At 45.9% G+C, this 72,089-nt stretch overlaps 2 protein-coding genes across 2 annotated transcripts; both read right to left on the reverse strand.

Moving 5' to 3' along the window:
* Positions 1 to 2,441: 2,441 nt before the first annotated feature.
* Positions 2,442 to 7,752, reverse strand: LOC122924939 (gastrula zinc finger protein XlCGF17.1-like). The gene is made up of 2 exons (XM_044276474.1): positions 7,692 to 7,752; positions 2,442 to 3,836 (listed from the first exon to the last, which is right to left on the reverse strand). The coding sequence occupies exons 1-2, from the start codon at positions 7,750 to 7,752 to the stop codon at positions 2,863 to 2,865; spliced, it is 1,035 nt and encodes a 344-aa protein (XP_044132409.1). The 3' UTR covers positions 2,442 to 2,862.
* A 17,989-nt stretch (positions 7,753 to 25,741) lies between these two features.
* LOC122924942 (zinc finger protein 501-like) lies at positions 25,742 to 47,897 on the reverse strand. Its single transcript, XM_044276477.1, has 4 exons — positions 47,848 to 47,897; positions 43,767 to 43,887; positions 28,574 to 29,347; positions 25,742 to 28,405 (listed from the first exon to the last, which is right to left on the reverse strand). Exons 2-4 carry the CDS (start codon positions 43,885 to 43,887, stop codon positions 28,119 to 28,121), a joined length of 1,182 nt encoding a protein of 393 aa, XP_044132412.1. The 5' UTR covers positions 47,848 to 47,897; the 3' UTR covers positions 25,742 to 28,118.
* Positions 47,898 to 72,089: the final 24,192 nt, after the last annotated feature.

Below are 72,089 nucleotides of genomic sequence, written 5' to 3' on the forward strand. Positions count from 1 at the left end.
AGGAGTTCCAATTCACCATGACACGCCGCTCTAAACAAATGTTGATTTCACCCTGGACTGTTGGAGCTGGTAAGGGGGGAGTACCCCTATTCATTTTGTCTTTACGTGTGGAGATGTATTGGAAAAGCAGGCGAGAGATGTAAGGAGGGGACAGATTGTGGACGGCCTTATGTGTAGTGGTAAGTATTATGAACTGAATTCACTGGACAATGTGGTAAACCTCATTTTCCACTTCTCTGCCCAAGCCTCCAATCTATCCAGATCCCTCTGAGGCAGTATAAGTGAGCTGGATACAGTACCTACAGAATTCAGCATCTGACTCCATTCATGTTCTGCAAGTAACAAAGATGCAATGAGGATAAATATGAAACACATACTGTATATGAGCATCACTTGGTCACTGAAGTCATGTTGGCATTATTCAGGGGTTAATTAACAGATGGGACATCACCAGCGATTCCCACCACCAATATATCACTCAGCTCCAGTATCTAGATAGGTTTACCATTAAACCTCAGGAATGTACATATGGGGTTAATTATCACAACTCACCAACCATAAATCAGTGATGTAGTCATCATGCCCCCAATATCACTGTCTCCGCACCGGAGGGTTAGTCTGTAGAAGCAATGAAGGTCACAGCGCTAGGAGAAAGTATAATATGAGCCAAGAAGACAATGTCTGTCAGTGACAATGGTGACGCTGTCGTGGAGCAAATAGAAGAGTTTATTTTATCTGTAACTACGGTCTGAATGAAGATGAAACATTAATATGTCCACATACGTTATAAAACTATTAGGCCTCTTTCACACGAGTGTGATGGATTAGGTCCTGATACGGTCAGCGAAACTCGCACCATTTTGCAAGCAAGTTCAGTCAGTTTTATCTGCAATTGCGTTCAGTTTTTTCAGTGCGAGTGCATAGCGTTTTGATGCGTTTTTCACGCGTGTGATAAAAAACTGAAGTTTTACAAACAACATCTCCTAGCACTTACTTCCGGATGCAATGTGTTTTTCACTGAAGCCTTATTCACTTCTATGGGGCCAGGGCTGCCTGAAAAACGCAGAATATAGAACATGCTGCGTTTTTCACGCAACACAGAACTGATATGTGAAAAAAACTCTCATGTACACAGACCCATTGAAATGAATGGGTCAGGTTTCAGTGCGGGTGCTATGCGTTCACGTCACGCATTGCACCTGCGTGGAAAACTCGCTCGTGTGAAAGGGGCCTTACATGGAGCGTCGTTACTTCTCCCCCATGTCACTCTGGACTCTCCCGCAGTGTGGGTGGAGGTGTGAATACAGCGATAAGAAGCAAGGTTCATGGGGACATTTCATCGTCACTGCTCTGGAGGTAAACAAGGTTCTTCTTCTCTTCTAAGAAATATAATGCAGTTGTTCGGCTGATCCAGGATAATGCCACCCAAAAAATAAATATTCTTATTGGCTTAAGCTGGAGATGCACGGTGACATCAGATGATATGCTGCATTGTGACGCTACATATAATGACTGTCAATGGGTTCACAACGTGACACACTACATGTCATGACAGTCACATAAATTTCAGCACTTGGATTCTTCTTGGTTGCAGGTCATATGTGACTTTTCCATGATAGAACACAATGCAAGTCATGGTCAACTACAACTTGTGCAGTTTGGCAGGTATTTCTACTGCCAAATCTCAGCTCTAAAATAGCTGCATGACAGCAAGTTGCAGACACGTTTTGAGACTGTTCTGAGACTCGCAGCATATGCAACATGTTGCCATAAAGCCCGAAACGTAAGGCCTCTTTCACACAGGCGTCATGTTTTTGGGCCGGATAAGATGTGGGTGCGTCACAGGAAAATGCGGGATTTTTCCGCCCGAGTGCAAAACATTGTAATGCGTTTTGAACACACGTGAGAAAAATCAGACTTCTTCACAGAAGTTCGGGATTGGGATCGGTGTTATGTAGATTGTATTATTTTCCCTTATAACATGGTTATAAGGGAAAATAATAGCATTCTTAAAACAGATGCTTAGTACAATAGGGCTGGAGGGGTTAAAAAAACATAAATAAATAATTTAACTCACCTTAATCTACTTGTTCGCGCAGCCCGGCTTCTCTTCTGTCTTCATCTTTGAGGAATAGGACCTTTGATGATGTCACGGCGCTCATCACATGGTCCATCACATGATCTTTTACCATGGTGATGGATCATGTGATGGACCATGTGATAAGCGCAGTGACTTCACCGCAGGTCCTTTTCCTACTGCACAGCAAAGATGAAGACAAAAGAGAAGCCGGGCTGCGCGAACAAGTGGATTAAGGTGAGTTAAATTATAATTTATTTATTTATTTAACCCCTCTATCCCTCATTTACTTTGCATTCTGTATTAAGAATGCTATTATTTTCTCTTATAACCATGTTATAAGCGACAATAATAATGATCGGGTCCCCATCCCAATCATCTCCTAGCAACCGTGCGTGAAAATCGCACCGCATCCGCGCTTGCTTGCGATTTTCACGCAGCCCCATTCACTTCTATGGGACCTGCGATGAGTGGAAAAACGCACAATGAGGAGCATGCAGCGATTTTCATGCAACGCACAAGTGATGCGTGAAGATCACCATTAATGTGCACAGCCCCATAGAAATTTATGGGTCCGGATTCAGTGTGGGTGCAATGCGTTCACCTCACGCATTGCACCCGCGCGAAAAACTCGCCCGTGTGAAAGGGGCCTAACTTAAGATGGATTTAAAATTCTTTTTTGCTCTTATTGCATTTCCCATATCTAAAAAACAATATAGTTTCTCTTGATCTGCTAAGTTTTTGAATTTTAGTTCCTTCTTACAAAACATAAAAAAAATAAAACATCAAAATGGCTTCTCTCCTGTGTGACTTCTCTGATGTCTAACAACACATGATTTCTGTGTAAAACATTTCCCACATTCTAAACATGAATATGGCTTCTCTCCTGTGTGATTTCTCTCATGTCTAACAAGATGTGATCTCATCATAAAACACTTCCCACATTCTATACATGAAAATTCTCCTGTATGAATTCTCTTATGATTAACAAGTTTTGATTTATCTGTAAAACATTTCCCACATTCCGAACATGAATATGGCTTCTCTCCTGTGTGATGTCTTTCATGTGTAACAAGATATGTTCTCTTTGTAAAACATTTACCACATTCTGTACATGAAAATGGCTTCTCTCCTGTATGACTTCTCCCATGTTCAACAAGATGTGATTTATATGTAAAACAGTTCCCACATTCTGAACATAAATATGGTTTTTCTCCTGTGTGACTAATTCTATGTCTAACAAGATTTGATCTATCTGTAAAACATTTCTCACATTCTGAACATGAATATGGCTTCTCTCCTGTGTGACTTCTCCTATGTACAACAAGATATGATTTTTTTGTAAAACATTTTCCACATTCTGAACACGAATATGGCTTTTCTCCTGTATGAATTACATTATGTTTAACAAGATACGATTTTTTTGTAAAACATTTCCCACATTCTAAACAGGAGTATGGCTGCTCTTCTGTGTGAATTCTTCTGTGTGAAAAAAGTCTTGATTGTTCTGTAAACTCTTTATCACCCTGAAAGCTTTTATCCCCTTTCTGACCTGTATTTTTGGTAACAATCTGTAATTGGTCAGGGGAAGGTCCCTCATGATGAGGGGGATTATATAATAGATCTGTACTTTGAAGTCCTGGGTGTACACCAAGGGTAATGAGGTTTTCTCCTGAGGAGCGCTGCATGATATCTTCAGCTTCTTCTTTATAATTTAGTGATAATACAGCTTTGCCCTTAATATTTTTACTGGAATTCTCTGTGAAAATAAAAATTGGAATTTGTGATTATTTTCAGTGGACATTACTATCTGGCTGTAATTGGATATAGGGTATAAATGTATAAACCAGCTCTGCCTCTAATGCCACCAGATGTAAGGTAGCTATCCTATAAGTTAATGTCCAACCTTTTAAAACAGGTCTTGAGACACGACTTGGATAATGATTACATCAGTATCATTAGTGGTCCTTTTAGTGTACCTGTGTGTAATTACAGCTCCTAATTCCTTCTGCTGTTATTTTAAAGCAACCTAGACTAAGCTTGTGTGAGACAGCAGCAGCGGGAGAGGAGGTACACTGAAAGGAGCATGACATTTAATTAACAGATGGACGCTGGGAAGGTGCAGAGTGAGAAACAAAAATGGAAAATCGCTATGACCTCAAAGGGTTAAGACTCTGATCATCTGAGAATCTGATCATGAACACCATCTGCATTTAGAAAAATAGCTTTACCATGAGGTAAATCACGGACATGACAATTCGATCTGTATAGCCTAATGGCTGAACAGTCCCCAGATCTCAGGTTTATAGACATCTTCAGGATGCATTGGAATAGACAGAGTGAGGTCATCAATCAGAACCTGTAATAAAGGTTTCCAGCACCTTGTTGGGTCCATTACACTAAGAATTCAGGATGTTCTAAGGGGAACAAGGGTCCTATCAAGAATTAAGAAGGTGGAGCTAATAAAATCTCCTGTGAGTGCAGGTGACCATCACTGAGACGTCTGTGTCTGTACAATAATCACATGTGACATCGGAGCTCCCTGATAATCATGGAGACTGGAGTGCACCGAAAGGAAGCCAAAAACACAACCAAACATCGTTAACCACTTAATGACTACGCTGGTTGTCATTAAATGACCAATCTTTTTTTTTTTTGCCATTGTTACATTCCAAGACCTAAAACTTTTATATTTTTGTCTCTGGCTGTATGAGGACTTATGTTTCACTACTCCTACCAAAACTACAGAAAAAGTTAAATTTTTCAGTGACTTGTATATTGTGACATGAGTTGTATTTGTCAATGGAATCATTTACTTGTAATTTATTGCTTAGCTTTTATTATTTTTATTTCTTGAAAGAACATAAAAAGCCCCAGCAGGACTTCCAGTTCCGATGCCACCATGGAAGGCAGCATGTGCTAGGAGCTCCGTCCCCTATAGCACCACAAAGCGCATTATCCCCTACAAACTGATTGCTCCAACACTACAAGCAGTCAGGAAAATCTACTTGAATAGTCGATCACCGGTTTATGGACAGATTCGTAATACCCATGGGGAGCAAATCTAATAGAAATCCTGCAAATCTCTGCAAGGAGGCCAAAATGGCGGCGCAAACAGAAGAAGATGGAGGCTCGCAACCCCCTCGTCATAATGGACTCAGAAAACCCAAGTCCAGATACGGAGGGGGATAGGCTGGACATAGACTATAAATATGTAGCTGTGCAAGTTGCTGCCCGAATTCTACCTGAGCTCCAGGAAGTTCTCTCCTCAACAGTGTCACAGTCCTTTTTACCGGTCTCGATATTGCTCAGGCGGTGTATACCTAAGGGAGAAGACTTCCATTGGCGATTTCCCTATAACTTGATCAATGAATAGGACTTCTAGGACCTTCTTTAAGGCTGGCGGCTAGAGTATAAATATGAAAACAAGGAGATATCTAATCCTCAACTACTATGGGATGCGGGAAAGGCGGTACTCCGAGGAAAAATAATGGCCTACATGTACAATAGGAAAAGCTCGGTCAAGATGAAGCTTGCCCAGTTGAGTGACACTCTGATACTTACACCGCTTTTCAGAATGGCACATCCCCTTCCTTGCAGAAAAGGTGGCAACGAGCTAAAGTAGAATATGAGATATGGCTTGAACAATGGGAAATCACAATCACGGTGGAAAGCATATTTATTTCGCTATGGAAATAAAGCAGGTAGTCTACTAGTCAGATTAGCCAAGGGACAGAGACCGTCGACCAATATACCAACCCTTAGAGATAGACACGGAGGGGTGAGCTCTCACCCGAAATAAATAAGATCCTGAGAGACTTTTAAGACAGACACTCTGTACGGATCTCCTCTGAAACCAGTACAGGGAGTAGAAGACTGAAAGACATCCCACTACCAACACTATTAGAACTAGACAGGGAATCACTTAACGCCTCAATTACCACAGAAGATGTCACTAAAGCCATTCAAACCTAACATTGGGTAAGGCTCCTGGTCCTGATGATGATACAGGGGAATTCTTTCGCATATTATCCCAGGACATAGCCCCTACACTCTCCCAAATATACACAGGATTCATGCATGGTACAGGTATACCAACTGAAACAAATACGGCACATATAAAGGTTTTGCCAAAACCTGGTAAACCTACATTAGCAGCATCATATCGCCCGATCTCATTGATCAATGTCGACCTTAAGATAGCATCTAAAATACTAGCTGACAGACTGGCACTCATATTGCCGAGGTTGATAGCCCCAGCACAAGTAGGCTTTGTACAAGGAAGGGCTGCAGTTACAAACATTCATAAGGTTCTGACAGTCCTAGACGAGGTGAAGATGCGCCCTGCGGCTCATCCATCCCCAGCTATAGTCACTATTGATGCCGAGAAATCTTTTGACAATGTAGACTGGGGATGGATGGGAATTGTATTAGACAGTATGGGATTCCGTGGCCCATTTCGGCAATATCTTACAGCACCATATACTAACCCTCAAGCTAGAATACAGACCTCTGGATTTCTCTCCAGCCCTTTCAGCTTGTGCAAGGGCACAAGGCGGGGCTGCCCACTTTCCCCACTTATATTCACCTGGCAATAGAACCATTGTCCCTCAAACTAGGAATAAGAAACAATATAGAGGGCATCAGGATAGGCAGTACAGAGATCAAACATGCACTCTTCGCTGATGACCTGTTGGTCTTCTTGGAACACCCACACAGAGACTTGAAACACCTATTCCAGCTCTTGGCAGAGTTTGGCAACCAGTCAGGTTTCAAGGTAAATGCAACCAAGTTGGAGCTTCTGTTCCTGGGCTGCAATCCATCAAGACATGCCAATACAAATAGCTTCCAGACCCATAAAGTATCTGGGCATCCACATTGGGAAACTACAAGAATCCCTGTATATATTAAACTATTCACCATGGATTAAAAAGATTCTAGTTGATATAGAGCGCTGGATGAAATATTTATTGTAACTGGGGGGGGTCAGCTTTTAATTTAAAAATGATGTGTATACCAAAGCTCCTCTACCCCATGCAAACCATTCCTCTCCTCCTTAAATACTCCGATATTAACACTCTGGAATCTGCATTTAGATCTTTCATATGGGCGAGAAGGAGGCCTAGGATATTGCTGGCTAAGTTGCAACTACCCAAAACTTTGGGAGGCCTAGGATTGCCGGACCTGAGGTGTTATAACTTGGCCAGCAGGTGCCATTGCCCGTGACATATAAAGCATTAAACTGCCCGGATCGGCACTCCTGTCAGTCCGGGCTGTTAGAGCAGGACCGCGGCTCTCATATGAGAGCCGGGTCCCCACTACCCTGTGAAAAAGCGGCAGCCCAGCCGAAGGCACCTTAGTGACCGCCGTAATAAGGCGTATGGGTGGTCACTAAGGGGTTAAAGAAGTAACTGTCACATTCTGTCTAAGGAGGTGGGGCAACAAAGAGGGGAAGTCATGTGGTCGGCAGATGTCAGCTGGATAGGGGAACCCTTCATGATGTGATGGGGACATCTCCAATTAAAGAGCAGCAGCCAGTGATCAGATTCTCCTCCTGCCCTGAAGGCACCAAGGACAGAATCTGAAGTCACTTTCTCCATTCATGATTCCATACCTGTGGTGACATCTCCTGGAATGTCCTCCTCCACCTCACTCTTACACGGGGGATCGCCCATCATCCACTCTTCTTCATCCTCCACTTTAATATCAGTCAGAGCTTCCCCCTGATTTGTAATCTGTAACAATTCAGTACAATACAGCAGACAGGTGGGAAATCTAACAGATCCACAGAAGAGACCCCCACAATCTATGACCCCTCTAAGACTGCAGGACCCCCCTATATAGATGTGTATAGGGCTCAGCTCCATCTACCTGAGGATTCTCTGGGACCTTCTCCTCTGGACGGTCCTGGGAATACAGAGGACGGGGACATCTCTCTGGTGGTTTTCTTCTCCTGGATCCATCTGTGGAGACACAAGCGCACAGTGACTGAATACAAGGCCTCCTGTAGATCTATCAGGGATTATCAGGGTGGAATAACAATATTATGCTCCTCACCACCTGTGCTGAGATGCCCACAACGGGTCCCTGAGCATCTAAAACGGAGCAATGGTAGAATAAACAGAATCTGAAGAATCACATTACATCATGTGGCGAAGTGCATGTGTGTGCCACTTACCTGGGGGACAGACAGCACTATGGGAAGAAGACAGGAACAGGTCATTTCATGCGTCAAGGGAGACATTCAAGGCTTTTTCACCCAATTGAATCCCCAGGCACAAGCCACCACTGCCCTAGACACCCGCCTCTCTAATGTTGAGGAGACCCTTTCTCTACAATGCACCCTAAACAAACATCTACTTCTAATTGATGATTAGGAAAAGAGGGGTCGTCGTAATAATATCAAATTGTGTGTAATCCATGAAACTGTTCCTACTAATGAGCTGTGCTCTGCAGTGACAATTTTTAATACTGTTCTAACCAGACCAGCGAAAGTGGGAATTTGGTTACAGTTCATTGTGTTATGGACCCGAAACGCCCTGATAATTCTACATCCCGAGATGTTCTTTGTAGAGTGCACATCCTCAGAGAAAAAGAAGTAGATTATGGAACAGGCCTGGAGACAGGGGCCAACCTCATTTGCAGGTGCTCAGATTCATTTATTGCCAGATGTTTCCAGATGCACCCTGGCAATGGGACATCTTCTTAAACCTCTACTACAAACAGTCACCGAAGATGAAGGAACATACCGATGGGGCCTCCCATTCCATCTCATCTGAGGATTTGGTGCACTTCTTGTAACCCTCTAGCCTCTCCCTGCCAAACTGGCTGGACTTTCCTTCTTCTCTATCCCAGGCTCCTCCACTTCCTCAATGGGATCGCTGCAAGCCTCAACAGAGACCTTCTTCTTCTGTACCTTCATCTACGGGAGAAACCCCCTTAGAATGGGATGTGGCTGAAGCTCCCATGGACTCCCAGGGCCTAGTTATATGTAGGGCTAGTTTCAGCAGGTGCCACAGTGTACCTTTGCCTTGCCGGCCTACAGTTGATGATAGGGTTTGTTTAACATTGGTCACCTATTCTGACTGAACACTTCGTAGTGGTGTGTCAGTGATCACTAAGTTACCGTGTTCTGCCTAGTTTTCTTAGATCCTGACCGGATACTTAAAATCTTTTGTTTCTGTATTAATTTTTTTTCTTACTCATTATTTCTTCTCCTTTGTACCTGTGACTCATAACAGCTTGTCCTCTCCCCCAGTAGACTGTGTGTCCTGGCTTGTTCACTCTTGGACATCTCAGGATTCGCTTAGTGGAATTTTCCATTGTGTGTTTATTTTGTTCTTTTCGTTCTTCTTTTTACCTGCTCTGGATTAGCCAGGTTGGGTACATAGCTTGATTAGCTTCCTTCCTCTTCGTCTAACACTCCCCCCCTCCTTTTTTTTTCTTCTCTTTTTTCCTTCTGTCTCCAGGCTGTGACCATGTCTACCATATCCTTTGCATCCCATCACACCAATTGGCTGAATACACCGGAAAAGAGGTCCTCCATCCTCCAGCTTCTTTTGAGCCATTGGAGCAAAAAGGTATGCAGGAAACACATTCCTGTCAGGGATCTACATTGCCTTGCAAAAGTATTCACCCTTGACATTTTTCGTGTTTTGGTGCCTCACAACATGGAATTAACATGGATTGTTTGAGGATTTGCATCATTTAATTTACATAACATGCCCACAACTTTGAAGATGTTTTTTTTTTTTTATTGTGAAGCAAACAACAAATAGGACAAAATAACAGAAAAAGTCAATGTGCATAACTATTCACCCCCCTAAAGTCAATACTTTGTGGAGCCACCTTTTGCGGCAATCACAGCTCCAAATCGCTCTTGGTAAGTCTCTATGAGCTTGCCACATCTTACCACTGGGATTTTTGCCCATATTCTCCTTGCAAAACTTCTCCAGCTCCATCAGGTTGGATGGTTTGCTCTTGTGAACAGCAATCTTTAAGTCTGACCACAGATTTTCTATTGGATTGAGATCTGGGCTTTGACTAAGCCATTCAAACATATTTACCACCCAAGTGTTGCTTGTGCAGTGTGTTTGGGGTTATTGTCCTGCTGGAAGGTGAGCCTCCGTCCGAGCCTCAGATCACACACAGAGTGGTACAGCTTCTGCTGAAGAATATCTCTGTATTTAGCACCATCCATCTTTCCCTCAACTCTGACCAGTTTCCCAGTCCCATCCCCCAGCATGATGCTGCCACCACCATGTCTCACTGTGGGGATGGTGTTCTTTGGGTGATGTGATGTGTTGGGTTTGCGCCAGACATAGCGTTTTCTTTGATGGCCGAAAAGTTCAGTTTCAGTCTCATCAGACTAGAGCACCTTCCTCTATACATTTTGGGAGTCTCCCACATGCCTTTTCACAAACTCACAACGTGCCTTTTTGTCTTTAGCTGAAAGTAATGGATGTCTTCTGGCCACTCTGCCATAGAGGCCAACTCTATGGAGCGTACGGCTTATTGTCGTCCTATGTACCAATACTCCAGTCTCTGCTGTGAAACTCTGGAGCTCCTCCAGGGTCACCTTAGGTCTCTGTGCTGCTTCTCTGATTAATGCCCTCCTTGCCTGGTCCGTGAGTTTTGGTGGGCGGCCCGTCTCTTGGCAGGTTTGCTGTTGTGCCATGTTCTTTCCATTTGGTTATGATAGATTTGATGGTGCTCCTAGGGATCATCAAAGATTTGGATATTTTTTTTATAACCTAACCCTGACTTTTCAACAACATTGTCCTTTACTTGTTTGGAGAGTTCCTTGGTCTTCATGGCAGTGTTTGGTCAGTGATGCCTCTTGCTTAGGTGTTGCAGCCTCTGGGGCCTTTCAAAAAAGGTGTGCATATGTAATGACAGATCACGTGACACTTAGGTTGCACACAGGCGGACATCATTTCACTAATTATGTGACTTCTGAAGGTAATTGGTTGCACCAGAGCTTTTTATGGTTTTCCTAACAAAAGGGGTGAATACATAGGCACATGCCAATTTTCTGTTTTCTATTTCTAAACAATAGTTTTATTTATATATTTTTCTCATTTCACTTCACCAACTTAGACTATTGTGTTCTGATCCATCACATAAAATTCAGATTAACAAAACATTGAACTTAAGGCTGTAATGTAACAAAATACGAAAAAAGTCAAGGGGGGGGGGGATACTTTTGCAAGGCACTGTATGCCTGTTTTTCATTCCCCTTGATACCCTGTTTTTTATTATAGCTGTTTTTCCAAATCTAAATCTTGTGGAGTTAATATTCTTATTTCTAGAAGTGTCTCCTGGGAACGGACCGTCACTCACACCGATAGTAATGGTCGGAAGGAATTTAAATTTTGCCATCAAACCTTTAATAGATGTCTCTAGAGGAGCCTCACACCTGGCCTTTTCTTACCTTCATCGTCTTAAACGTCTTTTTCACCCTGACCAGTTGGTGGATGTATGGAGCTCCGTTCATCCTGATGGTCATGATTATACCTTTTATTTCCCGGTTAGAGATGTTTATTTTCGCATAGACTATTCCCCTTCTCTCCTCCTCACATATAGACTCAATAACTTTTTCAGACCATGCAATGCCCCATGTCTCAATTAAGTCCTCCCTCTCCTCACCAATGTCTACAGGACCTAGTGGTTTCCCAAAATGTCTACATGACTCTTAGTCACTATTTTGATGAAAACCCTGTGTAGAATACTTCGCCCCTCACTGTGTGGGCCGCTGATAAATGTGTAGTTAGGGGGATGTTCGTAAAACATGAAGCAAGACTACAGAAAGAGTGTGCTGCAGACAATTGAGATTGCCTCGCTTGAACACTCACGTAAGTGTTCCCGCTATTCATAACGCTCTTTTGTTAGCTCGTAAAAACGTAAGGATAAGCTTGATATACAAACGAGGGCCTGTTGGCAAGGGGCAGATGACACTTTTTCGAATAATAAGAGCAGTCGGACATTAGCTAGGCCTTTAAGAGAACAAAGAGTGCGTTATTTTCTACCTAAAATTTCTTCAATAATGAGATAAAAAACGAATGACCCACATAAGATTGCAGATGAATTTGCTCATTACTACCAGCCATTATACAATCTATCCTCTTCATGCCCCCCTAACCTTCCTCTTAGTACAGCTATTCAAAACTATCTAACTGACTCAAGTCGTCCGACCAGACCAAAAAATACAATTACAGATTTAGATGGGGCCATATCGGGGAAAGATGCATCAGCTGTCTTGCAATCCATGCAAACTAGCACAGCATTCCAGATCTTCTCCTGGGCCGAGATACACATAAGATCAATATCCGCAGTCTATCTAAAATGGGAAGAAAATACTCCAGCGAATTTTTTAAGCAGGAAAACACTGAATCCAGGGGAGTGGAGTCTCCACAAGTCGATCATTCTAGAAATTTGCAGGAGATGGGGTCCTCCAAGCCTAGATCTCTTTGCTTCCAAGAAAAACAAGCAGACAAATCAATTTTTTTCCCTCTCGTTCAAAGACAATCCGACAAGAGTGGATGCATTTTCGGGTCCCTGGCATGTGGGACTTCTATATGCTTTCCCTCCGATCCAACTGATCTCAAGGGTCCTGATGAAGGTAGCAGAAGAAGGCTCTCATGTGATTCTAATAGCCCCATATTGGCCAAGGAGATCGTGGTTTCCCCTGCTTCTTAGTCTCTCCAAAGGGGATTTCTGGATCCTTCCTCAGATCCCGGACCTTCTTTTACAGGGTCCGGCCTGGCACCCAACGATCAACCATTTGAATCTTACTGCCTGGAATTTGAACGGTCTATCCTGAAATAAAAAGGGTTATCTGATGCGGTCATGGACACCCTTTTATCCAGCAGAAAACCAGTCACGTCTAAGATCTATCTTAGAACATGAAAGACGTTCCTCCAGTTTGTCAGGGACATCTCCACTCCGGCTGACAGCGTTCCCCTCTTCTGTCCTCCTCGCCCGGTTGTAGAAACGGCCCTGGGAGAAAGCATAGAATCCGGAAGCTGCAATCCTTAATCGCCGCCTGAACTCAACGCCGGCTCCGTCACTTCCCATTGCAGTCGCATTAGCAGCTCTGCGGGACGGATAAAAAGGACCACGGGCCGTAGTTTGCCCATCACTGAACTAGAACAATATCTACTTCCAGTCCTGGACCTGGTCCACTCCATCAACTTTCTTTAATCATTATAGACTTGATGTTTTGGCTAACAGGGACTTGTCCTTTGGACGAAAAGTCTTGTCTGCAGCAGTCCCTCCCTAGTCTTGTTCCTTTGTTAATCCTCCTGCTTAGTGCCGTTGGGGAGGCGTACGGAAAAGATGATAATTACTCTTACCGGTAATTGGACTTTCCGTCTAGCCTCCACAACGGCACTGGGATTTCCCACCCTAATCATCTTGCCTGTATCTTCTGATTTAATATTTCGTTCAAGTGTATTGTTCTCTCCCAAATCAAAATTATTTTCAGCATCATCCGGAGTTCTTGGATATTTACTGGAGAAGGTGAAGGGGAGGAGGCTTTTAAATCTTTGTTCTCCACGTTGTTTCCTGTCCCTGGGAGGCAGAGTAACCTCCTGCATAGTGCCGTTGTGGAGGCTATACGGAAAATCCAATTACCGGTGAGAGTAATTATCATCTTTTAATTTTTCTTTCTAAGCAGTTGTGAGAGGGCTGGAATTAGCAATTCTGGCATTTTTTTACGACGTTGACCAAAGGGGATAATTTACATGATATCGGTACAGTGTGGATTGACGCGGTGATACCAAACATGTACGGGAGATTTTATTTTTGCATTTTTTTTATTGAAAAGCGTATTTTTATTTATTGGAATGTTTCTTATTTAATAAACGTTTGTTTGTTTTTTACTTTTTTAACCACTTAATAGTCCGACAAGGGGCTATAACAGAAAATCTATTGATTGCTTCTAAAATACAACAGTCACATGTCCTCAGACGTTCTGCGAGCTGTTGTGTTGTGGTCACTATAGGAAACATAAACCGTCCTCTCAGCTAATGTGCTCCATAGTATGGAGACGCTGAATCCTGACATCTCACCACCTGACAATGGCCCCCAGGTCTCCGATCTTAGGGCCAGGTCACTGGACTGACCCCAGCATGGAGTTACAGCGCAGTGATAATACGTTCTGAGACCGAGCAGAACCCGAGCTTCTCCACACTCATGTAGACAGGACCTGGCCGCTCCTTATAGAAGCCCCTGTACTGCCCCCTGCAGGTCACTGCCGAATAGCTGGGGGCTGTTACCATAGTAACACATGGCACCGGGGTTCTGTGCACCACGTGTTACTATAGGACTGTAGCACTGACACCTCTGTCTTCTCCAAGTACTGCAGATGCCGTGTATTATAGAGCAGCCATCTATTGTGGGGGTGGGGGAGGGCAGAGATTGTCAGTGTAAGGCCTTGTTCACACCACGTCTGTACATGTCACTGCACACACACGTGTATACACTGCACATGACGGGTCTTACCTTGTGATATAAGAGGCTGGTGCTCCTCCATTACATGTCACTGCACACACGTGTATACACTGCACATGACGGCTCTTACCCTGTGATATAAGAGGCTGATGCTCCTCCATTACATGTCACTGCACACACGTGTATACACTGCACATGACGGGTCTTACCTTGTGATATAAGAGGCTGGTGTCCTCCATTACATGTCACTGCACACACTTGTATACACTGCACATGACGGCTCTTACCTTGTGATATAAGAGGCTGGTGCTCCTCCATTACATGTCACTGCACACACTTGTATACACTGCACATGACGGCTCTTACCTTGTGATATAAGAGGCTGGTGTCCTCCATTACATGTCACTGCACACACTTGTATACACTGCACATGACGGCTCTTACCTTGTGATATAAGAGGCTGGTGCTCCTCCATTACATGTCACTGCACACACGTGTACACACTGCACATGACGGCTCTTACCTTGTGATATAAGAGGCTGGTGCTCCTCCAGTACATGTCACTGCACACACGTGTACACACTGCACATGGCGGCTCTTACCTTGTGATATAAGAGGCTGGTGCTCCTCCATCATGGCCTCCTTGTACAGATCCTCGTGTCCTTCTATATACTCCCACTCCTCCATGGAGAAATAGACAGTGACGTCCTGACACCTTATAGGAACCTGACAACACAATGACACCGTCATCACCCAGACCCCTCCAGTGCTGTTACTGGAGAATTTCCCAGCATTCCCAGCAGTGTCACCTCTCCAGTCAGCAGCTCCATCATCTTGTGGGTGAGTTCTAGGATCTTCTGCTCATGTATCAGGGGGTGAGGTGGAGGCTCTGTGATGGGGTGAGGGGTCCTTCTCCGCCCTCCTGACTCCTGGAGATGGATGATGGGAGTCACACAGTCCCCCGATGTCTTCTTCACTATTGTGTACTCCTGTGGATGGAGAGAGATACTTAGAGAATAAACCCTTCAGGGGCCATGTGCTCTCCTCCGGCCCTCTCCTCCTGGTACAACGTGCCTACTTACCTTCTCATGGCTCCTACAACATGACTATTGGTCACATGACACATCACTCACCATACTGTGGGCTGATCTTCAGGTTCTCCATCACTTGGAAGGTCTGGAGGCCGTTCTCCAGGTCCCTGGACGCTTCCTATCACTTCCTATGATGGATTCTCCTTCCCGATGTCTGACTTGTTACAGAATACAATAAAGAGGAGAGAAATCTAGAAAAGTTTACCTCTCCGCTCAGCAGGGAGATGATCTCCAAAGTGAGGTCTAATATTCTTCTGCTGATCTCCTTCCTGTCCATCCTTGGTGGTCATTCAGGAGAAGAGGAGAGAACTGGAGGAGCTGGAGGCTTCTAGTACTGCAGGCGCCTTTATGAGAAGAGAGGAAATCATCCAGGGGACAAGACCAGATGTCATCTCCAGAACCGCACTTCCTGAGCCTGGAGGGGCCCCGCTTCTCAGAGCCCCCACCACTTGGATCCCAGGGGCCCCAAAATGGAGTTTTCCGGTGGCTCCACAGGAGATAAATGTCTGATAGATGCAGGTCCCACCTCTGGGCTGTGCTCAGCTGTGTCCAGAACTCCTGGAGAAGAGACTGGAGAGAGCTGAGCTCAGGCCGGGCCCCCGCTACGATTATTCTCCTCCTGGATGCAGGGGCCCCTTACCAGGACAGTCAGGGGCCAGTGCATGATGACAACCCCCACTCTCCCCACTACTACTCCCATCATACTAAGCTGAGGAGCAGAGAAGGATTCCTTGTCTGTAATGGAGGAGAATCTCCAGAGGTGACATGTCTGAGCTCTCCACCACACTGTCTCCTCACAGCTCATCTTACCTGCAGGCTGGAGGAATGGCTGATACCAGAGAGAACAAGAGCCCTGACTACCGACCAGGACCTGCCCAGTATCTGCTGCACTGCCAGAGCTGAAGGACCTGCCCAGTGTCTGCCGCACTGCCAGAGCTGAAGGACCTGGGGTGACGTCACCGACATGTGATCAGTGCAGGGGGCGGAGCTAGGCAGTAGAGCCAATGATCATATGACAGTGATCTCAGTTCAGGTCCTTCAGTTCTGCTAGGTGATGATGTCAATATCATGTGGTCTATATTGCAGCAGAGCCCCGCCCCATCACATGACGGTGACGTCACCGCAGGTCCTTCAGCTCTGGCAGTGCAGCAGATACTGGGCAGGTCCTGGTCGGTAGTCAGGGCTGTGACTGGAGTTGCTGGAGGCAGGATCTCCCAGGAGCAGCTCCACTCTGGCCGATCACTGCTGACAGGAGCTGCTCATAGAGACCCCATTCTAGAGGTGTCTCTACAGAGCAGAGCGCACTGGTTCCTGTATGGGGGCTGCTGGGGAGATGAGGAGATGAAGCCCGTCTCCCAGTATTAGTTATACTTCTATCTGTGCTTTTTACATATAATCAGAATTTTATCTTCTTTATCCTTTATTAACATGAATTTCATTTAAAGTAAATTTTTCGTTCTTGGGTTTTCATTTTTTTCCTTCCTGCCTCATTCTATATCTGTCTTTTTTACCTTTTTATTTGTTTTGACTCTGTTTTATGTAATTTTTAAAATTTTTAGTTTTTGCGCTTTAGTTTTTTCCTCCCTGCCTTCCAAGATCCAAAACTTTTTACTTTTCTTTCCATGCAGCCTTAGGGCTTATGCACACAAACGTATTTTTTTCCATTCAATTTTTTTACAGGTCGGTTTGCGGAATCATTCACTTCAGTGGGTCCGCAAGAAAACCCAGGAATGACTCAGTGTGAGTTCTGTTTCTGTATGTCCGTTCCCCCAAAAAATAGAGCATGTCCTATTCTTGTCCGTTTTGCGGACAATGAGAGGTATTGTTATAATGCATCTGCAAAGAAAACGGATGCAATACGGATGTCATCCTTTTTTTGCAGATCTGTGTTATGCACTACTGCAAAATACATCCGGTCGCGTGCGTGAGCCCTTATTATGTCGGATTCTTGAGCGACAAGTTGTATTTTTTACTAGCACATCGAAATCTTTTTTTCTTTTTCATTTTGATAGTTCGGACGTTTTTTTTTTTTTATATGTAAAATTAGGAATGTCCCTAAATAATCGATCCGATCACAAGTGCATGGGAATCCACGCAGAAAAACGTGAAAATTCCGCAACATGTGCCGGTACCCTACACATTTCAGACAACGTGGCGTCTTAGTGACAGAATGGAAGTACATAGCCAACTAAACACATTTAAAGGGGTTGTCCGGTTCTAAGAGGAAACCACTCTAATAAAGAGTAGTGGGGTCGTCTATCAAACTGGTGTAAAGTAGAACTGGCTTAGTCGCCCCTAGCAACCAACCAGATTCCACCTTTCATGTTCCAAAAGAGCTGTAAAAAATGAAAGGATAAATCTGATTGGTTGCTATGGGCGACTTAGCCAGTTCTACTTTACACCAGTTTGATAAATGACCCCATAAATGATTACTTACCTGCCAGATCCCTCTCCAGTTTTTATAGTTAATGGGGCTGGCGGGCATTCCGGTAGCATCCGGCAGAGCTGGGTCCGGAGAACTCGGGCACTGCTGGATCCGTAGTACTCGGGCACTGCTGGATCCGGAGAACTCCGTCACTGCTGGGTCCGGAGAACTCCGTCACTGCTGGGTCCGGAGAACTCCGTCACTGCTGGGTCCGGAGAACTCCGTCACTGCTGGGTCCGGAGAACTCCGTCACTGCTGGGTCCGGAGAACTCCGTCACTGCTGGGTCCGGAGAACTCGGGCACTGCTGGGTCCGGAGAACTCGGGCACTGCTGGGTCCGGAGAACTCGGGCACTGCTGGGTCCGGAGAACTCGGGCACTGCTGGGTCCGGAGAACTCAGGCACTGCTGGGTCCGGAGAACTCGGGCACTGCTGGGTCCGGAGAACTCGGGCACTGCTGGGTCCGGAGAACTCGGGCACTGCTGGGTCCGGAGAACCTGGCACTGCTGGGTCCGGAGAACTCGGGCACTGCTGGGTCCGGAGTTCCTCTGCTGGAACTGCCTGTCAGAATTTTTGCCACAGATGTGAAAGTAGTCTAATTCCAACTTTATTGTTGTAATAATATAAAAAATACAAACTTTCTCATCCAACTGTTTTATTAAACATATAACCACAAACCACACAAGACAGATAAAAATGTGTAAATATAAAACTTAACAAGCATCGGTCACCGTGATCTCCGCACTACTGCCGGGTAGAATAGATCATGGTGAATTAAAGGGGTCTTCTGGATTGGTCATTAATATCGGATCGGTGGGGGTCCGGCCAATCAGCTGTTAGAAGAGGCTGGCGGTCCGTGAGTTCTGCAGCCTTTTCCTAGGCCAATGACATTCAAGTCAATGGGGCTGAGCTGCAATACCAAGGACAGCCACTATACGATGTACGGTGCTGTGGTTGGAGAGCTCCCATCTGAGCGGTGAGCGCAGCAGCTCCCTGAAACAGCTGATCTGTGGGAGTGCTGAATCCCCCCCCCCCCCCCCCCCCCCCTTCCCCGAGCAATGTAAATCATTATCAATTCCTGGATAAGTCCCTTTATATCAGCCTGTATTACTGCAAACGGAGGTATGGTCGCAGTAAAATCTTAACTTTTATGCATATTGTTGGGATTCGCTCTGGTAGTTAGGATAAGCGGGCGCAGTACAGAGTCCAAATACAAGTTCGTAATTCAAATTTCAGTGTTTATTTACACATAATGCCGAAAACAAATGCTTGTATGGAGCACGCCTGCTTGTCAAACAGCTGATCGGCGTTGGTGCTGGGTGTCGGACCCCCACTGATCAGATATTGATGACCTATGGGAGTTACAAAAATAGCAAAGCAAAGCAAACTATGCTTTTCCAGAACTTGTGAGGTCAGAAACAGCGTTGTGCACTGTGCTAGGTGGTTTCTGTAAAAATATATTTGTCCTGTGTTAACCAGTAAATAGAAATTGAGATTCCTCAGTAGTTGATACCTTTTAATGACTGAAAAAAAGATGACACAATTGCAACCTGTCAAGACTACTTAGGCCTCTTCTTTGGGAGTATTTTAAGAGTCTCTGAAGATTCACATATTTTACAAACATTGTCAGATATTGTCTTGAAAGAACATTCGTTATTGAACAGGGAGAGCCCAAATTACAGAGAAACATAGTTTATAAGGCTGAAAATGACATCTGTCCACCAAGTTATCCTGCCAAGTTGATCCAGAGGAAGGCAAAAAACCTTCTTGAGGGAGAAACAAATTTTCATTTTAAGGAAAACCAATTCCTTCCCTACTCCAATCAGGCAATCAGAATAACTCCCTGGCTCAACGACCCTTCTCCAGAAATCTAATAATTGTAAACTGTAATATTATTACACTCCAGAAATACATCCAGGCCTCTCTTGAGCTCTTTTAGTGAACTCACCATCACCACCTCCTCAGGCTAAGTCTCACTGCTCTTATTGTAAAGAATCCGCTTCTATGTTGGTGGAGAAACCTTCTTTCCTTTAGATGGAGAGGATGTCCCCTTATCACAGTCCTGGGTATAAAAATAGATGACTGGTCCCTCGTCCAGAGTAGATGTTCCCTGGCTTATGCAAGACGATGATGCCTTTGCCTGGTGGTGTGGTCAGGTATAGAGTTGAGCGGACACCTGGATGTTCGGGTTCGGCCGAACTTCACAAAAAAGTTTGAGTTCAGGACCCGAACTTGACCCCGAACCCCCATTGAAATCAATGGGGACCCGAACTTTTGAGCAGTAAAATGGCTGTAAAAATTGGCTGCAGAGGGATGAAGCGGAAATGTGGGACAAGTTGTTAAAGCAGAAGGATCGAATGAAAGGGCCAATTAAAGATGAATTTTAGAAATTTAAGTCCCTCTAACCTATGCAGAGCAGTTTTTTTTGCCAGAAATGGGTTAATGTCAACCACCAATGGAACAGATTATTTTAAAAAATTCGGTCCCTGTCACCTATGCAGAGCAGGGGTTTATTCACGGCAAAAAAATGTAAATGTCAACCCAAGAATGTAACAGGAAAATTTATGAAATGTATTAACCTGTCTACTAGGTAGAGCAGGGATCTATCACAGCCAAAAAATTTTGAATGTCACCCGAAAATGTAACAGAAAAGTAAGTGATTTTTTTTTACCTGTCTACTACATAGAGCAGTGGTATATCAGACCCCAAAATTGGTGAATTTCACCTAAAAATGGAACAAATTAGTGATTTTTTTTAACCTGTTTACTAGGTATAGCAGTGGTATATCACACCCAAAAATTGGTGAATTTCACCCGAAAATGTAACAGACAAATTAGAGACATTTTTTTACCTGTCTACTAGGTAGATCATGGGTATATCACCAAAAATTGGTGAATTTCACCCGAAAATTTAACAGACAAATTAGTATTTTTTTTTTACCTGTCTACTAGGTATAGCATGGGTATATCACACCCAAAAATTGGTGAATTTCACGCAAAAATGTAACTGACAAATTAGAGAATGTTCTTTACATGTCTACCAGGCATAGCAGTGGTATATCACACCCAAAAATGTGTGAATTTCACCTGAAAATGTAACAGACAAATTAGTGATTTTTTTTTTACCTGTCTACTAGGTAGAGCATGGGTATACCACACCCAAAAATTGGTGAATTTCACCCAAAATGTAACAGACAAATTAGTGAAATTACATAAAATAAAATACGTACAAATAAAAAAAGAACTTGATTTATGAGGTGGAGGTCCATATGGAGTAGGAGTTTGAGGAGGCGGTGGAAACAGTGGTGGAGGAGGACGATGTAGCCAACACAGGTTTTTTTTAAATTAGGGTACACTCCAAAAGAGTGAAATATACAAAATACAAGAATGAGCAATTGTGCTGTAGTATAACAAAGGCTGGTATACATGTCCTGTGGGATCCATGCCTGGTTCATTTTAATGAACGTGAGCTTGTCCACATTGGCTGTGGATATTTCGGCCATGCTTTTCCACATTTCGGCCGCGCTAACCCTGCCTTCTGAGGGGCTGGCGGTGCCCCAGCGGCGTTGGAGACCTCTTCCTCCGCCTTGTGCTTCCACTTTGCCCCCGCTGTCAGGTGGGAATGCCACCAGCAGCGCATCTACCAGTGTGCGCTTGTACTCGCGCATCTTACGATCACACTCCAGTGAGGGAATTAAGGACGGTACATTGTCCTTGTAACGGAGATCCAGCAGCGTGGCCACCCAGTAATCAGCACAAGTTAGAATGTGGGCAACTCGCCGGTCATTGCGGAGACACTGCAGCATGTAATCGCTCATGTGTGTCAGGCTACCCAGAGGCAACGAAAAGCTGTTCTTTGTGGGAGGTGTATCATCTGTGTCCTCTGTATCCCCCCAGCCACGCACCAGTGATGGCCATGAGCTGGTCTTGGTGCCACCCTGCTGTGAACATGGTTCCTCCTCCTCCACCTCGTCATCCTCCAGAACTGTGCCCTGGCTGGACAATTGTGTACCTGGCGTTTGTGGGTGCAGGAACCCATCCTCTGAGCCACTTGTGAATGACTGTCCGGAAACCCTATGAAATGATCCATCTTCCTCCTCCCCCTCCTGTGCCACATCCTCTTCCATCATCGTCAAAATCATTTTTTCAAGGAGGCCATAGAAGTAGGATAGTAATGCTGAGATTGGCGTCATCGGCACTGGCCACGTTGGTGGAGTACTCGAAACAGCACAACAAGGAACACAGGTCTCACATGGAGGCCCAGTCATTGGTGGTGAAGTGGTGCTGTTCCTCAGAACAATTCACCCGTGCGTGCTGCAGCTGAAACTCCACTATGGCCTGCTGCTGCTCGCACAGTCTGGCTAGCATGTGCAAGGTGGAGTTCCACCTTGTGGGCACGTCGCATATGAGGCGGTGAGCGGCAAGGCCGATGTTACACTGCAGCGCTGACAGGTGAGCAGCAGCAGGGCAAGAACACCGAAAGCGTGCACAGACGGTTCGCACTTTATGCAGCAACTCTGACATACCGGGGTAATTTTTAAGTAATCTCTGCACCACCAAATTCAGCACATGCGCCAGGCAAGGGATGTGCATCAAACCGGCTAGTCCCAGAGCTGCTACGAGATTTTGGCCATTATCGCACACCACCAGGTCGGGCTTGAGGCTCAGTGGCACCAACCACTCATCGGTCTGTTGTTCAAGGCCCGTCCACAGCTCCTGCACAGTGTGGGGTTTTTCCCCTAAACAGAAAAGTTTTAAAACTGCCTGCTGTCGTTTACCCGTGGCTGTGCTGAAGGTGTTACACTGACTGGATGAGGAGCTGGTAGAGGATGAGGAAGCAACAGGAGGCAAACTAAAGCACCCTGCAATCCTTGGTGGTGGAAGGACATGCGCCAAACTACTATCCGCCTCAGGCCCAGCTGTTTATGGAGATATAACTGTTATGGAGATATAACGTCCCTGACCGTGCTTACTGGTCCACGTATCTGTAGTGAGGTGCACCTTGCCACAGATGGCGTTGCGCAGTGAACACCTGATTTTGTCCCCCACTTGGTTGTGCAGGGAAGGGATGGCACGCCTGGAAAAGTAGTGGCGGCTGGGCACGACATACTGTGGATACAACAGATAAACTCCACAAGCATTGAAGACACGTCTGCTGGGATTTTCTTTCTATTACACGTGGTAATTATCCTATCCCGTGCGGCGTGCAATCCAGCGTGTGCCGGCCAAACTTCTTTCCACGACATACTGTGGGACAGCCACCGCCATAAAAGGCTTTTAAAACTCTGCGTCTCCACCAGACGGAATGACAGCATTTCAAATGCCAGTAATTTAGAAATGCTGGCATTCAGGGCCAGGGATCGTGGGTGGGTAGGGGGGTACTTCCTCTTCCACTCCAGTGTTTGGGAGATGGAGAGCTGAACGCTTCTGTGGGACATTGTGGAGATGCTTGGTGACCCAGATGGTGGTGTTGCTGGCAGATCCTCTGTTTGCAGGGTGGCAGGTGGCACTGTCACTCCAGAGGTGGATGAAGAGGCCGAGACTGCAGCAGAAGAGGAAGCCGGAGGAGCCAGAGAACTTTCTTGGTTTTTGAGGTGTCTACTCCACTGCAGCTTGTGCTTTGCACTTAGATGCCTGGTCATGCAGGTTGTGCTCAGGTTGAGAACGCTTATGCCTTGCTTCAGGCTCTGATTGCACAGCGTGCAAACCACTCGTGTCTTGTCGTCAGCACATTGTCTGAAGAACTGCCACGCCAGGGAACTCCTTGGAGCTGGCTTTGGGGTGCTCGGTCCCTTTCTGCGGGGATGGCCGCTCCGCTTTTGCACCCTGCTCCCGATTCTGCTGTGCTGGTGGATCTGTACGACCACCGCCTCTTCCTCCGAACTACACAGGTCACTCGCATGACCTTGATTCCATGTAGGGTCGAGGACCTCATTGTCCTCCACATCATCTTCCACCCAGTCTTCACCCCTGCCCTCCTTGTTGGTCTGCACACTATCGAAAGCCCCAGCAGTTGGCACCTGTGTTTTGTCATCATCCGAGACGTGCTGCGATAGTCCTCCCATGCACTCATCTTGAAACATAAGTGGTTGGGCATCAGTGCACTCAATCTCTTCCACTTCTGGGGCAGGGCTAGGTGGATGGCCCTGGGAAACCCTGCTAACAGAGAGTCATCAAAAAGCAGAAGAGACTGCTGCATGACTTGGGGCTCAGACTGCTTGGCTGATTTGCAAGGGGGTGAGGTGAAAGACTGATGGACATCGGCTGCAGGTGCCAACTCTGATCTTTCAGCAGGAGACTGGGTGGGAGACAATGTGAAGAAACTGGAGGCACTGTCAGCAACCCAATCTACTATCGTCTGTACTTGTTCAGGCCTCACCATTCGTAGAGCCACATTAGGCCCGACCAACTACTGCTGAAGGTTCTGTCGCCTACTAGCTGGCACAGACCAACCACGTCCTCTCCCTTCAACAGGAGCTCCACGACCGGGGCAACGTCCCTTATTTGACGCTCTTATATTTCTAAAATTTAGGATCTTGCCCAAAATGGGTGTTTTTTTTAAATAACAGAATAGAGCAACAGTATCTAACGCGTGTATCTCACAATGACAGACGCAGCAAAGGCTGGAAAATTTATTTTTTTTGCCCTAAATAGGTGTTTTTTTTTAATAGCAGAATAGAACAAAAGTATCTAAAGGGTGTATCTCACAATTACATATGCAGCAAAGGCTTCAAAATCAATATTTTTGCCCTAAATGGGTGTTTTCTAATACCAGAATAGCACAGCAGTATCAAAATAGTTTATCTCACATGTACAGATGCAGACAAGGCCACAAGATAATATTTTTGCCCAAAATAGGTGTTTATTTAATACCAGAATAGCACAGAAGTATGTAAAGGGTGTATCTCACAATGACATATGCAGCAAAGGCTGCAAAATTTAGTTTTTTGCCCTAAATGGGTGTTTTTTAATACCAGAATATGACAGCAGTATATAACGCTTGAATTTCACATGTACAGATGCAGACAAAGCCGCAAATTAAGTATTTCAAGCTTATTTTTAACAATCACAGATGCAGCAAAGGCTGCAATATTACTTTGCACAAAAATGGGTGTTTTTTTACTAACAAAATATGACAGCAGTATATATGCTTGGATTTCAATGTAACAAAAGCACATATGCTGTGCTGGTGCACTGAGCTTGCATAAAATGGCTGCAGCCGCCGCCGCCCACCTAACTAACAGACGGATAAAAGTTATTTTTCTCTGTCACTGGGCTCAGGGCAGGGTAAAAAGATTGTGCACTGCACCCACACAACAAAATCTATGTAGATCGCTGAGTTCAATTGCAGTTCTGATTAAAGTTTATTTCCTATTCTCTCCCTCAAAGCAGCAGCATCCTATCCCTACACTACGCACAGCAGAGTGACGTGCAGCGCTACGTGACTCCAGCTTATATGGAGGCTGGGTCACATGCTGCACTGGCCAATCACAGCCATGCCATTAGTAGGCATGGCTGTGATGGCTTCTGAAGGCACAGAGTTAAACACTTGTTGATTGGTTGCTCTGCAGCCTTTCAAAAAGCAGCAATAAATCACCGAACCCGAACTTTTACTAAAATGATCGGGATCGGGGTCCAAAAATCCTAAAGTTCGGTACGAACCTAAACTTTCCAGTTCGGGTTCGCTCAACCCTAGTCAGCTACCCTTGCAGGTCATTAAACATGCAGACCACGCTGATGTCAACTGTTTTGAATGGTCTGACATGACACTTGGGTGCCTCTCACCTCTGAGAACATCCTGCTTGAAGTCTCACAATGGCAAGGTACTGTTCATCAATTGTTGGATGTCGTTGTGTTCTTAAGATATCAAAATGTGATATTCTTATTGAAGCAGGAAATGTATTGGCGATTCATGGACCTGTTTGTCATTAAGCTCCTTGTTAGATAACAGCAAGTTGTGCAAAAAGTACTGAAATATTGAAACCAAATTCCACACACAAGCCAAATATCCCTAACTTTTCGGGAGTAGTGTATTTATACATAGTTATTAGATCTCCCCTCAGTTATCTTTTTTCCAAACTGAATAACCCTAATTTTGATTATATTTCTGGAACCTGTAGTCCTCCCATTCCAGTTATTACTTTATTTGCCCTCCTCTGAACCCTCTCCAGCTCTGCTATGTCTGCCTTGTTCACAGGAGCCCAGAACTGTACACAGTCCTCCATGCGTGGTCTGACTAGTGATTTGTAAAGTGGTAGGACTATGTTCTCATCACCTGCATCTATGTCCCTTTTGATGCACCCCTTCCATGGTGCTGCACATCGAGAGGGTTACACATACATAATATAAAAAATACAAATATGATAAACATGGAGCTACTAACAAGCCAGTACAGAGGGGAGAGGTCCCCGACCACAAGGGGTTATAAACTACAAGGAAATGAGAAGGACACCACACATCTGGCTGTGTGGTGGCAGCATGCTTCTTGTAGGTGGTTGGCTCTCCAGGTTGCTTTTAAAGGATTGTGTGAAGGACAAGAAGAAGAAAGAAGGAGTTCTTGTGAGGATCGGGGATTATGTGGGAAGGTTGCATAAAAAATCCAGCACTGCTGATCTTCAAACCGGACACTTTATTTCGCAATACACAGGCAGATAACAACGCAGGTGGTAAGGGGGGGGGGGGGGTACCCATATTCTCTTTGTCTTAATGTGTGGAGATGTAATCAGAAAAGCAGGTGAGAGATGGAACAGATTGTGGATGGCCTTATATGTAGTGGTTAGTACTATAAACTGCATTCTCTGGACAATGTGGTAAACCTACTTTGCCACATCTCTGCCAAGCCTCCAATCTATCCAGATCCATCTGAGGCAGTATAAGTGAGCTGGATATAGTACCTACAGAATTCAGCACCTGACTCCATTCATGTTCTGCAGGTAATAAAGATAAAAGGGAGGATACATATGAAACACACATATATGTGCATCACTTGGTCACTGAAGTCATGTTGGCAATATTCAGGGGTTAATTAACAGATGTGACATCACCAGCGATTCCCAATACCGATATATCACTCAGCTCCAGTATCTAGATAGGTTTACCATTAAACCGCAGGAATGTACATATGGGCTTAATTATCACAGATCACCCGGTCAGATAAATCAATGATATAGTCATCATGCCACCAATATCACTGTCTCCGAACAGGAGGGTTAGTCTGTAGGAGCAATGAAGGTCACAGCGCTAGGAGAAAGTATAATGTGAGCCAAGAAGACAATGTCTGTCAGTGACAATGGTGACGGTGTTATGGAGCAAATAGAAGAGTTTATTTTATCTTTAAATACTGTTTGGATGAAGATAAAATCTGAATATGTCAACATACGTTACAAAACCATTACATGGAGCGTCGTTACTTCTCCCCCATGTCACTCTGGACTCTCCCGCAGTGTGGGTGGAGGTGTGAATACAGCGATAAGAAGCAAAGTTCATGGGGACAATCCATCTTCACTGCTCTGGAAGTAAACAAGGCTCTTCTCTTCCAAGAAATATAATGCAGTTGTTTGACTGATCCAGGATAATGCCACCCAAAAAATAAATAATCTTATTGGTTTTTAAGCTGGAGATGCACGGTGACATCAGATGATATGTTGCATTATGACACTACATATAATGACTGTCAATAGGTTCACAACGTGACACGCTATATGTCATGACAGTCACATAAATTTCAACACTTGGATTCTTCTTGGTTGCAGGTCATATGTGACTTTCCCATGATAGAACACAATGCAAGTTATGGTCAACTACAACTTGTGCAGTTTGGCAGGTATTTCTACTGCCAAATCTCAGCTCTAAAATAGCTGCATGACAGCAAGTTGCAGACACGTTTTGAAACAGTTCTGAGACTCACAGCGTGTGAAACATGTTGCCATATAGCCTGAAACGTAACTTCTGTGAATGAGATGGATTAAAAATTCTATTTTGCTCTAATCGCATTTGCCATATCTAAAAAACAATATAGTTTGCCTTGATCTGCTAAATTTTAGAATTTCAGTTTCTTCTTTTAAAATATAAAAAGTCAAAATGGCTTTTCTCCTGTGTGAATTTTCTGATGTCTAACAAGACCTGATTCATCTGTAAAACATTTCCCACATTCTGAACATGAATATGGCTTCTCTCCTGTGTGATTTCTCATATGTTCAACAAGATGTGATTTATATGTAAAACAGTTCTCACATTCTGAACATGAATATGGCTTCTCTCCTGTGTGAATTCTCTTATGTTTAACAAGATTTGATTTAACTGTAAAACATTTTCCACATTCTGAACATGAATATGGCTTCTCTCCTGTGTGATTTCTCTCATGTACAACAAGATGTGATCTCTTTGTAAAACATTTCCCACATTCTGAACATGAATATGCTTTCGTTTGTGTGTGACTTCTATCATGTACAACAAGACTTGACTTATCTAGAAAACATTTTCCACATTCTGAACATGAATATGGCTTTTCTCCTGTATGAATTATATTATGTTTAACAAGTTTTGATTTATCTGTAAAACATTTCCCACATTCTGAACATGAATATGGCTTCTCTCCTGTGTGATTTCTCTCATGTGTAACAAGATATGATCTCTTTGAAAAACATTTCCCACATTCTGTACATGAAAATGGCTTCTCTCCTGTGTGTTTTCTCATATGTTCAACAAGATGTGATTTATATGTAAAACAGTTCCCACATTCTGAACACGAATATGGTTTCTCTCCTGTGTGAATTCTCTTATGTTGAACAAGATTTGATTTAACTGTAAAACATTTCCCACATTCTGAACATGAATATGGCTTCTCTCCTGTGTGACTAATCCTATGTCTAACAAGATTTGATTTATCTGTAAAACATTTCCCACATTCTGAACACGAATATGGTTTCTCTCCTGTGTGAATTCTCTTATGTTGAACAAGACTCGATTTTTTTGTAAAACATTTCCCACATTCTAAACAGGAGTATGGCTGCTCTGCTGTGTGAATTCTTCTGTGTGTAGAAAGTTTTGATTCTTCTATAAACTCTTTACCACCCTGAAAGCTTTTATCCCCTTTCTGACCTGTGTTTTTGGTAACAATCTGTAATTGGTCAGGGAAAGGTCCCTCGTGAGGAGGATTATATAAAAGATCTGTACTGTGAAGTCCTGGGTGTACACTAGGGTTAATGAGGTTTTCTCCTGAGGAGTGCTGCATGATATCTTCAGCTTCTTCTTTATAATTTAGTGATAATACAGCTTTGCCCTTAATATTTTTACTGGATTTATCTGTGAAAATAAAAATTGGAATTTGTGATTATTTTTCAAGCTATGCAGTAGACATTACTATTTTGCTGTAATTGGATATATGGTATAAATGTATAAACCAGCTTTGCCTCTAATGCCACCAGATGTAAGGTAGCTATCCTATAAGTTAATGTCCAACCTTTTAAACAGGTCTTGAGGCATGACTTGGATAATGATTATGTCAGCATCATTAGTGGTCCTTTTAGTGTACCTGCTGCTGAAAAACACACACTGCTCATTACAAGATGTAGTTTCCCTGGTTCTGCAGTGACAGATCCTTCCTCCAGCAGCAGTGTTAGCGTGTAATTACACCTCCTAATTCCTTCTGCTGTTATTTTACTGCAGCCTGGACTAAGCTTGTGTGAGACAGCAGCAGCGGGGGCGGAGGTACACTGAGAGGAGCATGACACTTAAGGAACAGATGGACGCTGGGAAGGTACAGAATGAGAAATGAAAATGGAAAATCGCTATGACCTCAAAGGGATAAGACTGATCATCTGAGAATCTGATCATGAACACCATCTACATTTAGAAAAATAGCTTTACCAGGAGGTAAAGCACACATCTCAGTCTTAAATCACGGACATGACAATGCGGTCTGTATAGCCTAATGGCCGCACAGTCACCAGAACTCAGGTTTATAGACATCTTCAGAATGCAGTAGAATAGACAGAGTGAGGTCATCAATCAGAACCTGTATCAGAACCTGTAATAAAGGTTCCCAGCACCTTGTTGGCTCCAGTACACTAAGAATTCAAGATGTTCTAAGGGGAACGAGGATCCTATCAAGAATTAAGAAGGGGGATGTAATGAAGTGTCCTGTGAGTGCAGGTGATCATCACTGAGACGTCTGTCTGTACAATAATCACATGTGACATCGGAGCTTCCTGGTAATCATAGAAACTGGAGTGCACCGAAAGGAAGTCTACGAAAAAGTGCACAGGTCAAGCTTGGAGTCTTGACCAAATATCCCAAATTTAATGAGTTATATAACCTGATCCATTGAGGGGATCAAAGGGATTAAAACTTAGCATTTAATAGTAATCAATTAGAAAAAATGGCACAAAAGAAGGAAACATATACGTATTAAGTAGACAGGCCCAAATGGGCCAAACACAATTGCACGAATGAACACCAATATCAAGAAATGGAACGTTCTCACCCGGATGGTTGATGAGTGGGCCGATCTCTGTAGGTGGAACCTAGGTGACACGGTCACAGGTACGGAGTCCGGTTCACGGCGGGTGCTGGTGCTGGTTACAGAACTTCGTGCAGTGAGGATGATACCGAAGGTAATGGACGGTAGGCAGGGTCGGGAAACTTAATCCCTAGTATGTCCCTAGTGATGGGGGAGGGGCTAATCGACCCTACCTACCTATACGGAGTACTTGCTCCGCAAGGAGCGACCCCGTCCGGATACCTAACCCTGGTGGGGCCGGTGTCCCTAATAAGCCCTAGCGATGTCCCGACGTGTCACGTTTCAGTTTAGACTAACTCATCAGGGGACGTGAAAAAATGGGCTAACAGGCACTTTGTGCCTGAGAGGCGAAAAAATGCTGTTGGCTAGGCCTGTGGCAGGGACCAGCCGCAGCAGTGGGAGCTTATAGCAGTAAAACAGAACAGAAAGAGTACCTGTTTAGAACTGCCAAAAAGGTCCAGTGGGGCCTGTTTAGACTCCGGGTGCAGTGGCCAGGCCAGTGGGACTGGACCACCAAAAAATCCTACAAGTGGGACCGCAAATGCTGGATGGCCATTGGGCTGTCCAGACACATAAATGAGGATGCCAGAACGGCGAATTGCGGTCACTGCAGACGTGTGCTCGCGGCGTCCTCGGTTGGCGTCTGCTTTCCACATGCGTTCCACCTGACTCCGCCTCCGTCCCTGGGGTGCGTCTGTTGTGGCGGCATGTGGAGCGCACGCGCCCCCCGACGCTGCGCTCCAGCGCACGCAGATCTGCGGCTCACATGTTTCAGCCTTCCCGGTCCCCATGTGACATCCGGAGGGGGCGTGCCTGTGAAAGGGCGCGCTCTGGCTCCCCACTTAAACGGCACTTCTCAGGATAACAGTGCTGACAGCCCCTCATTTCATACCCTTGATTTGGGCCCCACAGTGACCGCAATTCGCCGTTCTGGCATCCTCATTTATGTGTCTGGACAGCCCAATGGCCATCCAGCATTTGCGGTCCCACTTGTAGGATTTTTTGGTGGTCCAGTCCCACTGGCCTGGCCACTGCACCCGGAGTCTAAACAGGCCCCACTGGACCTTTTTGGCAGTTCTAAACAGGTACTCTTTCTGTTCTGTTTTACTGCTATAAGCTCCCACTGCTGCGGCTGGTCCCTGCCACAGGCCTAGCCAACAGCATTTTTTCGCCTCTCAGGCACAAAGTGCCTGTTAGTCTAAACTGAAACGTGACACGTCGGGACATCGCTAGGGCTTATTAGGGACACCGGCCCCACCAGGGTTAGGTATCCGGACGGGGTCGCTCCTTGCGGAGCAAGTACTCCGTATAGGTAGGTAGGGTCGATTAGCCCCTCCCCCATCACTAGGGACATACTAGGGATTAAGTTTCCCGACCCTGCCTACCGTCCATTACCTTCGGTATCATCCTCACTGCACGAAGTTCTGTAACCAGCACCAGCACCCGCCGTGAACCGGACTCCGTACCTGTGACCGTGTCACCTAGGTTCCACCTACAGAGATCGGCCCACTCATCAACCATCCGGGTGAGAACGTTCCATTTCTTGATATTGGTGTTCATTCGTGCAATTGTGTTTGGCCCATTTGGGCCTGTCTACTTAATACGTATATGTTTCCTTCTTTTGTGCCATTTTTTCTAATTGATTACTATTAAATGCTAAGTTTTAATCCCTTTGATCCCCTCAATGGATCAGGTTATATAATGCACCGAAAGGAAGCCAAAAACACAACCAAACATCTTTAACCACTTAATGACTAAGCTAGTTGTCATTAAATAGCCAATCTTTTTTTTTTTTTTTTTTACATTCAAAGATATTTTTGTCTGTATGAGGACTTATGTTTAACAACTCCTACCAAAACTGTGACTTGTATTTTGTGATATGAGTTGTATTTGTCAATGGAATAATTTACTTGTAATTTATTGCTTAGCTTTTATTATTTTTATTTCTTGAAAGAACATAAAAAGCCCCAACAGGCCTTCTGGTTTCGGCGCCAGCATGGAAGGCAGCATGTGCTAGGAGCGCCGTCCCCTATAGCACCACAAAGCGCATTATCCCCTACAAACTGATTGCTTCAACACTACAAGCAGTCAGAAAAATCTACTTTTATAGCTGATCACCGGTATATGGACCAATTCGCAATACCCATGGGGAGCAAATCTAAAAGGAATCCTGCAAAGCTCTGCAAGGCACCAACAGAGGCCAAAATGGTGGCGCAAACAGAAGACGGAGGCTTGCAACACCTGGTCATAATGGTCTCATAAAACCCTAGTCCAGATACGGAGGGGGATAGGCTGCATTCTACCTGACCTCCAGTAAGCTCTCTCTTCCACAGTGTCACACTCCTTTTCGGCCCTGCAATCCGAGGTCACACAACATACAACATGCCTTGACGAGTTGGAGGCCAGAGTGGCAGCAGTTGAAGCTGAGAACGAGTCAGCCCAGGCTCACCTCACCAAAGCCCTGGCTGAAAATGCCAGACTCTGGAGCAAGATAGATGACCTCTAATCTCTGCATATTTGGCCTCCCAGAGAGTATCCCAGCCAGAGATCTCACCGCCATCTGTGAGTCTGAACAACCAGAGGCCCTGGGACTATCGACTTGTTGTAAGGTAGAAAGGGCACATAGGCTGGACCAAGGCGTCCCACCTGAAACCAACAATAGACAGAATAGACCATCTGCGACATCAGCTCGTGGTAACAGACCACATCAATAGATTGCGGCCATATTGTGAGCTTACAAGCAGGGAGGTGGTGTTGTGACACTGCAAGGCCACCGAATTATATTATTTGGAGACTTTTCTGCTAAAGTGACTCGCCGCAGATGTGCTATTTGCTCCACACTCTTTAAAAACCAAACCCCGCTTCTCTTTATTATTTTCCGCCACCTTAAAAATATTCCATCCAGATAAGTCAACAACCTTTGTCGATCCAGAAGAGGCCACTCCCGTCCTGATTGGCTCCTGCCAAGGAATCAGAACACTCCCAGCTCTCACCTATACAGAAGAAACCTCGACAACTCTTCAAAAGAGGAGTGATAGGATGGCCACAAGCACTGACCGGATGCCCTCCGGCCAGAAAAGAGGATCTCCTACTCCTGGTCTTCAGGATTTAGGATTAATAAACAGCAACACGTCATATTCACATGCTGGGGGTTTGTTGTTGTTAATATGTCGAAAGTATGACCTGAAAATTGTGATTGGAAGCTAACACTAGGTGGGAAACTTGTAGTTGAACTTCAATGTTAGATCTTGATTTTGCCTGTATACCTGATGGCGCCCACGCTGATGGCAGGCACTGCAAAGACCCGCCGGCGGGAAAGTCAGCATTTGAATTAGCCCCTAACACCTCCCAGTGAGCTATTGATAGCGCCAAAGGGGGCTTTATGTCTTATTATTTTAACTAGCTTTCTTTTTCTTTTACCATTCTTATTTGTACTTTGCACTGTTATGCTTTGTGGAAGCTAATGGATGGGGTCACTCATATTATGGTTATATTTAATGTTTCTTCTGCTGGAGAAAGTGAATTGTAATATAATGTGCCAGTAGAGATCTCTCTACTTTCGAAGGTTGCAGGGAAAGGTTCTACTATTAGCAACCTATCACTGTCACAGGTTAGATTTAAGGGAAGAGGGATTGGGGGGATACATTGTGCTCTCTGTTCTGACGGGGTGGGTTAGTTCAGCGCAACAAAGGTTTCACTAATGGCTAGTGCTTTGAAGATAGTGTCTTGGAATATAAAGGGTTTAAGGTCCCCTAGCAAACGTATGATGGTCCTGAAACATCTTAGGCGTGTGAAAGGGGACATTGCCCTCCTACAGGAGACTCATTTGTCAGAAAGTGATTTCTTCTGCATGAAACATCTCTGGGTGGGGGAAGTATATGGTTCAGAGGCTGTGGGGGAAAAAAGTACTTACACTATTGCGGCATGGTCTCCCATACACCGTGCTAACACACAACCATGACGATGCGGGAAGGATCTTGTGACGAAACCAATCTCGCCACTGTGTTTTGGAGGGGGCTGGTTGCTAGCCTCTTGCCTCAGGATTATGGCCCATACTAACTTTAAAGAAGACAGGCCGGCCGCACAGCTTAAATCTGTCTTTGGAATTGTATTTTGTTATGTGAGGGTACCCAGATGGCTAGTTTAATTGTATTCGTGTGGTCTGAGTGCCATTCACCTAATGATATGCACTCAGACTTGAGCTATCTGGGAATATGTTAAATGTCTGTGGTTGCTGGGAGGGTGTGACATTGTGTGTTTAACTGGTGATTTCTGTCCTGTTGTCCCCGCGTGTGTATTGGCGATCTCCCTTTGTCCTGAGAGATAATTGGATTATCCCTCGGTTGTCTCTGGGGCAGAGAGGAGGAAACCATGATGCATTGTGGGATGTGCTGTATCTGTTCGGTGTGTCGAAGTCTCCATTCTGGTCCCTTGGAGGCGTGGCCACCATATGGGGACCTGCATAAATACGGGTGGGTAGCCCTCAATAAAGTGTTCCTGTTTTATCCTTCATCATGCTGAGACTGGTGTTTGGATAACTGATCAAACTGGGGGATTGCTATACGCTGAAGATTTGCTATACTCCCCTGGCATAACTACTAGCTCTTGTAAGAGCTGTTCCTGCTCTCTGGCTGTAGGAGAGGTTCACCCACTGGAGCCTGGAGCCTTGTCGTAGGTCCAGCGTGGGTGGAGGACGGTGAGACCCCAACCAAGCTGCGGCGGTTCGTGGGGTCTGCAGGGCGTACGGTGTCAAGTGGAGTGCTTGGAGTCCTCGGAAAGCACTAGGAGCATCTATCGACGGAGGTACCCGGTCGGAGAGCCAGGCGTTCCGTTACATTGGTGGCAAGCAGTGGGATGGCGTCCTAGTGTGAGGAGAAGCAGCTCGGAGACACCGTTTGTGGAGTATATTGAGGGCAACGCTAGTATCCGTACAGTGCCCCTGGCTACAGCAGGATGGAATCGGCTAGTCTTCGAACAGCGTTCCACTACGAGGAGGATGATGACCCGGACTGGAGGGATGAAGACAGAAAGGAAGTCTGGTATGATGCCCTGGAAGATGCCCAGCGGCGGCGAGGTGAGAGTCTCCCCAGTTATGAGCAGCGGCTACAAAAGCGTGTGGCGATGCGGATGGGTCTCTTGGGAGAGCAGCCCCTGGATGACTGGGTAACAGAGCTCCAGAACCTGGTATGTAAGGAGCTTTGGCTAGAGGACGCTTACCAGGCCCTAAGGTGGCATGTCATTCAACATTCCCCCTGGATGGCTGAGCACGACAGACCTGAGGGTGAGGATTATGATGGACCTGGGTTACTATGGGATGCCTTGGAGGAGGACATTGATCTTGGCAGCACGGAGGAGTCTAGGTTTTGGGACATCTACGACTACCGGATGGGCATGCATGATTATGCTGACGAAAGGGAGGTGAGCAAAGACATGATCCACCTGGTAACAAGGGAGTGGGAGCTGGAGCAGACCTACCAACACCTGCTCAGCTCTGTTCATCTCCAACCTACTCGACAAGTAGAGCCAGATCTGCCCTCCTACAACAGGGAAGACTTGCCGGCGATACCCCCTGCTTCCCTACCAACTCCCAAAGTAGGGAACTTCATTGACTGGTTCTGGGAAGACGTCCCGATGGCAGGTAGAGATGGGACCGAAGTCTCTCCACCGGCCCTACAGGGATGCTGGGTAGCCGGCCCAGATCCCCAACTACAGCCAGCATTACCTGGAGTCCAGACAGTCGGTCTGACTTCCCATCGACAGCTTAACTTACAGGGAGAGATGACAACCGGTCTCTCTCCCCAGCAGCAGACAGGATCACAGGGAGAGGAGATTGTCAGTCCCCCGTCCCTGCAGCAACCAGCATTACTAGGAGTGGAGATGGTCGCACCCACTACCCAGCACCAGGCAGCGTTACAGAGAGTTGAGACAGTCGGTCTGACTCCCCAGCAGCAGTGTGTTGTAAAGAGAGAAGAGACAACCGGTCTCTATCCCCAACCACAGGGGGACAGCACCCCTAACTTCGATGGTGCAGATGGGACCGCGGTCTCTGCACCAGGCCTACCAGGATACTGGACGGCCGGTTCAGATCCCCCACCAACCCTGCAGGAATGCCTGGAGGAGGAGGTAAGCGATTCCTCCTCTCCACAGCCGATCTGCAACAACGTCCTGGGGATAGGATTTCCTGATCCAATCCCAGCGGAAGAGCTGGCATCTGGGCAGAGCGCAGTCGGCCTCTGCCCTCCCCTATCCTCTACTCCAGAGCCGGACTTCCCACAGGCTACCCCAGCGGAAGAGCTGGCCTCTGGGCAGAGCGCAGTCGGCCTCTGCCCTCCCCTATCCTCTTCTCCACAGCCGGACTTCCCACAGGCTACCCCAGCGGAAGAGCTGGCATCTGGGCAGAGCGCAGTCGGCCTCTGCCCTCCTCTACCCTCTTCTTCAGAGCCGGACTTTCCACAGGCTACCCCCGCGGAAGAGCTGGCATCTGGGCAGAGCGCAGTCGGCCTCTGCCCACCAAGTACCTACAGCTCCAAGCTGGAGAACCACAAGGCAGCAAGGAGTCGCAGATGCCCACTCAAGAGCCAGGCCCCAAAATTCAACAGGTCCAGTATGGGGTTGTGGTTGGACTGCCAGACTAACTCAGGTACTGACCGTGAGGTCAGGTATCTGGTTAGTCTTCTCTGTAAGGGGGAGATGTGTGACGAAACCAATCTCGCCACTGTGTTTTGGAGGGGGCTGGTTGCTAGCCTCTTGCCTCAGGATTATGGCCCATACTAACTTTAAAGAAGACAGGCCGGCCGCACAGCTTAAATCTGTCTTTGGAATTGTATTTTGTTATGTGAGGGTACCCAGATGGCTAGTTTAATTGTATTCGTGTGGTCTGAGTGCCATTCACCTAATGATATGCACTCAGACTTGAGCTATCTGGGAATATGTTAAATGTCTGTGGTTGCTGGGAGGGTGTGACATTGTGTGTTTAACTGGTGATTTCTGTCCTGTTGTCCCCGCGTGTGTATTGGCGATCTCCCCTTTGTCCTGAGAGATAATTGGATTATCCCTCGGTTGTCTCTGGGGCAGAGAGGAGGAAACCATGATGCATTGTGGGGATGTGCTGTATCTGTTCGGTGTGTCGCAGTCTCCATTCTGGTCCCCTGGAGGCGTGGCCACCAGATGGGGACCTGCATAAATACGGGTGGGTAGCCCTCAATAAAGTGTTCCTGTTTTATCCTTCATCATGCTGAGACTGGTGTTTGGATAACTGATCAAACTGGGGGATTGCTATACGCTGAAGATTTGCTATACTCCCCTGGCATAACTACTAGCTCTTGTAAGAGCTGTTCCTGCTCTCTGGCTGTAGGAGAGGTTCACCCACTGGAGCCTGGAGCCTTGTCGTAGGTCCAGCGTGGGTGGAGGACGGTGAGACCCCAACCAAGCTGCGGCGGTTCGTGGGGTCTGCAGGGCGTACGGTGTCAAGTGGAGTGCTTGGAGTCCTCGGAAAGCACTAGGAGCATCTATCGACGGAGGTACCCGGTCGGAGAGCCAGGCGTTCTGTTACAGATCTCACACCTACATCTGACCACTCCAGGTGGTGATATTAGCATATATAATATTTATGGCCCTAATGAGCCTAATGTGGAATTTTTCGTCACCCTCGGAGGGCGTTAATCCCGGGGATCCTCTCGAAGTGAGAATTATAGGAGGAGACCTGAATGTAGTGGTTAGTCAGGAGGAGAACAGGAGAAGGGGGTGGGATGGGGAATAAGCAGGGAACTAAAGATATGAGACTGGCCCATCTCATCAGAGATGCAGACCTAGTTGACACATGGCGACTATTCAACCCTGAGGGTAGGGAGTACAGGCGTTTCTCGCATGTTCATTGTTCATGATCATGCCTAGACTACATCTTAATTAATAGGAAGAGTATTGTGTGCTTCTCGGAGCCAAAAATAGACGATATGGTTATCTCTGATCATTTACAGATCTCGATAATGCTCCGGGAGTATATACCTAAGGGAGAAGACTTCCTTTGACGATTTCACTCTAACTTGATCAATGATGAGGACTTCTGGGCCCTTCTTCGAGGCTGGTGGCTAGAGTATAAACATGATAACGAGGAGATGTCTAATCCTCAACTACTATGGGATGCGGGAAAGGTGGTACTCCGAGAAAGAATAATGGCCTACATTTACAATAGGAAACGCTCGGTCAAGCTGAAGCTCGCCCAGTTGAGCGACACTCTGAAAGATGCTTACACCGCTTTCCAGAATTGCCCATCCACTTCCTTGCAGAAACGGTGGCAACAAGCTAAAGTAGAATATGAGATATGGCTTCAACAATGGGAAATCACAATCACGGTGGGAAGCATATTTATTTCGCTATGAAAATAAAGCAGGTAGTCTACTAGTCAGATTAGCCAAGGGACAGAGACCCTCGACCAATATACCAACCCTTAGAGATAGACACGGAGGGGTGAGCTCTCACCCGAAATAAATAAATAAGATCCTGAGAGACTTTTAAGACACTCTGTACGGATCTCCTCTGAAACCAGTAGAGGGAGTAGAAGACTGGTTGAAAGACATCCCACTACCAACACTATCAGAACTAGACAGGGAATCACTTAACGCCCCAATTACCACAGATGATGTCACTAAAGCCATTAAAAACCTAACATTGGGTAAAGCTCCTGGACCCGATGGTGATACAGGGGAATTCTTTCGCATATTATCCCAGGACATAACCCCAACGCTCTCCCAAATATACACAGGATTCATGCATGGTACAGGTATACCAACTGAAACAAATACGGCACATATAAAGGTTTTGCCAAAACCTGATAAAGACCCTACATTAGCAGCATCATATCGCCCGATCTCATTGATCAATGTCGATCTTAAGATAGCATCTAAAATACTAGCTGACAGACTGGCATTCATATTGCCGAGGTTGATAGCCCCAGGCCCCCAGCACAAGTAGGCTTTGTACAAGGGAGGGCTGCAGTTACAAACATTTGTAAAGGTTTTGACAGTCCTAGATGAGGTGAAGATGCACCCTGCGGCTCATCCATCCCCAGATATAGTCACTATTGATGCTGAGAAAGCTTTTGACAATGTAGACTGGGGATGGATGGGAATTGTATTAGACAGTATGGGCTTACGGCACTATATACAAACCCTCAAGCTAGAATACATACCCTTGGATTTCTCGCCAGCCCTTTCAGCTTGTGCAAGGGCACAAGGCGGGGCTGCCCACTTTCCCCACTTATATTCAACCTGGCAGTAGAACCAATGTCCCTCAAACTAGGAATGAAAAACAATATAGAGGGCATCAGGATAGGCAGTACAGAGATCAAACATGCACTCTTCGCTGATGACCTGTTGGTCTTATTGAAACACCTATTCCAGCTCTTGGCAGAGTTTGGCAACCAGTCAGGTTTCAAGGTAAATGCAACCAAGTTGGAGCTTCTGTTCCTGGGCTGCAATCCATCAAGGGAAGGAGACCAACCTCTAGACATGCCAATACAAATAGCTTCCAGACCCATAAAGTATCTGGGTATCCACATTGGGAAACGACAACAATCCCTGTATATATTAAACTATCTACCACGGATTAAAAAGATTCTAGTTGATGTAGAGCGCTGGATGAAATATCCATTGTCACTGGGGGGTGAGGTCAGCTTTTAAAAATTATGTGTATACCAAGCTCCTCTACCCCATGGAAACCATTCCTCTCCTCCTTAAACACTCCGATATTAACACTCTGGAATCTGCATTTAGATCTTTCCTATGGGCGAGAAGGAGGCCTAGGATATTGCTGGCTAAGTTGCAACTACCCAAAACTTTGGGAGGCCTAGGATTGCCGGACCTGAGGTGTTATAACTTGGCCAGCTGTATGAGATACAGGACTGACTAGATCTTTGGCACTAACTTCTATACCAACCATACCCTGGAAGCACAATTCGTGCACCCATGGAAGCTAGAGGCATTACTACACACCAAATGTGCGGCAATACCTTCTTCAGTTAGAACCACTTTATTAGTGAAAGATACCAAAGCTGCTTGGAAAGGGTCACGTAAAATATTCAACCTACATTTCATGCTCTCAAAATACATGGGCATCTGGGGACACCCGAAATTCCCAGCAGGGTTAGAATCTAAACACTTTGTGAGATGGAGGGCTGCGGGCATTAAGTATGCAAAGGATGTGTGGAATATGCAAGAAAAGCGTTATTATTCTTTCACTGAACTAAAGGAACTACATCAGTTAGGGAATGAACGCCTGTTAGCATACCTCCAACTCTAGGGGTTCCTCAGAAATAGAGTTCTAGATCTCACTAAGAAATTCACTTCCAATAATTTTCACCATCTGTTAGGTCAGGGACATAGGAAAAAATCACTATCGGAACTGTATCAGGAAATTAGGGACACCGAGCAGGAAAATACTGCAGAAAAGCTCTTCTCCCAATGGAAGAAGGAGTTCCCCCCCATGGACACTAAAAAAGTGATTCTGCAGGCCTAAGACAGGATAATAAAGGTAATCACTAATGAGGGGTGGAGGGAAACACATTTCCGGATGATCCACTGGGCCATATATGAATTTCAGTATGCTTCCCCCATTCAATCCCAGACCAGACTGACTAACTGCTCGAGGCTCTGATCTGTACCATGGAGTATGGTCTTGCCCAGAATCGAAGACATTTTGGAAATTAATCAGGTCTCAAATTAACCATCTGAGAATATTGATTCCACTGACTCCCGAACTTATTCTGTTCCATGTTCCTCCTGAGGGGAGGATATTACCCCCAATAATCCACATCTCACTCCTAGCGGCTAAACGATGCCTCCTCAGAGATTGGCTACAACCCCGTGTCCCATCAGAGACAGATGTTTTCCGCCACATAAGTTAAGACATTTTTTGGGAGATGGGAGGTCTTTGTCAATGTGGTGTTCTCGGATGCCGAATTAAAAGAGCTGATGGAACCCTTTGTGTCTTCTGAATGGTACCTAAAGGGGAAAACTGCAAACACCCTGGGGAGACTTCGGGTGGATTAAAGATTAGCAGGGAATAGGATTCTGTCGAACGGAGAGAGCGCTGAGAGGGGGAGGGGGAAGGTTGGGGGTTACATGTTGTCATGTTATTATGCTTGATCACATACGATGGACTGAATGTTCAACCTAAATGAGGACTTTCTTCGGTGACCGGCTTACTGTATATGTAATTGGTCTGGTGTATGTTGTATTGACACGAAAATGTAAAAACTCAAAAGATTATATTTAAAAAAAAAAGCCCCAGCTCCTCTGTTATAAAGGAAGTTTAACCCCTTAGTCACCAGCCTGTTTTGGGACTTAATGACCAAGCGTTTTTCTTCCCTTTTTTGTCTTTGCCTTCCAAGAGCTCTAACTTTTTTTTATTTTTTCGTCTATATTGCTGTATGCTTGTTTTTTGCGGGAAAAGTTGTAATTTTTAATGGCTCCATTTTGGGGTACACATAACTTTCTGCTGACTTTTATTAACTCTTTCTGGGAGGGAGATGGGAAAAACAGCAATACTGCCACAGCGTTTGTACGTTATACATTTTACGGCGTTCATTTTTCGGTAGAAGTAACATAATATCTCTATTTTTTGTGTCAGAACGATTACAGTGAAACCAAATACATATAGTTTTTTTTACGGTTTACTACATTTTTGCAATGAAATCCCTTTTTTTAAGTAAAAAAATGTTTTTGTATTGCTGCTTCCCAAGACCCACAACTTTTTTTTTTTTCTTTCTATGGAGTTGTGCGAGGGCTTGATTTTTTCATTGGTATCATTTTGGAGTAAGGGTACTTTCACACTTGTGTTGTTGGATTCCGGCAGGCAGTTCCGTCGTTGCAACTGCCTGCCGGATCCGGCAATCTGTATGCAAACGGATAACATTTGTAGAGGGATCCGGATGCGGATCCGTCTCACAAATGCATTGCAATACCGGATCCGTCACTCCGATTGTCATCTGGAAAAATGGAACCGGTATTTATATTTTTCATATTTTTAAAGGTCTGCACATGCGCAGACCGCAAAACCGGATCCGTTTTGCCGGAACACTTGGGGTCATATCCATGCATTTATGCACTTCAATGGAAAATAATGCTGGATCCGGCAAGAGTTGCAGAATTTTGGACGGAGAAAAACCGTTCAGTGACTGAACTGAAGACATCCTGATGCATCCTGAACGGATTGCTCTCCATTCAGAATGCATTAGGATAAAATTGATCAGTTTTTTCCCGGTATTGAGCTCCCAGGACGAAACTCAATACCGGAAAATTTTAACGCAAGTGTGAAAGTACCCTAAATTACGCTTTTTGATCGCTTGTTATTGAGTTTTGCCGGGGCTAATTTTAGGGCTAATTTACAGGATATTTTTTGAAACACCAAACATATAGGGGAGATTTTTATTTTCTTCAATTTTTTTTAAATTGAAAAGCGTATTTTCAATGGAAAAAAACATTTTTTTTAATGTAATTTTTTTTACTTAATAAATGTGTTTTTTTTCCCCACTAAATAGTCCCACAAGGGGACTATAACAGAAAATTTTCAGATTGATTTTAAAATGCGATGCATTATCCCTATATTTCATTGCATTTTAATGTCTGCTATACTGACACTGACCAGCAGGCTGCACCAGAGAGGCACAGCCTGCTGAAAACTACTCAAGGCAGGCTTGGGGGCTTCATAAGACCCCAGCCTGCCTTTACACACATCGGCACCGCACAAACACATTTGTAGGGTGACCATGCGAGACAGAGGGAGTCCGCTCCCTATGTCAGTACTTTATATGCAGCGAGCGCCATTGCCCATGGCATGTAAAGTGTTAAACTGCACTTCTGTCGGTCCGGGCTGTTAGAGCAGGACCGCGGCTCTCATGTGAGAGCCAGGTCCCCACTCCCCTGTGAAAAAGTGGCGGCTCAATCTAGGGTCTCTTAGTGACCACCATAATAAGGCGTAGGGGTGGTCACTAAGGGGTTAAAGAAGTAACTGTCACGTTCTGTCTAAGGGACGGGGCAACAAAGAGCGGAAGTCATGTGGTCGGCAGATGTCAGCTGGATAAGGGGAACCCTTCGTGATGGGGACATCTCCAATCAAAGAGCAGCAGCCGGTGATCAGATTCTCCTCCTGCCCTGAAGGCACCAAGGACAGAACCTGAAGTCACATTCTCCATTCGCGATTCCATACCTGTGGTGACATCTCCTGGAATGTCCTCCTCCACCTCACTCTTACATGGTAGATCGCCCATTATCCTCTCTTCTTCATCCTCCACTTTAATATCAGTCAGATCTTTCCACTGATTTGTCATCTGTAACAATTCAGTACAATACAGCAGACAGGTGGGAAATCTAACAGATCCACATAAGAGACCCCCACAATATATGACCCCTCGACCCCCCTATATAGATGTGTATAGGGCTCAGCTCCATCTACCTGAGGATTCTCTAGGACCTTCTCCTCTGGACAGTCCTGGGAATACAGAGGACGGGGACATCTCTCTGGTGGATTTCTCCTCCTGGATCCATCTGTGGAGACACAAGCACACAGTGACTGAATACATGGCCTCCTGTAGATCTGTCTATAGATCAGACTCTTCTCTCAGCTCCTTCACTTCTAGGTTTAGTTATAAGGGGGAAATAACAATAATTCTGCTCCTCACCACCTGTGCTGAGATGCACTAAGCATCTGAAAAGGAGCAATGGTAGAATAAACTGTATCTGAAGAATCACATTACATAATGCCAAGTGCATGTGTGTGCCACTTACCTGGGGGACAGACAGCACTATGGGAAGAAGACAGGAACAGGGAGACCTTCAAGGCTTTATCACCCAACTGAATCCCCAGGCAAAAGCCACCACTGCCCTAGACACCCGCCTCTCTAATGTTGAGGAGACCCTTCTCTAGAATGAACCCTGAACAAACATCTACTTCAAATTGACGATTAGGAAAAGAGGGGTCGTCGTAATAATAATATCAGATTGTGTGTAATCCCTGAAACTGCTTCTACTAATGAATAAAATTCAAGAGAAGCTACACCAGCATTCTACTGGAGCCCAGCCTTTCAGATACCAGCTGAGCAAAATGTATCAAATAATAAATTGGGCTGGCTCACAGTATATTTGCATCCACATTAGTTTATTAAATCAGTAATAAAAAATAATTTTTATTTATTTATTTTTTTTAGATTTTTTGTAATTTAAATTTTTTTTTTTTAAATGCTTGATTAATGCATAACCTTGTTAATATACACAGATTGCAGAGCTCTCATACAGATCAATAAAACTGGAGTACCAGTTGTTGGAACCTTCCTGGTTGAAAGGATTATGTCCTTATACAGTCGGCAAACTTTCAGCTGCTCGGCGTTGCGTGCTCAAAACAGCGCTTCTTTCCTGCCTTGTACTTGGTGGGATCCCTCCCAAACTATTAAAAAAATAGTCTATATATCGCCACCATAGGACCAGGTCCGCCCCAAGCCTCGGGGTGATGTTATCCTGTTCCCATTCGGCCATAAATAAATTGGCGTAGCTTAGGGTGAACCTGGTACCCATGGCGGTACCCGTTGTCTGCAGATAAAAATAAAAATAATTGAGTACAAAATGAATCCCATCCAATATGAACAGCAATTGTTCTAATGGTACGTTGCCTTTTTGGATCAATATTTTTGAGATTGACTCTAACCCTTGACTATGGTTAATGCAGGTACATAATGAGCTTACATGAAGCGTGGCAAGAATCCAGTGTGGATGACAGTACATGTTCTCCAATAGTCCGCTCCCTTAGTGAGTCACGTGGGACTCACTCGTGTGAACATTGGGAAGCGAGGCAGGAAAGAAGTGCTGTTTGAGCACGCAACGCAGAGCAGCTGAAGGTTTGCAGCTGAGACCAGGAAGGTTCCAACAACTGGTAACATAACAACAAAGCTACATGACTGTAACAGTGTTAACTTGATTTGGCGAATTGGCCGAACGCCATATGTACCGGAGACACTAATGTTATTCATTCAATACATTGACTTATAGGATAGCTGCCTTACATCTGGTGGCATGAGAGGCGGAGCTTGTTAAGAGCTCATTTGCATCCCTTCCCTCCCAGAATTCCAGAGGAGCATGTATGGCCTATAAGACTCCTCACACTGATTAAGGTGCTCTCTCCCTAAGGAGAGTTAGTTCCCCATGACCCGGACACAGGCCTCTCACCCAGTCAAGCCAATACTCTCTGCTCTGCACTGATGAGGGGCAATCACCCGAAACAGCTGTCTGCAGATGAGGTGCTGGCTTCTTTAATATCTAAGTCATGTCTCAAGCCTTATTTTAAGAGCTGAACATTGACGTATAGGATAGCTGCCTTACATCTGGTGGCATCAGAGGCGGAGCTTGTTAAGAGCTCATTTGCATCTCTTCCCTCCCAGAATTCCATACACATCCTAATTTATTTTTTTTTAGAGCAAAAGGCGCATTTGTTATTGGAGTTCTCCAGTTTTATTGATCTGTATGAGAGCTCTGCAATCTGTGTATATTAACAAGGAACAAGGTTATGCATTAATCAAGCATTTAAAAAAAATATATATAATTTATGTACAAATTTTATTTATTTTTTCTATTTTTATTACTGATTTAATAAACTAATGTGGATGCAAATTTACTGTGAGCCAGCCCAATTTATTATTTGTTCCTACTAATGAGCTGCGTTTTGCAGTTACTACAATTTTTATTACTGTTCTATCCAGACCAGCAGAAGTGGGAATTTACTTAGAGTTCATTGTGTCATGGACCCAAAACGCCCTGATAATTCTACATGCAGAGATGTTCTTTGTAGAGTGCACTTCCTCAGAGAAATGAAGGAGATTTTGCAACAGGCCTGGAGACAGGGAGACAACCTCATTTGCAGGTGCTCAGATTCATTTATTGTCAGATGGTTCCAGATGCACCCTGGCAATCAATGAAGGATACCGATGGGGCCACCTATTCCATCTCATTAACCACAGAAATGGAACCTCTTTCGTCTTTCATTCCCAAGACCAAGCTGAGGATTTGACGCACTTCTTGCAATTCTCTAGTTGAACTTTAATGTTTGGTCTTGATTTTGCCTGTATACCTGATGGCGTCCATGCTGATGGCAGGCGCTGCAAAGACCCGCCGACGGGAAAGTCGGCATTTGAGTTAGCCCCTAACACCTCCCAGTGAGCTATTGATAGCGCCGAAGGGGGCTTTTTGTCTTATTATTTTTACTAGCTTTCTTTTACCATTCTTCTTTGTACTTTGCACTGTTATTTTTTGTGGAAGCTGATGGGTGGGGTCACTCATGTTATGGTTATATTTAATGTTCCTTCTGCTAGAAAAAGTCAGATACAATGTGCCAGTAGAGATTTTTCTACTTTCGAAGGTTGCAGGGAATGGTTCTACCATTAGCAACCTATTATTGTTACAGGTTAGAGTTAGGGGAGTTGAGGGGATACATTGCGCTCTTTGTTCTGACGGGGTGGATTAGTTCAGTGCAACAAAGGTTTCCCTAATTTTAGTCCTTTGAAGATAGCGTCTTGGAATATAAAGGGTTTAAGGTCCCCTAGCAAACGTATGATGGTCCTGAAACATCTTAGGCGTTTGAAAGTGGACATTGCCCTCCTACAGGAGACTCATTTGTCAGAAAGGGATTTATTCTGCATGAAAGTCCCTGGGTGGGGGAAGTGGCTCTCATGTGAGAGCTGGATCCCCGCTCCCTCTGTGAAAAAGCGGCGGCCCAGACTAAGGACCCTTAGTGACCGCTGTAATAAGGCGTATGGGTGGTCACTAAGGGGTTAAAGAAGTAACTGTCACATTCTGTCTAAGGACGTGGGGCAACAAAGAGCGGAAGTCACGTGGTCGGCAGATGTCAGCCGGATAAGGGGAACCCTTCATGATGTAATGGGGACATCTCCAATTAAAGAGCAGCAGCCGGTGATCAGATTCTCCTCCTGCCGTGAAGGCACCAAGGACAGAATCTGAAGTCACTTTCTCCATTCATGATTTCATACCTGTGGTGATATCTCCTGGAATGTCCTCCTCCACCTCACTCTTACACAGGAGATTGCCCATCATCCTCTCTTCTTCATCCTCCACTTTAATATCAGTCAGAGCTTCCCCCTGATTTGTCATCTGTAACAATTCAGTACAATACAGCAGACAGGTGGGAAAATTTAACAGATCCACAGAAGAGACCCCCACAATCTATGACCCCTCTATGACTGCAGGACCCCCCTATATAGATGTGTATAGGGCTCAGCTCCATCTACCTGAGGGTTCTCTGGGACCTTCTCCTCTGGACAGTCCTGGGAATACAGAGGACGGGGACATCTCTCTGGTGGATTTCTCCTCCTGGATCCATCTGTGAAGACACAAGCACACAGTGACTGAATACATGGCCTCCTGTAGATCCGTCTATAGATCAGACTCTTCTCTCAGCTCCTTCACTTCTAGGTTTAGTTATCAGGAGGAAATAACAATGTTCTGTCTCTCACCACCTGTGCCGAGATGCCCTAAGCATCTGAAAAGGAGCAATGGTAGAATAAACAGTATCTGAAGAATCACATTACATCATGTGGACGGCCAAGTGTATGTGCGTGCCACTTACCTGGGGGACAGACAGCACCATGGGAAGAAGACAGGAACAGGTCATTGCATCCGTCAAGGGAGACCTTCAAGGCTTTTTCACCCAATTGAATCCCCAGGTACAAGCCACCACTGTCCTAGACACCCGCCTCTCTAATGTTGAGGAGACCCTTTCTCTAGAATGCACCCTGAACAAACATCTACTTCAAATTGATGATTAGGAAAAGAGGTCGTCGTAATAATATCAGATTGTGTGTAATCCCTGAAACTGTTTCTACTAATGAGCTGCACTCTGCAGTTACTACAAATTTTAATACTGTTCTATCCAGACCAGCGGAAGTGGGAATTTACTTAGAGTTCATTGTGTCATGGACCCAAAACGCCCTGATAATTCTACATCCAGAGATGTTCTTTGTAGAGTGCACTTCCTCAGAGTAAAAGGAGATTTTGCAACAGGCCTGGAGACAGAGGCCAACCTCAATTGCAGGTGCTCAGATTCATTTATTGTCAGATGTTGTTATCAGATGCACCCTGCCAATGAGACATCTTCCTAAACCTCTACTACAGTCACCAAAGCTGGAGGAACATACCGATGGGGCCTCCCATTCCATTTCATTATCTGCAGAGGATTTGGCGCACTTCTTGCAATTCTCTAGATAAACTTTAACGTTTGATCTTGATTTTGCCTGTATACCTGATGGTGCCCACGCTGATGGCAGGCGCTGCAAAGATCTGCCGGCGGGAAAGTCGGCATTTGAGTTAGGCCCTAACACCTCCCAGTGAGCTATTGATTGCGTCGAAGGGGGCTTTATGTCTTATTATTTTTACTAGCTTTATTTTTCTTTTACCATTCTTCTTTGTACTTTGCACTGTTATGCTTTGTGGAAGCTAATGGATGGGGTCACTCATGTTATGGTTATACTTAATGTTCCTTCTGCTGGAGAAAGTGAAGTCCGATATAATGTGCCAGTAGAGATCCCTCTACTTTCGAAGGTTGCAGGGAAAGGTTCTACCATTAGCAACCTATCACTGTCACAGGTTAGAGTTAGGGGGGATACATTGCGCTCTCTGTTCTGACGGGGTGGGTTAGTTCAGCGCAACGAAGGTTTCCCTAATGAATAGTCCTTTAAAGATAGTGTCTTGGAATATAAAGGGTTTAAGGACCCCTATCAAACGTATGATGGTCCTGAAACATCTTAGGTGTGTGTGAAAGGGGACATTGCCCTCCTACAGGAGACTCATTTGTCAGAAAGTGTTTTCTTCTGCATTAAACATCTCTGGGTGGGGGAAGTATATGGTTCAGAGGCTGTGGGAAAAAAAGCAGGAGTACTTACACTATTGCGGCATGGTCTCCCATACACTGTGCTAACACAGAACCATGACGATGTGGGGAGGATCTCACAGCTACATCTGACCGCTCCAGGTGGTGATATTAGCATATATAATATTTATGGCCCTAATGAGCCTAATGTGGAATTTTTCGTCACCCTTGGAGGGCGTTTAATCCCAGGATCCTCTCGAAACATATATTTAGTTTACCGGTAAATGGTTTTCCAGGAGTCCGGAATGACAGCACCCATGGAGGATGTCCTTATTGGCTTCTGTAGGGACAGGAAGAGAGAGTTTAAAAGGCCCCTCCCCACCCCCTCTCTCCAGTGTTCTTATAACTTACCACACCGGATAGGCTGCCACATCTTTATTTTGAGAACAATGTTAATTCACACTGTATACAGTAGCAGTATAAGTCATTAAGTCATACAAACCGAAAAAGGGGGGGGGGGGGGGGGGGGGGGGGGTAGTAGGTAGTATTGGGTGCTGTCATTCCGGACTCCTGGAAAGCCATTTACCGGTAAACTAAATATATGTTTCCAGGACGTCCTCCATGACAGCACCCATGGAGAACTAACAACTTAGAACGTAATCTTAGGGGGGGGGGGGGGGACCACTGCCTGTAGGACCTTACGGCCAAAAGCTAAGTCCTGATTGGCCATTGAGTCCAGTCTATAGTGTCTGACAAAGGTAGTAGAGGAAGACCAGGTTGCTGCCTTGCAGATTTGATCGATGGAAGCTCCTGCTTTCTCTGCCCAGGTTGTAGCCATGGCTCTGGTAGAATGAGCCCTCAAAGCTATGGGGCAAGACAAATTCTGTAGTCTATAACATTCCCCGATGGTCTCCTTGATCCAGCGGGCTAAAGAGGTCTTAGAGGCTTTGTATTCCTTGTTTCTACCACCAAATTGGATGAAGAGGTTTGGTGATTTTCTCCAAGGTTTCATCCGCTTGATGTAGGCGAGGACTGCTCTTCTCACATCCAGACAGTGGAACCGTTCCTCCTGTATGTTTTTGGGAGCGGTACAAAATGAAGGGAGAATTATCTCCTGTTCTCTGTGAAACACTGAGACAACCTTGGGAAAAAAGGAATGATCCAACTTAAGAACTATCCTATCGTCTAGGACCTTCAAAAAGGGTTCCCTAACTGACAGGGCCTGAATCTCGCCTATCCTACGGGCGGTAGTGATAGCTAGTAGAAATACCGTCTTGAAGGATAGAAGTTTGTCGGATATATCCTCAATGGGTTCGAAGGGAGAATCACATAAGCTGTTCAGTACTACATTTAAGTCCCACGTGGGAACCGTTTGTCTTAAGGTGGGTCGCATTCTGGAAACTGCCCTGATAAACCTCTTGACCCACCTGTGTTCTGCTAATAGGAAAGTCTAAGCAGCTACTTAAGGCCGAGATCTGCACCTTGAAGTGTGCTAGGTTTTAAACCCATATCAAACCCTCTCTGGAGGAAATCTAGTATGTGGCCTATGGACGGATTTCTAGTCCCTGGATGATTTTGAGCTAGCCAAGATGAGAATCTTTTCCATATTTTAAGATATATGGCCGAGGTTACCGGTTTACGGCCTTGTTGCAGAGTTGATATTACCTGATCGGAGAGACCCTTCTTCCTCAGGGTCTGCCTCTCAGGATCCAGGCAGTCAGTCTCAGCTTGTTGATATTGGGATGTTCCAGAGGCCCTTGCGTTAACAGGCCTTTCCTGCATGGAAGGGGGTACGGATCTTTGACTGACATCTCTTTCAAGATTGGGTACCAGGCTCTCTTGGGCCAGTCTGGCGCAATTAGGATCAGAGTGGTATAGCTGGTCCTCATCTTCTTTAAGACTGCTGGGATTAGGGGCTTGAAAACCTGTTTGTTCAGACTCCATTCTCCCACGTCAATCCTGTGACGGCTTAGGAAGTCGGCTCTCAAGTTCTGAGACCCCTTTAAATGGGTCGCTGAAATGGACAGAACTTCCCTCTCTGCCCATGTGAAAATCTGATCTGCTAGATCCTGACGGAGCAGGCATCTGGTTCCGCCCTGTCTCTTTAGATAACATACTGTCGTTATATTGTCGGATAGGATCCTGACGTGTTGACCTTGGAGAAGATGCTTGGCTGCTCTCAGAGTCTTCAGCACTGCCTTCAGTTCCTGGTAATTTGAGGACCTTATTCTGTCCTGAAGCACCCAAGAACCCTGGAAGAGATGTTGGTCCACATGCCCCCCCCAGCCATTCAGACTCGCATCCGTGGTAACTGTTATGGCTGGAGTCATATTCCACAGAACCCCCTTCTCCAAATTCTCCGGTTCTATCCACCAGGACAGGGATTTCAAAACTCTGTCTGACAATTTTATCTTTGAGTTCAGAGAGCGGTGGTCTCTGTTCCAGGCTGTCAACACTGCCTCCTGGAGTGGAATTGGGCCCAAGGTATAATTGAGATACAGGAGGTCATCAGTCCCAGGATCTGCATGGCTTCTCTGAGTGGGTTCTCTTCTTTTTGAACGACTCCATCTTTTCTCTTATATTGATTTGTTTCCTCTCCGGTAGAAAGGAGTGTTGTATCCTCGTGTCCAGGAGAGTGCCCAGGAATTCTTTCCTTGTGTCTGGTACCAGGTCCAATTTTGGATAGTTCACGATCCACCCCAAATCTTTGAATAGGGCTAAAGTCTGATGGATGTCCCCCTCCAGCTTTTGTACTGAATCTGCTATCAGCAGAAAATCGTCCAAGAAGGGCACGATTGTAATCGAACTCTGGCGAAGGTAGTATCGGAAATGATGGCCTATCTTTGTGAAGAGACTGGGGGCAGATGAAATCCCGAACGGCAGGCACTGAAATTTGTAGTGAAGGATCTCCTCCTTGTACTTGACCGCAAACCTTAGATACTGTTGATGTTGAAGATGTATGGGGATGTGGTAGTACGCATACTTGAGGTCTAATGTGCAAAGGTGAGCACCTGGTGGGATCAAAGGAGTAGTGGATCTTATTGATTCCATCTTGAACCTGTAGTAGGTCAACCACCTGTTTATAAATTTTAAATTGATGATCGTCCTTACCGACCCGTCTGGCTTCTTCACAAAAAATTGTCTTGAATAGTGTCCTGTGAAATGCTGGGGAGGAGGGACCTGGGTGATAGCTCCCAGAACCAGAAGCTTTTGTATATCTGACAGCAGCTGTTGCTGAAGGAGAGGAGATTCGAAGTAAGTCACCTGGAAGGTTTGTGGAGGAGGAGTTCTGAAATCTATCCTGAAGCCGTCCCTGATGGAGTCCAGGATCCACTGGTTGTGAGTAACTCTTCCATCTTTCACAAAAGTGACCAAGTCTCCCTCCTACCGGTCTGGTGTCATGGTTTCCCTGTGTTGGTATTGGGGTTGAAGAGGAAACCCCTTCCCCTGACCCTTTGGGGTAGCTCCAACAGCCCGATTTACCTTTCCCTCTATAAGCCTTGGCCTGACTTTGGCCAGAGGGTCTACGAAAGGGCTGCGGCTTTTTAGGTTTCTCCTCAGGAAACCCTTTTTTGTTATCCGCTGCGTTCTGGAGGATAGAGTCCGAGATTGGGCCGAACATGAAAGAACCAGAGAATGGTATGAAGCAGAGTCTGTTCTTAGACGCTACATCCCCGGACCAGGACTTGAGCCAGAGGGCACATCTAGCAGCGTTAGTCTGAGATTTGGCTGCAAATCTAATAGTTTCCGCTGAAGCGTCCGCCAGGAAACTTGAGGGCATCTTTAACAGAGCGAGTGACTGTAGGATCTCCTCCCTGGATGTCTTAGCCCTGAGGTGACTCTCCAGTTGATTAATCCATAAGACTAGGGCTCTGGAAGCTGAAGTGGCAGCAATGTTAGTGGTAATTGTAGCTGCCCCCGACTCCCAGGATTTTTTCAGCAGACCATCCAACTTTCTATCCATGGGATCCCTCAGCTGCGACACCTGGACATCTACTTTTGGGACCTCGTCCCAGAGATTAGTGTCCTTCGGATCGAAGCGCAGTCGATTTTTTAAATCTCTGGGAATGAAGAGCTTCTTTTCTCCATCTGCCCATTCTTCTGTAATAAGATCTTTTAGATTTTTATTTACTGGGAAGACCTTTCTTTTCCTGACTTTAAGACCCCCGAACATTTCATCTTCAACTGAGCGCGTTTGTTCCTCCTCCTCCTCAATAGCCATGGTCTGCCTAATGGCGGTGAGAAGGGGATCTAGATCATCGAATGAAAAGAAATATCTTCTTTGTTCATCCTGAGGAAAGGACACTGAGTCATCGTCGATTCCGTCTGAAGCACATAGCCCCTCTTCCTCTGAATCAGAGCCTGACTGGATCCTGACTCTTTTGGAGGGGGGGGGGGGGGGGTGGTACTGGGTCTGGGTTCTGGCTCGAGGTTGCCGTCTGCACCAAGTAGGGATGACCGTTCGTCCTTACGAATTTTGGAAAGGCATTCTGGGCATAACAGTTTTTTTATATGACTCCAGAAGCCTTGTTTGGTAGGTCGCACACTTCTTTCCTTTCCTTTTAGGGTCTCCATGTGGTTTGTGCCCTGACTCCTTAGTAGTCTAAGGGAAAAGGGAATAGAGACTAATTTAGAGCCAAAAGGGATTGCTAAAAAAACACCCCTGTCAAAGCACATAAAACGCGGCTACTTACAGGGGCCTGGACAGGGGAGTCTGAACAAGTCTCCTACTTGTTGGACGCCCGGACCTCCATGATGCAACCTCACCAGGTTGCCATCAGACATTTAAATAGGGTTTAATCTACTTACCGGTCCGCCCGTCGCCGCCTGGCTCCGCCTCCTCCTGCTCTTCACGGGGGGACTCATTCCAAGGAAGAGTCAACCCCCTAGACATGTGAAACCTCCTGATTCGGAAGGTCTCCAGCATGCCGATGCCAAGCCTAGCGTGCGCAGGGGAGCGCAGGAGCCGCTGCCGAGCCCAGAGCTCCGGAAGGGGGAAGCGACTACGGCGTCCCCGATTCCTGCGGCCAAGCTCAGAAAAGGGTATCGGGGACCCAACCAGGGGACCACTTCCCAGAGGGGTGCTGGTTAAGGGGCTGCAGGAGTCTGAAGAGGAGAGGTAAGCACCCCCCCGACCAGACTCGCCCCATTCCCTACCTAACTTGCTAGGAGGGAGCTGTCTCACTCCCCCTATCCCAGTAGGGACAGGAAGAACACTGGAGAGAGGGGGTGGGGAGGGGCCTTTTAAACTGTCTCTCTTCCTGTACCTACAGAAGCCAATAAGGACATCCTCCATGGGTGCTGTCATGGAGGACGTCCTGGAAATGAGAATTATAGGAGGAGACCTGAATGCAGTGGTTAGCCAGGAGGAGGACAGGAGAATGGGGGGTGGGATGGGAATAAGCAGGGAACTAAAGATATGAGACTGGCCCATATCATCAGAGATGCAGACCTAGTTGACACATGGCAACTATTCAACCCTGAGGGTAGGGAGTACACGCATTTCTTGCATGTCCATTGTTCATGATCATGCCTAGACTACATCTTAATTATTAAGAGGAGCATGGGGCACTTCTCGGAGCCAGAAATAGAAGATATGGTTATCTCTGATCATTTAACGGTCTTGATAATGCTCCGGGAGTATATACCTAAGGGAGAAGACTTTCTTTGGTGATTTCCCTCTAACTTGATCAATGATGAGGACTTCCGGGCCCTTCTTTGAGGCTGGTGGCTAAAGTATAAACATGATAAAGAGGGGATGTCTAATCCTCAACTACTATGGGATGTGGGAAAGGCGGTACTCCGAGAAAGAATAATGGCCTACATGTACAATAGGAAACGCTCGGTCAAGCTGAAGCTCGCCCAGTTGAGTGACACTCTGATGCTTACACCGGTTTCCAGAATTGCCCATCCCCTTTCTTGCAGAAACAGTGGCAACAATCTAAAGTAGAATATGAGATATGGCTTCAACAATGGGAAATAACAATCACGGTGGGAAGAATTATTTATTTCGCCATGGAAATAAAGCAGGAATTGTCTACTAGCCAGATTAATATAACAAAAACAAAGACAGGTGCACTCACTCTGCGGTCTTACTAACGCTCATACTGGTGTAAAATTGAGAGATTAGCCAACATATCCTGCTTGGAGGACATGTCTGACCTTGCGCTCCTGTAATTTGTCCACTGGCTCCTTGTATTGCCCATACGGCCCAGGTAGGTTTAGCGTTAGGTCCCGAGCTACTTGAGAAATTTTACACAAGTAGGAGGGTTAGTAAGACCGCATAGTGCACCTGTCTTTGTTTTTGTTATATTAATTTTTACTGTTTATCACATCAACACATTTGCTATCCGGTGTAGGATGTCCATTGTGGTACTTGTGGTCTTGCAGGCATCCTCCATTGTATGCATTTTTGCTGGGGATTGCCATTAGCGGCAGGCCACAAGTGCAGGATCTGCCCCCCCCCCCCCCGGTGTAGATGCACCACTGCATATGGGGTTGAGCACTTCCTGCTTTCTAATACCATGCCAATCTGTAGTTTGTGTATACTAGCCAACAGACAGAGACGCTCGACCAATATACCAACCCTTAGAGATAGACATGGAGAGGTGAGCTCTCACCCAAAATAAATAAATAATATCCTGAGAGACTTTTAAAACACTCTGTACGGATCTCCTCTAAAACCAGTACAGGGAGTAGAAGACTGAAAGACATCCCACTACCAACACTATCAGAACTAGACAGGGAATCACTTAACGCCTCAAATATCACCGAAGACGTCACTAAAGCCATTAAAAACCTAAAATTGGGTAAGGCTCCTGGACCCAATGGTGATACAGGGGAATTCTTTCACATATTATCCCAGGACATAGCCCCAACGCTCTCCCAAATATACACAGGATTCATGCATGGCACAGGTATACCAACTGAAGCAAATACGGCACATATAAAGGTTTTTGCCAAAACCTGGTAAAGACCCTACATTAGCAGCCTCATATCGCCCGATCTCATTGATCAATGTCGACCTTAAGATAGCATCTAAAATACTAGCTGACAGACTGGCAAAGTAGGCTTTGTATAAGGGAGGGCTGCAGTTACAAACATTCGTAAGGTTCTGACAGTCCTAGACGAGGTGAAGGTGCGCCCTGCGGTAAATGCCTGTGACCCCCCCCATGTCGGCGATCGCCGCAAACCGCAGGTCAATTCAGACCTGCGGTTTGCGGCTTTTCTAAGTTGCGGCGGCAAGCGGTGCCATCAGGACCCCATGCGGCTGTGGGGGGGACCCGATGGCACGGAAGGCAGCGCGATGTCTAAGGAAGGCATCGCGCTGCCTTCCTGTGACGTGCCTGTGAGATCCAGCCCCCTGGATCTCACAGGCCCCAGAAGCTGTATGAGTAATACACACAGTATTACTCATACAGCCAATGCATTCCAATACAGAAGTATTGGAATGTATTGTAAAGGATTAGACCCCCAAAAGTTCAAGTCCCAAAGTGAGACATAAAATTAAGTGAAAAAAAAAGTTAAAAGTTTCAAGTAAAAAGAAACAAAAACGTCATTTTCCCCAAATAAAGTTTAAAAAAAAAAAAAATATATATATATATATATATATATATATATATATATATATATATATATATATATATATATATATATAGAATCGGTAAAAAAATAGGGGGGTAAAAAAGTATACATATTAGGTATCGCCGCGTCTGTATCGACCGGCTCTATAAACATATAACATGACCTAACCCCTCAGATGAACACCATAAAAAATGTGCTAAATAAACCATTTTTTTGTCACCTTACATCACAAAAAGTACAACAGCAAGCGATCAAAAAGGAGTTAGCCCACCAAAATAGTACCAATCTAACCGTCACCTCATCCCGCAAAAAAATGAGCCCCTACCCGAGACAATCGCCCAAAAATAAAATAAAATATGACTCAGAATATGGGACACTAAAACATGATTTGTTTTGCTTTAAAAAAGCTGTTATTGTGTAAAACTTACATAAATAAATAAATAAATAAAAAGTATACATATTTGGTATCGCTGCGTTCGTATCGACCGGCTCTATGAACATATCACATGACCTAACCGTAAAAAATAAAAAATAAAAACTGTGCTAAATAAACCATTTTAGGTCACCTTACATCACAAAAAGTGTAATAGCAAGCGATCAAAAAGTCATACGCACCCCAAAATAGTGCCAATCAAACCGTCATTTCATCCCGCAAAAATAATACCCTACCCAAGGTAATCGCCCAAAAACTGAAAAGATTATGGCTCTCAGACTATGGAAACACTAAAACATGTTTTTTTTTGCTTCAAAAATGAAATCATTGTGCAAAACTTACATAAATAAAAAATAAAAAAAGTATACATATTAGGTATCGCCGCGTCCGTGACAACCTGGTCTATAAAAATACCACATGATCTAACCTGTCAGATGAATGTTGTAAATAACAAAAAATAAAAACTATGCCAAAACAGCTATTTCTTGTTATCTTGCCTCACAAAAAGTGTAATATAGAGCAACAAAAAAATCATATGCACCCTAAACTAGTACCCAAAAAACTTCCACCCTATCCCGTAGTTTCTAAAATGGGGTCACTTTTTTGGAGTTTCTACTGTAGGGGTGCATCAGGGGGGCTTCAAATGGGACATGGTGTCCAAAAAAAACAGTCCAGCAAAATCTGCCTTCCAAAAACCGTATGGCATTCCTTTCCTTCTGCGCCCTGCCGTGTGCCCGTACAGCAGTTTACGACCACATATGGGGTGATTCTGTAAACTACAGAATCAGGGCCATAAATATTGACTTTTGTTTGGCTGTTAACCCTTGCTTTGTAAAAGTAAAAAAAATATTAAAATGGAAAAACTGCCAAAAAAGTGAAATTTTGAAATTATATCTCCATTTTCCATTAATTCTTGTGGAACACCTAAAGGGTTAAAGTTTGTAAAATCAGTTTTAAATACCTTGAGGGGTGTAGTTTGTAGAATGGGGTCACTTTTGTAGAGTTTCTACTCTAGGGGTGCATCAGGGGGGCTTCAAATGGGACATGGTGTCAAAAAAACCCGTCCAGCAAAATCTGCCTTAAAAAAACCTATACGGCATTCCTTTCCCTCTACGCCCTACTGTGTGCCCGTACAGTAGTTTACGACCACATATGGGGTGTTTCTGAAAAGTACAGAATCGGGGCAATAAATATAGCATTTTGTTTGGCTGTTAACCCTTGCTTTGTTACTGGAAAAAATTTAAAATTTGCCCCCGAAAAAAATAAAAAATAAAATAGAAATTCTGAAATTTTAACACCATTTGCCATTAACTCTCGTGGAACACCTAAAGGGTTAACGACGTTTGTAAAATCAGTTTTGAATACCTTGAGGGGTGTAGTTTCTAGAATGGGGTAATTTTTGGGTGGTTTCTATTATGTAAGCCTTGCAAAGTGACTTCAGACCTGAACTGGTCCCTAAAAATTGGGTTTTTGAAAATTTCTGAAAAATTTAAAGATTTGCTTCTAAACTTCTAAGCCTTGTAACATCCCCAAAAAATAAAATATAATTCCCAAAATGATCCAAACATGAAGTAGACATATGGAGAATGTAAAGTAATAACTTTTTTGGGAGGTATTACTATGTATTATAGAAGTAGAGAAATTGAAACTTGGAAATTTGCAATTTTTTTCAAATTTTGGGTAAATTTGGTATTTTTTTTATAAATAAAAATGATTTTTTTTTTTTACTTAATTTTACCAGTGTCATGAAGTACACTATGTGACAAAAAAAACAAAAACCAACTATCTCAGAATGGCCTGGATAAGTCAAAGCGTTTTATAAAGTTATCAGCACTTAAAGTGACACTGGTCAGATTTGCAAAAGTCCTTAAGGGGTTAAGGAAAAAAATGTTTTGCGTTGCTGCTTCCAAAGACCCATAACTTTTTTATTTTTCTTTCTATGGAGTTGTGTGAGGGCTTGATTTTTTCATTGGTATCATTTTGGAGTAAGGGTACTTTCCCACTTGTGTTGTTGGATTCCGGCCGGCAGTTCTGTCGCTGCCACTGCCTGCCGGATCCGGCAATCTGTATGCAAACAGATACCATTTGTATTCGGATGTGGATCTGTCTCACAAATGCATTGCAATATCAGATCTGTCTCTCTGGTTGTCATCCGGAAAAACGGATCCGGTATTTATCTTTTTCATATTTTTAAAGGTCTCTGTTTAGCTGAAACACTTGGGGCCAGATCTTGTATTAATGCATTTCAATGTAAAATAATTCCAGATCCGGCATTCCGGCGAGTGTTCCGGAATTTTGGACGGTGAAAATTTTAACGCAAGTGTGAAAGTACCCTAAATTACGCTTTTTGATCGCTTGTTATTAAATTTGCAATTCTATCATATTTTTTTTTTTTACGGCGTTCACCGTAGGGGATAATTTACAGGATATTTATGTAGTCCGGGTCGTTACGGACGCAGCAATACCAAACATATAGGGGGAGATTTTTTTTTTTTTTTCAATTTTCAAATGGAAAAAAGCTTATTTTTTTTTATATATTTTTTTTATTTAATAAATGTGTTTTTTCAACTTATAGTCCCCTTGTGGGACTATTAACAGACACTTTTCAGATTGATTTTAAAATGTGATGCATTATCCCTATATTTCATTGCATTTTAATGTCTGCTATACTGACACTGACCAGCAGGCTGCACCAGAGAGGCACAGCCTGCTGGAAACTACTCAAGGCAGGCTTGGGGGCTTCATAAGACCCCAGCCTGCCTTTACACACATCGGCACCGCACAATCGCATTTGCAGGGTGCCCATGGGAGAGAGAGGGAGTCCGCTCCCTATGTCAGTGCTTTACATGCAGCGATCGCCATTGCCTATGGCAAGTAAACCGTTAAACTGCACTCCTGTCAGTCCGGGCTGTTAGAGCAGGACCACGGCTCCCCGCTCCCCTGTGAAAAAGCAGCAGCCCAGCCTAAGGCCCCTTAGTGACCGCCGTAATAAGGCGTATGGGTGGTCACTAAAGGGTGAAAGAAGTAAAGAGCGGAAGTCATGTGGTCGGCAGATGTCAGCTGGATAAGGGGAACCCTTCATGATGTAATGGGGACATCTCCAATCAAAGAGCAGCAGCCGGTGATCAGATTCTCCTAACTGCCCTGAAGGCACCAAGGACAGAATCTGAAGTCACTTTCTCCATTCATGATTCCATACCTGTGGTGACATCTCCTGGAATGTCCTCCTCCACCTCACTCTTACACGGGGGATCGCCCATCATCCACTCTTCTTCATCCTCCACTTTAATATCAGTCAGATCTTCCCCCTGATTTGTCATCTGCAACAATTCAGTACAATACAGCAGTCAGGTGGGAAATCTAACAGATCCACAGAAGAGACCCCCACAATCTATGACCCCTCTATGACTGCATGACCCCCCTATATAGATGTGTATAGGGCTCAGCTCCATCTACCTGAGGATTCTCTGGGACCTTCCCCTCTGGACAGTCCTGGGAATACAGAGGACGAGGACATCTCTCTGGTGGATTTCTCCTCCTGGATCCATCTGTGGAGACACAAGCACACAGTGACTGAATACATGGCCTCCTGTAGATCTGTCTATAGATCAGACTCTTCTGTCAGCTCCTTCACTTCTAGGTTTAGTTATCAGGGGGGAAATACCAATATTCTGTTCCTCACCACCTGTGCTGAGATGCCCTAAGCATCTGAAAAGGAGCAATGGTAGAATAAACTGTATCTGAAGAATCACATTACATCATGTGGACGGCCAAGTGCATGTGCGTGCCACTTACCTGGGGGACAGACAGCACTATGGGAAGAAGACAGGAACAGGTCATTGCATCCGTCAAGGGAGACCTTCAAGGCTTTTTCACCCAATTGAATCCCCAGGTAAAAGCCACCACTGTCCTAGACACCCGCGTCTCTAATGTTGAGGAGACCCTTTCTCTAGAATGAACCCTGAACAAACATCTACTTCAAATTGATGATTAGGAAACGAGTTATTGTCGTAATAATATCAGATTGTGTGTAATCCCTGAAACTGCTTCTACTAATGAGCTGCGCTCTGCAGTGACTACAATTTTTAATACTGTTTTATCCAGACCAGCGGAAGTGGGAATTTACTTGGAGTTCATTGCGTCATGGACCCAAAATGCCCTGAAAATTCTACATCCCGAGATGTTCTTTGTAGAGTGCACATCCTCAGAGAAATGAAGTAGATTTTGGAACAGGCAGAGGCCAACCTCATTTGCAGGTGCTCAGATTCATTTATTGTCAGATGTTTTCAGATGCACCCTGGCAATGGGACATCTTCTTAAACCTCTACTACAGTCACCAAAGCTGGAGGAACATACCGATGGGGCCACCCATTCCATCTCATTATCCACAGAAATGGAACCTCTTTCGTCTTTCATTCCCCAGACCAAGCTGAGGATTTGGCGCACTTCTTGCAATTCTCTAGCCTCTCCCTGCCAAACTGGCTGGACTTTCCTTCTTCTCTATCCCAGGCTCCTCAACTTCCTCAATGGGATCGCTGCAAGCCTCAACAGAGACCTTCCTCTTCTGTACCTTCATCTACGGGAGAAACCCCCTTAGAATGGGATGTGGCTGAAGCTCCCATGGACTCCCAGGGCCTAGTTATGTGTAGGGCTAGTTTCAGCAGGTGCCACAGTGTACCTTTGCCTTGTCAGCCTACAGTTGTCGATAGAGTTAGTTTACCATTGGTCACCCATTCTGACTGAACACTTCGTAGTGGTGTGTCAGTGATCACTGAGTTACCAGGTTCTGTCTAGTTTTCTTAGATCCTGACTAGATACTCAAAATGTTTCGTTTCTTTATTTTATTTTTTTCTTACTCATTATTTCTTCTCCTTTGTACCTGTGACTCATAACAGCTTGTCCTCTCCCCCAGTAGACTGTGTGTCCCGGCTTGTTCACTCATGGACATCTCAGGATTCGCTTAGGGTACTTTCACACTTTCGTTTTTCTTTTCCGGCATAGAGTTCCGTCACAGGGGCTCTATACCGGAAAAGAACTGATCAGTTTTATCCCCATGCATTCTGAATGTAGAGTAATCTGTTCAGGAAGCATCAGGATGTCTTCAGTTCAGTCGTTTTGACCGATCAGGCAAAAGATAAAACTGCAGCATGCTACAGTTTTATCTCCGGCGAAAAAAACTGAAGACTTGCCTCAATGCCGTTTTTTCCCATAGGAATGTATTAGTGCCGGATCCAACATTCAGAATACCAGAATGCCGGATCCGTCCTTCCGTTCTGCACATGCGCAGACAAATAAAAAAAGGTGAAGAAATTAAATGCCGGATCCGTTTTGCCGGATGACACCGGAAAGACGGATCCGGCATTTCAATGCATTTTTTCGACTGATCAGGCATTTTTAAGACTGATCAGGATCCTGATCAGTCTTACAAATGCCATCAGTTTACATACATTTTGCCTGATCCGGCAGGCAGTTCCAGCGACGGAACTGCTTGCCGGATCTCTCTGCCGCAAGTGTGAAAGTAGCCTTAGTGGAATTTTCCATTGTGTGTTTATTTAGTTCTTTTCGTTCTTCTTTTTACCTGCTCTGGATTAGCCGGGTTGGGTACATAGCTTGATTAGCTTAACCTTGCTCCTTCCTCCTCGTCTAACATTCTCCCCCTTTTTCCTTCTGCTTCCAGGCTGTGACCATGTCTACCATATCCTTTGCATCCATTAACACCAATTGGCTTAATTCACCGGAAAAGAGGTCCTCCATCCTCCAGCTCCTTTGGAGCAAAAAGGTACGGATTGCCTTTGTGCAGGAAACACATTTCTGCCAGGGATCTATGCCTGTTTTTCATTTCCCTTGATACCCGGTTTCTTATTATAGCTGTTTTTTCCAAATCTAAATCTCGGGGTTAATATTCTTCTTTCTAGAAGTGTCTCCTGGGAACTGACCGTCACTCACACTGATAGTATTGGTAGATTTTTGTTTGTTAAGGGAATATTAACGGGACAATTATACGCCTTAGCCAACATTTACCTCCCCAACTCCAATGAATTTCCGCCCCTCGATAATATTTTAACTAAACTAGAGGATTTTGCAAAAGGAACGCTTCTGGTCGGAGGGGATTTTAATTTTGCCATCGAACCTTTAAAAAATAGACATCTCTAGAGGAGCCTCACACCTGACCTTCTCTTACCTTCATCATCTTAAACGTCTTTTTCACTCTGACCAGTTGGTGGATGTATGGAGCTCCGTTCATACTGATGGTCATGTTTATACCTTTTATTTCCCGGTTAGGCTCCATTCACACGTCCGCAACGTATTTTGCGGATCCACGGATCCGCAAAACACGGAAAGCGGCAATGTGCGTTCCACATTTTGCGGACCGCACATTGCCGGCACTAATAGAATATGCCTGTTCTTGTCCGCAATTGCAGACAAGAAAAGGACATGTTCTATTTTTTTGCGGAATGGAAGTGCGGACCCGGAAGTGCGGGTCCGCAATTCCGTGTCCAGGCAGCACGATGTGCTGCCCCATTATAATGAATGAATCTGCAATTACGTTCCACAAAATGCGGAACGAAATTGCGGATGTGTGAATGGAGCCTTAGAGATGTTTATTCTCGCATAGACTATTCCCCTTCTCTCCTCCTCACATACAAACTCAATTACCTTTTCAGTGTGCATAATGTACAGACGATTTCTTCAATAATGGGGTCAAAAACGAATGACCCACATAAGATTGCAGATGAATTATACAATCTATCCTCTTCATGCCCCCCTAACCCTCCTCTTAGTACAGCTATTCAAAACTATCTAACTGACTCAAGTCTTCCGACCAGACCAAAAAATACAATTACAGATTTAGATGGGGCCATATCGGGGAAAGATGTATCAGCTGTCCTGCAATCCATGCAAACTAGCACAGCGTTCCAGATCTTCTCCTGGGCCGAGATACACATAAGATCAATCTCCGCAGTCCATCTAACAGGGGAAGAAAATACTCTAGCGGATTTTTTAAGCAGGAAAACACTGAATCCAGGGGAGTGGAGTCTCCACAAGTCGATCATTCTAGAAATGTGCAGGAGATGGGGTCCTCCAAGCCTAGATCTCTTTGCTTCCAAGAAAAACAAGCAGACAAATCAATTTTTTCCCTCTCGTTCGAAGACAATCCGACAAGACTGGATGAATTTTCGGGTCCCTGGCATGTGGGACTTCTATACGCTTTCCCTCCAATCCAACTGATCCCAAGGGTCCTGAAGAAGGGTCTCATGCGATTTCCTGACGTCAAGGTAATTTTGGACTTTTTGAAAAAAGGTATTGATAAGGGGTTAAGAGTGAGTATCCTTAAAGTCCAGATAGCAGTGCTCAGTGCCTTCATAGAAGTCAGGTTAGCTGAGTTTGATTTAATCAAAAGGTTTTTTAAAGGGGCTTGTAGATTCTATCCTACTATCAGGTCTACGGTCCCTCCTTGGGATCTCAACTTAGTCCTCTCAGCTCTTATGGATCCTCCCTTTGAACCACTTGATGAAATCACTCTCAGGCTGTTATCCATAAAAACTGCCTTCCTAATAGCCATCACCTCGGCTAGAAGAATAGGAGAAATACAAGCATTGTCCTGTGGACCTCCTTGTCTTAATATTCTGGATGATAGAATAGAACTGAAACATGAGCCTCTTTCTTACCAAAGGTATTCTCAAGATTTCACTGCCAGCAAGAAATATCATTGCCCTCAGGCTAAATCGGCTGCCGAGAAGAAGTTTCACCACTGGGATGTCCGAAGATGTGTCCTGGCTTATGTGGAGACCACTGAAAATCTGAGGAAGTCCAATCGTCTTCTAGTCCAATACGCAGGGCAGAATAGGGGTCAGGGGGCCTCAAAAACTACCATCTCTCGCTGGATAAAAATGACAATTTCTATGGCCTATAAAGGAAAAGGACTCTCTCCACCTATGTCTACTTTATGGGCAGAAAGTGCCTCAGCATCATTGTCCGAGATCTGCCAGGCGGCAACCTGGTCCTTTCTTTAATCATTATGGACTTGATGTTTTAGCTAACAGGGACTTGTTCTTCGGACGAAAAGTCTTGTCTGCAGCAGTCCCTCTCTAGTCTTGTTCCTTTGTTAATCACGGTCACTGCACACACGTGTATACACTGCACATGACGGCTCTTACCCTGTGATATAAGAGGCTGGTGCTCCTCCATTACAGGTCACTGCACACACGTGTATACACTGCACATGACGGCTCTTACCTTGTGATATAAGAGGCTGGTGCTCCTCCATTACATGTCACTGCACACACGTGTATACACTGCACATGACGGCTCTTACCCTGTGATATAAGAGGCTGGTGCTCATCCATTACATGTCACTGCACACACGTGTATACACTGCACATGACGGCTCTTACCCTGTGATATCAGAGGCTGGTGCTCCTCCATTACATGTCACTGCACACACGTGTATACACTGCACATGGCGGCTCTTACCCTGTGATATAAGAGGCTGGTGCTCCTCCATTACATGTCACTGCACACACGTGTGTACACTGCACATGACGGCTCTTACCTTGTGATATAAGAGGCTGGTGCTCCTCCATCATGGCCTCCTTGTACAGGTCCTTGTGTCCTTCTATATACTCCCACTCCTCCATGGAGAAATAGACAGTGACGTCCTGACACCTTATAGGAACCTGACAACACAATGACACCGTCATCACCCAGACCCCTCCAGTGCTGTTACTGGAGAATTTCCCAGCATTCCCAGCAGTGTCACCTCTCCAGTCAGCAGCTCCATCATCTTGTGGGTGAGCTCTAGGATCTTCTGCTCATGTATCAGGGGGTGAGGGGGAGGCTCTGTGATGGGGGGAGGGGTCCTGCTCCGCCCTCTTGACTCCTGGAGATGGATGATGGGAGTCACACAGTCCCCCGATGTCTTCTTCACTATTGTGTACTCCTGTGGATGGAGAGAGACACTTAGGGAATAAACCCTTCAGGAGCCATGTGCTCTCCTCCAGCCCTTTCCTCTTGGTACAACGTGCCTACTTACCTTCTCATGGCTCCTACAACATGACTATTGGTCACTGGTCACATGACACATCACTCACCATATTGGGGCTGATCTTCAGGTTCTCCATCACTTGGAAGGTCTGGAGGCCGTTCTCCAGGACCCTGGACTCTTCCTATCACTTCCTATGATGGATTCTCCTTCCCGATGTCTGACTTGTTACAGAATACAATAAAGAGGAGAGAAATCTAGAAAAGTTTACCTCTCCGCTCAGCAGGGAGATGATCTCCAAGGTGAGGTCTAATATTCTTCTGCTGATCTCCTTCCTGTCCATCCTTGGTGGTCGTTCAGAAGAGGAGAGAACTGGAGGAGCTGGAGGCTTCTAGTACTGCAGGCACCTTTATGAGAAGAGGAGAGGAAATCATCCAGGGGACAAGACCAGATGTCACCTCCAGAACCGCACTTCCTGAGCCTGGAGGGGCCCCGCTTCTCAGAGCCCCCACCACATAGAGTCCAGGGGCCCCAACATGGAGATCTCTGGTGGCTCCACAGGAGATAAATGTCTGATAGATGCAGGTCCCACCTCTGGGCTGTGCTCAGCTGTGTCCACAAGTCCTAGAGAAGAGACTGGAGAGAGCTGAGCTCAGGCCGGGCCCCGCTCCATTCTCCTCCTGGATGCAGGGGCCCCTCAGTAGGACAGTCAGGGGCCAGCGAATGATGATAACTCCCAGTACCCCTGATTCCTTGTGTGTAATGGAGGAGAATCTCCAGAGGTGACATGTCTGAGCTCTCCACCACACTGTCTCCTCACAGCTCATCTTACCTGCAGGCTGGAGGAATGGCTGATACCAGAGAGAACAAGAGCCCTGACTACCGACCAGGACCTGCCCAGTATCTGCTGCACTGCCAGAGCTGAAGGACCTGCGGTGACGTCACCGTCATGTGATCAGTGCAGGGGGCGGAGCTCAGCCGGGGAGAAAGAGGGTAGATGCTAGAATGGAGTTGTTAGAAGGAGGTCTGTGATGTCACTGGTCACATGCTCCTTCATGGTCACATGACAAACCCCAACTGCAGCAGCTTGTGGAGGAGGAGGGGCTGTGTGTAAGGAGCCCAGTGAGGGGGGATGTGCTGCAGTCCTGGAGGACACAGAGCTTCATGAGGGGCGGCATATGGAGCTCATATATGATGGGCAGGTGGAGCACTCAGGGGCCATGGAGTGGAATCTTCTGCAATTATGGGGGTTTATAGCACAGGTCTGGGTGTATTCTGGGGACCTTTATAGGGTGTAAATCTGTGAGGGGGGAGGGGCATGAGGTGTATTCTGGGGATATGAAGGTGCAGATCTTTGGTGAGGGTCTTCATTGGAAGTAAGATGTGATATCAGTGGTCATGTGACTTCTCTGCTACTCATGTTGGGGAGAGCTATGGGCAGCGGGCACAGATGGTGACCTGTGTGCTGGGGGGGGCAGTGATGGCGACCTGTGTGCTGGGGGAGCAGTAATGGCGACCTGTGTGCTGGGGGGGGGCAGTGATGGCGACCTGTGTGCTGGGGGGGGCAGTAATGGCGACCTGTGTGCTGGGGGGGGGGGCAGTAATGGCGACCTGTATGCTGGGGGGGGGCAGTGATGATGACCTGTGTGCTGGGGGGGGGGGCAGTAATGGCGACCTGTATGCTGGTGGGGGGCAGTGATGGCGACCTGTATGCTGAAGGGGGGGCAGTGATGGTGACCTGTGTGCTGGAGGGGGGGCAGTGATGGCGACCTGTGTGCTGGAGGGGGGCAGTGATGGCGACCTGTGTGCTGGAGGGGGGGCAGTGATGGCGACCTGTGTGCTGGGGGGGGGGGGGGGCAGTGATGGCGACCTGTGTGCTGGAGGGGGGGCAGTGATGGCGACCTGTGTGCTGGAGGGGGGGGGGGCAGTGATGGTGACCTGTGTGCTGGAGGGGGGGGGGCAGTGATGGCGACCTGTGTGCTGGAGGGGGGGGGGCAGTGATGGCGACCTGTGTGCTGGAGGGGGGGGGGCAGTGATGGCGACCTGTGTGCTGGAGGGGGGGGGCAGTGATGGCGACCTGTGTGCTGGAGGGGGGGGGGGGCAGTGATGGCGACCTGTGGGCTGGTGGGGGGCAGTGATGGCGACCTGTGGGCTGGTGGGGGGCAGTGATGGCGACCTGTGTGCTGGGGGGGGGGCAGTGATGGCGACCTGTGTGCTGGAGGGGGGGCAGTGATGGCGACCTGTGTGCTGGAGGGGGGGGGCAGTGATGGCGACCTGTGTGCTGGAGGGGGGGGGGGGGCAGTGATGGCGACCTGTGTGCTGGAGGGGGGGGGGGCAGTGATGGCGACCTGTGGGCTGGTGGGGGGCAGTGATGGCGACCTGTGGGCTGGTGGGGGGCAGTGATGGTGACCTGTGTGCTGGGGGGGCAGTGATGGCGACCTGTGTGCTGGAGGGGGGGCAGTGATGGCGACCTGTGTGCTGGAGGGGGGGCAGTGATGGCGACCTGTGTGCTGGGGGGCAGTGATGGCGACCTGTGTGCTGGAGGGGGGAAGCAGTGATGGCGACCTGTGTGCTGGAGGGGGGAAGCAGTGATGGCGACCTGTGTGCTGGAGGGGGGAAGCAGTGATGGTGACCTGTTTGGGGGGGGGGGGGGAAGTACTGTCTGTACCTACAGATGTCCCGAGCTATTCGCCAGCGAACAGTTCCTGGCGAACATAGGTTGTTCGCATTCGCTGCGGTGGGGGGCAAACATGCATGCGATGTTCAGTCCGCCCCCTTTTCATCATCATTGAATAAACTTTGACCCTGTACCTCACAGTCAGCAGACACATTCCAGCCAATCAGCCACAGACCCTCCCTCCCAGACCCTCCCACCTCCTGGACAGCATCCATTTTAGATTCATTCGGAAGCTGCATTCTTAGTGAGAGGAGGGACAGTGTAGGTGCTGCTGATCTAATAGGGAAATCGATAGCTAGGCCAGTGTATTCAGTGTCCACTACAGTCCTGAAAGACTCATCTGATCTCTGCTGTAAGGACAGCACCTCAAAAAGCCCTTTTTAGGGCTAGAACATCAGTCTGCTTTTTTATTTTATTTTCCTGTGTAATCTAATTGCAGTTGCCTGCCTGCGTGTGTGTCAGGCTCACAGCCCTGCAAGTGCGTAGTGTCACCAGTGCAACTCCTATCTGGTATCATCACAGTAGATTACATTTAAAAAACAATTTTGACTGTGAAATAATAGCAGTCAGTTGCCTGCATGCATAGTGTCACCAGCGCAACTCATATCTGGTGTCACAGTAGATTACATAAAAAAAAAAAACAATTTTGACTGTAATAGATTGAATAGCAGTTATTTGTCTGCAAGCGTGTGTGTCAGGCCTACAGCGTCTACTGTGCCCACTACTGCCAGTGCCACCACTCATATCTGGTGTCACAGTAGCTTGCACGCATAGTACAACTAATAAAAAAAAAAAATGACAGGCAGAGGCAGGCCACCCCGCAGGGGCCGTCGTGGTCGTGGTGCTGTGATTCCCTTTGGCCCTAGAATAATGATGACTAGTGTTCAGAGGCTACGTACCCTGAACTTGAAAAGTTCTGAAGACATAGTTGACTGGCTAACACAGGACACCCAATCTTCTACAGCTTCCGCTCGGAACCTTGACGCACCATCCTCCTTCAGGTCAGCTTTGGGCACCTTTCAAGTTACCACTTGCCCGCCTGCCGCCACCACCAACACTAGCACCACAGCTGCTTCACTTGATCTGTCAGAGGACAAACATTATTGCCAGAGGATGTAGATAACAGGGATATGTCTCAGTCAGGCAGCATTACACACATGGACGTACGTTGTTGTGATGATGATGATGTACCGGCTGCGGCTTCCTTTGCTGAGTTGTCTGATACAAGTGAAGCGGTTGATGATGACGATGTGTCCGTGGATGTCACGTGGGTGCCCGCTCGAAGAGAAGAAGAACAGGGCGAAAGTTCAGATGGGGAGACAGAGAGGAGGAGGAGACGAGTTGGAAGCAGGGGGGAGGTCGTCGCAAGGAGCTAGTGGCACAGTCAGACAGCATGTATCGGCACTCGGGTCAGCCAGACAGCTCGCCAATCAACGCATGCTGTTGCCACAACCAGAATGCCGTCATTGCAAAGCTCAGCGGTGTGGCATTTTTTTTGTGTGTCTGCCTCTGACAACAGCAATGCCATTTGCAATCTGTGCCAAAAGAAACTGAGTCGTGGGAAGTCCAACACCCACCTAGGTACAACTGCTTTGCGAAGGCACATGATCTCACATCACAAACGCCTATGGGATCAACACATGAGTACAAGCAGCACACAAACTCAAAGCCACCATCCTCCTTCTGGTCCAGCATCTTCAGCCACGTCAACCACTGCTGTCCTCCTTGCCCTCTCTCAACCACCCGCCTCTTGCCTTGAGCAGTTCCTGCTCATCTGCCCACAGTCAGGTGTCTGTCAAGGACATGTTTGAGCGTAAGAAGCCAATGTCACAGAGTCACCCCCTTGCCTGCCGTCTGACAGCTGGCTTGTCGAAACTCTTAGCCCGCCAGCTTTTACCATACAAGCTGGTGGAGTCTGAGGCCTTCAAAATAATTGGAGCTATTGGGAGACTGCAGTGGAAGGTACCCGGCCGAAATTTTTATTCACAAATGGCAATCCCCAACCTGTACGCTATTGTGCAAAAGGAAGTGATGGCATGTCTGGCACACAGTGTTGGGGCAAGGGTCCATCTGACCACTGATACCTGGTATGCAAAGCACGGTCAGGGCAGGTATATCGCCTACACTGCGCATTAGGTAAACCTGCTGACGGCTGCCAAGCATGGAATGCGTGGTTCTGCAGAGGAGTTGGTGACACCGCCACGACTTGCAGGCAGGCCTGCGGCCACCTCCTCTACTCCTCCTACTCCATCCTCTTCGCTAACCTCCTCGGCTGAGTCTTCTGCTGCTGCGTCTTGCTCCACATCAACTGCACCCCCCCCCCCCAGCTCCCCAGGGGCTATTCCACATCCCGGATACGACAGTGTCACGCCGTTTTGGGGTTGACTTGCCTGAAAGCAGAGAGTCACACCAGACCAGCACTCCTGTCCGCCCTGAACGCACAGGTGGATCAGTGGCTGACTCCGCACCAACTGGAGATTGGCAAAGTGGTGTGTGACAACGGAAGCAATTTGTTGGCAGCATTGAATTTGGGCAAGTTCACACATGTGCCGTGCATGGCACATGTGTGTAATCTGATCGTACAACGCTTTGTGCATAAGTACCCAGGCTTACAGGACGTCCTCAAGCAGGCCAGGAAGGTGTGTGGCCATTTCAGGCGTTCCTACACGGCCATGGCGCACTTTTCAGACATTCAGCACCGAAACAACATGCTTGATTTGTGACAGCCCGACACGTTGGAATTCAACACTCCTAATGTTCGACCGCCTGCTCCAACAAGAAAAAGCCGCCAACGAGTATTTGTATGACCGGGGTGCCAGGACAGCCTCTGCGGAGCTGGGAATTTTTTTGCCACGTTACTGGACGCTCATGCGCAAGGCCTGTAGGCTCATGTGTCCTTTTGAGGAGGTGACAAACCTAGTCAGTCGCACAAAGGCACCATCAGCGACATCATGCCATTTGTTTTCTTGGAGTGTACCCTGCAAAGAG

This window comes from Bufo gargarizans, chromosome 1 (genome assembly GCF_014858855.1).
Source record: "Bufo gargarizans isolate SCDJY-AF-19 chromosome 1, ASM1485885v1, whole genome shotgun sequence".
In the NCBI taxonomy this organism is placed as follows: Eukaryota; Metazoa; Chordata; class Amphibia; order Anura; family Bufonidae; genus Bufo; species Bufo gargarizans.

Excerpts from the sequence above, each read along its gene's own strand:
- LOC122924939 (XM_044276474.1), bottom strand. The coding sequence starts at position 7,752 with ATGGGCGATCCCCCGTGTAAGAGTGAGGTGGAGGAGGACATTCCAGGA. Across the intron at positions 3,837-7,691 it reads TCCAGGAGATGTCACCACAG|AGAATTCCAGTAAAAATATT; the intron begins GTATGGAATCAT and ends TTATTTTCACAG.
- LOC122924942 (XM_044276477.1), bottom strand. The coding sequence starts at position 43,887 with ATGACAAATCAGTGGAAAGATCTGACTGATATTAAAGTGGAGGATGAA. Across the intron at positions 29,348-43,766 it reads TCCAGGAGATGTCACCACAG|ATAAATCCAGTAAAAATATT; the intron begins GTATGGAATCGC and ends TTATTTTCACAG. Across the intron at positions 28,406-28,573 it reads TAAATCAAAACTTGTTAAAC|ATGAGAGAAATCACACAGGA; the intron begins ATAATATAATTC and ends ATCTTGTTGTAC.